At 37.5% G+C, this 72,089-nt stretch overlaps 1 protein-coding gene across 5 annotated transcripts; it reads left to right on the forward strand.

The window, feature by feature from the left end:
* Window positions 1–14,700: 14,700 nt before the first annotated feature.
* LOC132054660 (kinesin-like protein KIN-6) lies at window positions 14,701–49,751 on the forward strand. Of its 5 annotated transcripts, none has more exons than XM_059446637.1 (23): window positions 14,712–16,182; window positions 16,258–16,439; window positions 16,676–16,799; window positions 16,914–17,008; window positions 17,571–17,706; window positions 17,962–18,027; window positions 18,125–18,187; window positions 18,992–19,042; window positions 19,196–19,278; window positions 19,366–19,480; window positions 21,701–21,743; window positions 21,865–22,070; window positions 22,211–22,417; window positions 22,648–22,857; window positions 23,539–23,710; window positions 23,854–24,044; window positions 25,703–25,777; window positions 26,204–26,363; window positions 36,711–36,901; window positions 38,335–38,409; window positions 48,856–48,989; window positions 49,080–49,158; window positions 49,392–49,751. In XM_059446637.1, exons 1-23 carry the CDS (start codon window positions 15,754–15,756, stop codon window positions 49,485–49,487), a joined length of 3,183 nt encoding a protein of 1,060 aa, XP_059302620.1. In that variant the 5' UTR covers window positions 14,712–15,753; the 3' UTR covers window positions 49,488–49,751. The 5 variants fall into 5 exon arrangements, with proteins under 5 accessions (XP_059302644.1, XP_059302638.1, XP_059302632.1 ...); XM_059446645.1 differs by having other exon boundaries at window positions 14,715–16,182; window positions 36,720–36,901; XM_059446649.1 differs by lacking the exons at window positions 26,204–26,363; window positions 36,711–36,901 and having other exon boundaries at window positions 14,710–16,182.
* The last annotated feature ends 22,338 nt before the right edge of the window (window positions 49,752–72,089 follow it).

Consider the following 72,089-nt stretch of genomic DNA (forward strand, 5'->3'; position numbering starts at 1 on the left):
GGCTGTTCGGAGTATTCTTGAATCTTGTCTTGGCTAGTCTTGATATAGTACTTGAACGTGTGGCTATGGATGTTGACTTGGTTGTTTTATAGTTGGCTTGAATATAGGGGAAATGCCACCCAATTTTCTAGAAATAAGCTACTAACGTTGGAATACGTTTTGAACAATACGTTTTGAACCTTTCCGTAGCTTAACCATAGTTCTTAACGTCTTAATATAGGTTGAGACACTTCGGGCAGTGTACTCGTATTGTATCACGGATAAGCGTTAAAGGTATGTAAAGCTATCCTTTCTTTCATTTGGCATGATCTATATGAAATAAACCGATGACGAATGTATAAGCTCCTATTCTTAGAGACACTAGGATGGCTAATGTCCTTGACTTCCATAAGCTATTTCATATTATCTTGATACGTGTCTATGATTCCTGAGGGTCTATTTGATATAATCTATAGTGACATTCAAAGAATACTTGACATGACTGTCGTCTTTGATACTCGAGTGTTAGTTCATTCTACATATTCTATTGAGTCTCGGATGACAATTTAGTTTGCATATGGTTTCTCACTACTCTGCTCGTGCATACTGTTATTATATCTTTCACCGAGTCCCGGGCCGAGTATGTTTTCGTGCACAGTTTCACTGCATTGTTCACCGAGTCCCTCACTAGAGGGCCTGGTACGGTATATATGATGATATGATGATGTAATAATGGCACCGGGTCCCAGGATGGGCCGGGCATGGTATACATGTATACGACTTATTCACTGAGTCCATAATGGGCCGGATATGATATATGATATAGCTATGCATGATTTTCATTCCATAAGGCACAGGTACAGTGATTTCTTGATTGTCATACTTGGCTCCTGTGATCCCTATTTCAGTTATGATCTTCCTTATTGTATTTCATGCTTTACATACTCAGTACATATCTCGTACTGACCCCCTTTCTTCGGGGGGCTGCGTTTCATGCCCGCAGGTACAGATACTCGATTTGGTGATCCTCCAGCTTAGGACTTCTACTCAGCTGTCTTGGAGAGCTCCATTGTTCCGGAGCCTAGACTTTTTGGTACAGATCTTTTGATGTATATTTATGTTTGTCCAGGGGTACGGCGGGGCCCTGTCCCATCATATTTCACTATCAATACTCTTAGCGGTCTGTAGACATATGTGTGGGTTGTATATAGATGTTGTTCAGCTGTGTCAATATGATTTATTTTGGGATGTTCCCATACGTAGTGGCAGCCTTATCGGCTTGCGTATTATGTTATGCCTGATTAGTTGTGACTCCTCAGGAGACAGGTTATCTTGATATATATATATATATGACGTTCTGAGATAACGTCTTGTCTTTGCAAGCTTCCATATTGTGTTTAGTTTCAGTTTGACTATATCTAGTAGGTACGTATACGAGTGCCCAATTCGGGCACTAGTCACGGCCCGCGGATTGGGTCGTGACAAAAGTGGTATCGAGAAGCGAGTTCATCCTCGGAGTGTCTACGGACATCGTGTCTGGTAAGTCTTGTTTATCGGTGTGTTGTGCACCACATCTATAAACGAGGAAGCTACGGGGACATTTAGGATATTATCTTTCCTTCTTACTCTAGATCGTGCGATAGAGCTATATTATCGGATAATCCCTCCCCCGACATTATTATGTGTGTCGGCGATGCCTCCAAAGAAGCGACGGGGACAACGCCCGGAAGGGCAAATCGGTAGCCGGAGATACTAGCCGGACTCGGAGAGTTACTAGGGCCGTGCCCGATCTATGCCCGAGGTTGTGCTCCGGTCGGCGAGCTGCAACACCGCCACCCTCCAGAGGAACTCGGAGCGATGGCACTCCGGATCGGGGCGGCTCCACCGCCAACTCCCGAGGCTCCAGTATTGAGCCTCCAGCTCCTCAGCCAGGGACGGAGGATAGGTCCATGAGAGACGCAGTTCGGTTGCTGACCAGATTAGTGGCAGGGAAGGCTCGCAGGCATGGATCAGGAGTTGACCATGCGGACAGATTGTTACATCCGGCATTTTTGCGTATTCAAAAATTTGGAGATAACCTTGAATTGTATGGGATGAGGTTAAATGTTGATTTGAATTAATGAATGTGTGTATTGTTCATGAAAAATATTGGGGTGGAATTACCAAGGAAGGATAAGGACAAAATCGGAATTTTGAAAACTTGTTTCATGAAGTTGTTAAGTAGCCAAGTTATTGGGCCAAAAAAAAATGATAAAAATTGGGCCCAATTTAATGGGTGGCCGGCCAATTCATGGCCTAACCCATGAATCTTTAGCCATTTTTCCCATGTGCAAATTTATATAAAGGGATAAGCTCACAAGAACATTCAAGAAAAATCAAGCAAAAATCAAGAAAAACCAAAAAAAAGCTCACGGCCAAAGGAAAAGAAAGAGAAAAAAAAAAAAGAAGAAATTTCCTAGCCTTAAAACTTGGTCCAAAAATCTTGTTCTTCGCGAATTCTTAACAAGCTTGAGGTGCTCTACGACGTAGTATAATTGGTTGGGAGAAAGAACTCCGTTGGCGGAAAGTTGGAAATTCAAGAAAAGGTAAGATTCTTGTGTTTTAAATTATGGAATGAATTTATATGTTATGATGATTAGAATTAGACGAGAATTATGAAAGTGTGACGTGTGTGTGCATGGCGTGTGTGTATGTGAAATATGAATGTGGCCGTGAGCCACTTGAGGTGGAAGAGAAGTGGATTTGATTTTATTTTGCTTGTTAATTGTGTTGTTGGGATGTTGTGATGAAAAGAAAGGTTAATGAGCCAATTTGGTGTTGAAGTTGGCATGTATGTTGTTATGGAAAATTTTATGATTTTATATGGTTTTTATTTAATTGTGGAAGTAGTGGTATGAGGTGTGAATTATGATTATGGATGATGAAATTGGAAGATGGAATTATGTTATGAATATTTACGTTGAGAACCGGAAGTTTTGAGTGAAATATGGAATTGGTGGAAATACATGAATTCATGAATAATGTATGGAATATGTGTGAATAATATTGAAGTAGTTGATGAATATGGAAAATGTTGGTATTAGTTTGATTATGTGAAGTTTGGATGAAAATTATTGAACTATGTAGTAAGGGGACTTTTTGTGCCATAATATAGTTTATGATGGTTGTTGATGATTGTTGGGTTGTTGTTGTTGATATTTTGAGCCGAGTTGAATCTCGGGGGTGTCGTATTTATAGGGGAAGTGCTGCCGAAATTTCGGTAACCAAATAGAAACCAAGATTGAAATGTTAACTCTCATGAATAGTAATTGGTAATTGTGACCATTTGCAGATTCTGGACGAAACGGGAATTGAGCTCAAGCGAGCGTAAGGCACCGTGGGTATGTAAAGCTATTCCTTCCTTCTTTTGGCATGTCCTAGGTATACTAGGCTTGAATTTGAGCCTCGGGGTTATTCTGTTCATCGAAATCCAATTCTGAAATGGAGCACTATTCATTCAGTGCAATTGAACTAGTATCCTCCTATCTTGTTGGAAAAATGCTCAAATGTCCGTAACTTGCCGGAATGTAATCGAATCGCCTTGAAACTTCCATAAACCACTCCGAAGGGGGTGTGATATATTATTTTCTAAAGCTTTCTTAAAACCACTCCGAAGGGGGTGTGATATATTATTTTTTTTAGGCTTTTCTAAAACCACTCCGAAGGGGGTGCGTACAAAACCATTCCGAAGGGAGTGTGATATTTTATAAAACTTTTTAGAAACCACTCCGAAGGGGGTGCGATATTTTATTATTATTATTACTATTATTAATATGCCCGGGCGGGGCTAGGATTAGTATTATGTCGCGAGTGGCATGCCCGACGGGGCCGGGGTAGCCGTATGCCACGAGTGACATGCCCGAAGGGGCTGGATGCGGGGCCGGCATGTCCGACGGGGCCGGGATAGACGTATGTCGGACCGGCATGCCCGAAGGGGCCATTATTTTACGTCGGGGCCGGCATGTCCGACGGGGCCGGGATAGACGTATCTTTGGGACCGGCGCACCCGAAGGGGATTAATGTTGTTATTATTACCATTATTATTATTATTATTATTATTATTATTATTATTATTATTATTATTATTATTATCATCATCATTATCATTATGCCGGAAGCGGCAATGCCCGAAGGGGGCCACCATTATTATTGTTAGGCCGGAAGCGGCCGTCCGAAGGGACTATTTTACTTAAACATTTAGTTCATGTCGGGTAACCTAAACTTGCTTTACGTTGTACTTTTTCGGTGTAATCTAAACTTGTTTCTTTGTTGAACTCTCCTATTTCTTGCTTCAGTGATGCTTTACATATTCGGTACATATTCCGTACTGACCCCCTTTCTTCGGGGGCTGCGTTTCATGCCCGCAGGTTCAGGGGCGCATCAGGGGAATCCAGCTACTTAGAGGGAGTCGCCACTGGGAGTCAGACAGCTCCTTTTGTTCCGGAGGCTGTTTTTATTTTGGTATAATTCTGTGTATACATTTGCAGGTCATACTCTTTAGAAGTCTGCGAACGTGTGAGTCATAGTTCTTTATTTGGCCTTGTCGGCCGTTATTTGGTTGTATAGAAATGGCGGAGACCGTTTGGCTCGCCTTATTATACGTCGTGTACATGTATATATTATGTTTGAGATGTTTTGAGCTGCCTGTTAATTTTTGGTATTTCATTTTACAATTTCAAAAAAAAAATGTGAGTCGACGTTTAAGGGTCCGCTCGACTCTGACGAGAGTCGGGTGCCCGTCACGCCCTGATGAAGATTGGGGCGTGACATGATAGTTTGAGGGCTCGTGACTTCCTAAATTGTAATCCTCCAGAGTTCTACGGGTCAAAGCCCGAAGATGATCCGCAAGAGTTTGTTCGGCAGATGCAGCGTACGTTGAGGATAATTAGGGCTTCTGAGACTGAGTTGTTGAGTTGGCTTCGTATCGGTTGCGGGATGTAGCTGTTAATTAGTATGAGTCTTGGGAGTTATCTAGGGGCGAGGGCGCTCCTCCAGCGGTATGGGATGAGTTTGTGGAGGCCTTCCTTGGACATTTTCTGCCCCCAGAGATGAGGCGAGCCAGAGTTGATAGATTCTTGCATCTGAGGCAGAGTGGCAGGAGCGTTCGAGATTATAGTCTTGAGTTTAATATGTTGGCTAGATATGCGCCTACTATTGTAGCTGATATGGCTGATAGAGTGCATCGTTATGTGATGGGGCTGGATCGTCATTTGATTGATGGCTGTATGGCAGTGGCTCTTCACCCAGGTATGGATATTGCTCGAGTACAAGCATATGCACAGGGGGTAGAGGATCGGCACAGGGGACGTCAGCCAGATAGAGATTATGACAGAGGCCAGCATAAGAGAGCTAGATCGGCTGGTTATCCTGGTGAGTTTCGAGGCGAGCGACCTCGGCAACCGTATAGTAGATATTCTTCTCAGCCAGCACGGAGTGCACCCCCACAGTTCACAGGTAGGAGATTTGATAGCACAGGGTATTCAGGGGCCGGTCAGAGCTCCAGGGCTTCAGGTTCACAGATGAACAGGGGTTCGAGTCAGTCGAGGCCACCTTTGCCTCGGTGTTCTCGGTGTGGTAGGCTCCATTCTGGGGAATGCCGTCTTGCTATAGGTGCTTGCTTTTCTTGTGGCCGTCAAGTCCATATTATGAGACCGTATGGGGGTAGTTCAGGTAGTGCGGCTCAGCCTACTAGGTCAGTTGCTGGTTCATCTTCTTCTGTGGCTATGCGCCCTATGGGGCAGGGTATTTATACGCCAGTAGGCCGTGGTAGAGGTCGTGGCGGAGCCTCCAGTTCTAGCGGTCCTTCGAACCGCATATATGCTTTGGCTAGTAGACAGGATCAGGAGGCGTCACCGAATGTGGTTACAGGTATATTATCGATTTTCTCTCGGGATGTATATGCATTGATAGATCCAGGTTCCACCTTATCATATATATCTCCCTTTGTTGCTAATAGAATTGGAATAGAACCTGAGTTGATAGAACCATTTGAGGTAGCTACACCGGTAGGAGATTCTGTTATAGCAAAGCAAGTATATAGAGATTGTTCGGTGGCTATATATAGTCGTCATACCTTGGCAGATTTGATAGAGTTAGATATGACTGAGTTTGATGTTATTATGGGTATGAATTGGTTAGCTTCTTGTTATGCTAACATTGACTGTAGAGAAAAGATAGTTCGATTTCAGTTCCCAGGAGAACCAATTATAGAGTGGATAGGGAATACGGCATCGCCGAGGGGTAAGTTTATTTCATACCTCAAGGCAAGGAAGATGGTTAGAAAGGGTTATATTTATCATCTGGTTCGTGTGCATGACTTGAAAGCAGAGGTACCGACTCTTCAGTCAGTTCCGATAGTTAATGAATTTCCAGATGTATTCCCAGATGAACTTCCAGGTCTTCCTCCTGAGCGGGAGATAGAGTTTACTATAGATGTATTGCCAGATACTCAGCCCATATCTATTCCTCCTTACAGAATGGCACCTGCAGAACTGAAGGAGTTAAAGGAGCAACTGAGAGACTTGTTAGAAAAGGGCTTCATCAGGCCCAGCACATCACCTTGGGGAGCACCGGTACTGTTTGTGAGAAAGAAGGATGGGTCGCTGCGGATGTGTATTGATTATAGGCAGCTGAACAAGGTAACAATAAAGAATAGATATCCTCTCCCCAGGATTGATGATCTATTTGACCAGTTGCAGGGTGCTAAGTGTTTCTCGAAGATAGACCTGCGGTCAGGCTATCATCAGGTGCGAGTAAAAGAAGCAGATATTCCGAAGACTGCATTCAGGACCCGATACGGGCATTATGAGTTTAGAGTGATGTCTTTTGGGCTGACTAATGCTCCAGCAGTATTTATAGATCTGATGAACCGAGTATTCAAACCATTCCTAGATATGTTCGTGATTGTATTTATTGGCGATATTCTGGTCTATTCACGATCAGAAGAGGAGCATGTAGACCATCTGAGGACGGTACTTAGTGTGCTCCAGCACCAGAAGTTAAGGCTTGTATGCCTTTTCCCTTGTCTGCTGTCTGTGAGCCTGTTGGTCTCGTGCTGTCAAATTAGAAATCATATGATTAGTTAACATTGATTTTTAATCTACTTAATTGGTCTGCTAAGTTATTATCTGTTCTCTTAATATGTTCGAAAATTAAATTGTATATTGAGATGATATCTATAAAATTTAACCATCTTCTCCGACTACTATTTTTGTCATTTATCTTTTGATAGAATTTAACTATGGCTTCACAGTCTGTTCTAACTAATATTTCTGGTTTATTTAAGATATATGGTCTAAAACTATTTAATCCATATATTACAGCTAGAATTTCCGCATCTATACTACTCATGTTACCTTTTTCTTTGTACTTACCACTTTGATAAGCACATATTTTTTCTTCACTTTTATTACTATATTTATTTAGTTTTGCTTTTAATACTGCTCCCCATCCTTTGAAACTGCCATCTGTTTCTATGATTAAATAGTCTGTTTCTAGTGGCATATTTACTATTTAGGTTAGGAATATTTTTTATTTTTTCTTTAATTTTTTGTACTAGTTTAATGTCTTCAGTATTAAAATGTTTTTGACCATTAGATCCTGTTTTTGAATACAATGGTCCTGCTATTTTTCCTAAGTCTTTTATAAAGTTTCTAGCATAATTTACTATTCCTAAGAATTTTTATAATTCTTTAACATTATCTGACTCGTCTGGCATTTCCAAGGCTTTTTTTAGCTATATGAGGTTGTAATTGTATCTTACCATCTCCTAGTACTACTACTCCTAAAAAATTTATATAATTTTTACATAATTCCATCTTTTTCTTACTAATTATTATGCCATTTTCTACAAATAGTCTGAATACCGTTTGTAAATATCCTAGATGTTCTTTAATATCTTTACTAAATACTAATATGTCATCTACATATACTAATACAAACCTTTTGTATTCTCCAAATATACTATCCATTTTTCATTGAAAAATTGGTGGAACTGTCTTAAATCCAAATGGCATTACTAACCATTCGAAATGTCCTTCAGGACAGGTGAATGCAGTCCATTCTATACTTTCTTCATGCATCCTTACCTGCCAGTATCTTGGTTTACAATCAAATTTACTAAATATTTTCTTGCCTTGTATCGTATTTATTAATTATGTTTTGTCTGGTAATATATACGCATCAGTTCTAGTATTATCATTAAGCCTTTTATAATTTATTACCATTCTAGCTTTTCCTCTTATTGTTTCACTATGATTTCTTACCATAAAGGCTGTACAGATCTATGTTTAGGGGTGAATCTTCTTATTACTCCTAGGTTCAGTAATTCTTTTATTTGGATTTTAAAGTCTTCTAAGTCTTGGTTAGTAGCTTCTATTGGGGCTGTTTTAATTACATATTCAGGATTTATTATATCTAATCTACATACAATCTTGTTATTTTCCCAATGTTTCAAAGGTTTTTTTCCTATAATTTCTATCTCATCTAGTATTTTTATTATATTTTCTAAATCCTTTTGATTTTTTATTACTCCTATTCTTTCTATTCCTGTTTTAAAATTATATAATTCTGTTTCTATATCTACTAAAGTATAATCTTTTTCTATTAGATCTTTATCTTCTAGTATTTCTTCCTCTTCTAGAATTAAATTCTTTGTTTCTATCTTTCTTTTACAACATGTATTATTTTTTTGACAGTCTTCACAACAACTATCTTCTTTCTTTTGCAGGTTTATTTGGTCTGTTGTCTGGATTTTCTTATGTCGGATTCTAGTTTTAGTCCTAAGAGCAATGTACTGGTGTATGAGTAATATTCTTTAAAAAGATTACTCCATCTCTTGTAATCATACAACTTCCATTATTATGTAACATAAAGTCTAATCCTATGACAAAATCTACATTTATATTCAAGTCTCTTACCCATATTTTATCCATTTTATAGCTAGGTTTATAAAATTCTGAACGTCGATTTATAAAGCTAATGTGTGCTTCATTAACATAGTGTCTATATATGTTACGAGTTCCATCCATTTGCATTGCTGCAACTGTTTTTTCTAGAATTTTTATTAGATTTGGTGGAACTGCCCTTTTATTTATTATACACTTTGTGCATCCTGAATCCACTAAAGCTAAAGTCTCTATTTCATAATCATCTATTTTAATTCTTGCAAGTATCTTTATTGTTCCTAATTTTTTATCCTCATTACATACCAATGCCTCATGGTCTTCTACGCTCATTAGTTCTTCTTGAAAATCTTCTGGTATTGTTTTGAATGGTCTAATTATTGATTGTATATTAGATAGACTTATTTCTTCATCTTCACTATCCTCCTTTCTTTGTTTTCCTTTTTCTAATTTATATAGTCTAGTCTCTAATTCATTTATTCTTGTTTCTAACGTGATTATCCTTAGGTTGATAGTAGGATCTTCTATTTTCTTATGTTTTTCTTCTTTGTTTATTTTTGTTTCTAATTCTTTTTCTATACACATTATACAGCCTTTTATATAACAATTCTTACATTTAGCTCTTTTTTCTCTACTAGGGTACCATTTACAAAAGAAACATGCATTACTATCTAATCCTTTATTTCTTTCGAATTCATGATTGCAATCTTCAGAATTATTTGCCAAATTACCATCTTGAATTGATTCCAAATCTAATCTCTCTAATCCTATTTCATTAATTAGTTCTTCTGCTTCTGAGTCTGATGAGTCTGTTTTAATTTTTTTTTCAGTGTCTACACTTACTATGGCATATACACTTTCAGTATCAGACATGTACTCATCTACATTTATCAAAGTTTCTTGAAAATCTTCAATTAACTGTGAATTTCTTGTCTTATTATTTATTCTTTTTGGACATGTATTTGCTAGATGTTCTATACTTCCACAAGTAAAACATTCTAGTCTATTTTTATAATTTCTCTCGGTCCTATATTTTCTTACATGTCTATTTCTATCTAAATAAGATTTTCTGGCTGCCGACTTTCTAAGATAATATTTCTTTCTATTATATTGAGGATAATTTTTATTATATTGAGTTCTATACTTTCTATGCTTTTTCTTTTTATAATTATCTTTGTCATAACTCTGAGTAGTGTATACCACGATTTTACAAAAAATTATTTCATTTTGTTTTAATTATTTTTGTATTTGTATATGAGTACATTTTTCTTGTAGTATTAGGTAATCTTCATTTTAGACCCCAAGCTTTATTAGAAAATAATGCTTTAAGTAGAATGCAATTCGGAACAAAACATAATTTAACATTTTTCCACCATCAAATATGACCTTTAGACGACTACCAGAATGAATAATAGATCGACAACAGACATGCTTGGTAGACAATTTATGGATATCACACAATAAGAGAGATAATAAACATTTTGTAGCAACTCTAAATGCACTTTGCCAATATTTCACAGACAAAAATCAAGACAAAAAATTTAAATATTATGTGGTAATTCATGGCAAGACTAATGGTATTTTTCAAACTTGGATAGAAGTTATAGACTCTATTAAAGATATACAAAAACCTCTTTTCAAAGGATTTAATGATTTTACTGAGGCATTAGACTATGCTAGAGGAATATTGGGTCCAAATTACTATATTTCTCCAGCACTCAGACAAAACCCAGACAAAATTCCCCAGTATACCATTCAAAAAGACACAGACAAAGTAATTTTTTGTGATCACTGTTCTTCTATGACCGAAGCCTTTAAAAAACTAAACTAGAAAAATGAGACATTGATCCAAGAAAAAATGAAGTTATTGGAGCAAGTAAAGATGTTAGAACACAGACTACAAGCAGTCAAGTTCGAGTTAGCACAATCTCAGAGTTTTCCATCTCAGACTAAAATGGATGAGACGGGTGTGCATTCCCCAATGAATGCAGTTAGATCCACTGTATCGGATAAGGATACAGCTAGTCTAGTTCAAACGGTAACCGGTAAAGACTTATCAAATCTGTTGATGGCTGTCACTTTGCCAAAAAATGAAGATGAGGTATGTTCATCGCTCCAGACAAGGCGAAGACTACCAAAGACACTAACACAAGGAGCTACATCTACAAAGAAAAGTATACTTGCCAAGAAGAAAAAGAATCAGAAAATAGAGAATATAGTTAAACAGACATTAGAAAGATTTTTTCAGACAAAAAAAGAACAAGATAAACATATAGTCCAAAATCCTAGTCTAGAATTATCTCCAAGTCCAGGGATGTCGCCAGTCCATAGTTCAGATCTTGAAGGAGACATGGTAAATTTCCAGAACAGTGCATTTCAAAACTCGCAAGATCCAAAAGATGTAGATTCTGGAATGAGTTTTGATTCCGTGGCACTGCATAATTTATACACATGAGGAAATAATTATGATAGCCAAAGACAAAAGAAGAAAAGAAAAGTTTCGTTGAATTATGATAGACAAAGACAAAAGAAGAAAAGAAAAGATTTGTTGAAAAAGGAAGAAATGGCTAGAAGACAATATAGATAAAATAACTAAAGCAAGTTTTCATAAAGTAAGCTACAGCAAAGGACAAATCAGTAAAAGGATAATAATATAAAGTTTCTTCTAAAAGTTTCACGTGACGATGGGGCCCAAAGAGCACCCGACTGAACTCAGAAAGATTCTTTAATATTTTAAAGTTCGAAGTTGGACTCCGCTAGACGCCTAAAAATAAGACCATTTGTGGAGAAGCAAAGACATCATCAACAACACTCACGAGCATAAACCACAAACTCCATATTCCCCTTCTCTTTCATATTCCCCTTCTCTTTCAAATGCCTGAAATCTTTTCCCTCACCAAAATTCTTGTAATATAATCTTCTATTGTAAAATAGTATTAGTTTTCGATAATTCTCCTAGTGTGAAGTAGTTTTTGGGGTTCTCCGAAAGGGAAACCTCCCTCCGTCGTTAAATCATGTAAGTTTTATTACTATGTTTTTCTGTAATATTCTCCCTACTATGTAAATTATGTCAATGTTTATGTAAATCTATGTTTTTATGAATCTTTAACTCTTAGTATATGGTTATTCTCTTAACTTCTTAATAAACTCGATGGATTAACCTGTAAATTCCTAGGTGAAAAAGCGGCCTTTTTGATGTCCAAAAAATGATAAAGGACGATGCTAGCCATGACTGGGGTGTGGTTAAAGAAGAAGGTTATTAATAACAAAGGTTAAGAGAGAGAGATGAACAGTGTAACAAGATTCATGACTGGACAGAGTCCAGAATACTAAATAATAATAATAATAATAATAATGGGAGATAAACAGAAAACTTAGAAATATAACTACATGATAATAGGACATCTAGGAGTGAGGAAGTACCGAGTAGAATTGTTTAAACATTTGATAAAAACCACATTAAATTTTCTACTGAGTTCTTTGAACTTTCTTTTAAATTTTAGAAAAACAATAACCCCCTCTCTCAAACTTTCTTTTAAATTTTAGAAAAATAATAACCTTCCCATCTCTCTTTGGTATCAATATATATATGTACGACGACGTTATATACGAACCACTGGTCAGTTGGACATGATGATGATGCCCACAGTGGCTTGATGACATTATATACGCGTATGATGGCGTTATATACGCATATATACTGTACTTATGCATATCATGGCCCTCAGAGGCATTTCAGATGTTCAGGTTGATCCTCTTATCCCTATGTTATCTTCATATCTCTCTTATTAACTTTTTGCCTTGCATACTCAGTACTTTATTTCTACTGACGTCCTTTTGCTTGAGGACACTGTGTTTCATGCCTGCAGGTTCTAATAGATAGGATGACAGTCTGCATCAGTAAGTTGCCCACTCAACGTTGGTATTGGAGCACTCCACTTGTCCCGGAGTTGTTGTAATCTTGTTGCTATGATTTTGTGTTCATATGGGTATGGCGGGGCCCTGTCTCGTCCTTATGGTGTTTATGCACTCTTTTAGAGGCTTGTAGACAGTTGTCATGTATGTTGTGATATGATTCTCATCAGCTCGAATGCATATATAGAGCCTATGATTCGTGGTGGAGCTCAACTTAGAGTCTATGATCTTCATTGGAGCTTATTCACCATATTTGGAGCGTTTCAAAGGGCCTCAAGTGTGTATTTCCACACTACACACTTGATGATGATCAATGATGAGAGCCAAGTCTCTACAAGGTTTATAGAGGTGGAATCCTACAAGGTTTGGGAGATTGCTTGGTTGGGAGATTTAGAGCTCGAGGTCCTTACCGCAAGACTTGGAAGATAGCTTGGAGGGCTATTTGCGCAAAGGGCTATTTGTGCAAGTGGCTACTTTGCGCAAAGAGGGTTATGCTTACAAGAAGGCCATGCATGCAAGGTCGATTAGAGGGCCATCTATGCAAGGAGGGACGTGTTTGGGCATTGAAGGCTAATCCTTGAATTGAAAGACTACACTAAGAAGACTAGCCAAACAAGACCCTTACTTCATTAAGGGTAGCATTGTAATTGCCTATTAGTCTTCTTGGCTTAGCTTGTATATATAACTTGTCTTTCATTTGATTAGGGATATTTGGATAAATTATGTATTGACTACTCTAAATGAGTGATAGTTTGTTTGGCTTAATAGCCTTTAGGATTTAGGATAGTTAATGGTGGATTCCATTGTTGGTTTTGAACCTCATTTCCATTGATTTGATGAAGAAATTATTCATTTGTGGATTCAATTGAATTATTCTTGCCTTGAATTCAAATAGTATAGGTTCTATTAGAATTGAATTCAATTGGGAGGATTTGAATTTCATATATTCAAGTTTGCCCATAAATTCACCCTAATTGGGTCTTGCTTTATCCTCTATTTCTCATCCCCTTTTCTTCAATTCTCATCCCAATTTCTTGTTATCCTTTAATTTCGCGTTTTTTGTGATTGATTTGGTGTTTTCCCTAAATCGATTCGTATCATGTTGTATGGCCTTGTCAGCCTATGTTTTGTTGTGTGTATGATCATAATGGCCTTGTCGGCCCGTACTATTAAGTCTAGATGTACATGTATGTATATATGCCCTTTTTGGCTTGATCCTCTGCTTATCTTTCGTAGGTAACAGGTTGTTGTATGATGGCCCTTCCGGCCCACTTGTATCTATTGGTATATTTGTGGATATATGTCATGTTGGTGCTTGATAAATAAGGTACGGGTGCCCGTCGTGGCCCTATGATTTGGGTCATGATAAGGCCGTTATAATAAAATGCGGTTATAACGAATGACAACTATAAAGAGGTTTGACTGCAGTACAGTTTATTTAATTAAATGTGGTTAGGCCAATAGCACAGAGACCAAAATTGGAATACAACAATAAGGGGACTAAATTACTATTTTCTTCGGTCATTTGAACTCGAAGGTCACTCTCACTTTAAAGGAGCTGTTAACTAATATCATCCCTATTGTTTCACCCAAACTTCCACTACATCCTTATACTATCTGACTTAACTGGAAACATCCCTTAAGTTTGGAAAACTTGACCAAAAACGTCCCTTTGTTAACTTTTCCATCTCTTTTAACGGATCTTTCTTGGTCACCCGAAATGCTTCTTTATTTTTATCAATAATTTCCCATGAGCTTTTTTTCAATGAACAAAAATAACAGCATGACTTCACCAAGGCCCAAGTGCTCTCCATTGTCTATTTGTGGATATTTAAATACTAGCTAATGTCCTGAGTTACTTAAAGTTCATTAGATTTCTACTGTGGCATTGTCAGCATCATTTGCTACTCCTACTAAATAAACTTTTGCAGTCTCATAAAATGCTCAATTTCTTTTTAGAATCCTCAATCCAGTTCTATTCTCGTATGGTGATTACAACGAAATATTCCAAAATATTGCAGGCTATGGACAACAACTTTCTCAGAGGGATATTGAAAAATGGGTGCATCTTTGAAGTAAAGAGTCTGCAAAATATGGACAACTTAGTAGTAAAATCTGGTACTACCTTCACTTGAGGTTTCAGGAAGATGATTAACTGGAGCACCTCATTTTCTAACACCTTCAAGAGTCTAAGAATACTCCACTGCTTTATGCAATCGAGATTCCGGAGATTGATGGTTAATACCAAAGAAGAGAACTAAGCAAACACGTAAATCACCAATAATTGTAGAATAATGCTCAGACTATTGTGAATCGACACATGAAGAATTTGTCCATTAAAGCTGAATCTTTTTCTGACAATATTTGAGGGAATCTTGACTCCTTGGACAAGAGTTTTGCTTTGCCGTTGAAATTGAGCAGTGAACTAGAACCGACTCTCTAAAAATGAGCTCAAAGTATTCTTCTGCAACCTTCTATAACATCTTTTTCTATCATTGGAGAAATCCTTCTTCCGCCCAATGTTTGAACCAATCTTGCACATTTGGTAGAACAGTCATCTGGAAGACTGGAAATATGTTGAAGTGCAAGCGCTAAAGAGCTAGAAGTTTTTGGAGAAGTGTGTGATTTTGTGCTGTTCAGTTTCAACAATTGATTTTGTTATTTGAAGGGTGAAAAACAGAGGACACATGAAGTTAACGTGATAGAGAAAGATCAGTTAAAAGAGATGGAAAAGTTCACTGAGGGATGTTTTTGGTCAAATTTCCCAAACTTAAGGGACATTTTCAGTTAAGTGAGATAGTATAAGGATGTAGTGGAAGCTTGGTGAAATAATAGGGGATGATATTGGTCAAAAGCTCCACTTTAAAGCCCCAACTCACTCTAAAATTCAAATATCTCCGCCTTTTTTGAAGAAGAAATGGAGACGAAAGGGTGTTCACCGTCGGTGACCGTTCGACGGAACCCTCCCCGGAAAGCAAGGCCGACACCGTACTCCGCCGTCGCTCCTGCTTCTTCATCATCATCACCGCCGCGCAACATCTCTTTATTCCCTATTGAAGACATTCTCTCCATGGAAGTCCCTCAAAAACAACCACTCAAGGTATTCATGAGAATCCGAACATTAATTTCTCCACTGAAAAAAGAAATGAAGAAGACAAAAAATGCTTGGCCTAAAAACCCTAATGCGTTGCCGAAGAAGCTAAAAAAGAGCAATCAAGTCTGTGTGACAGTGAACGATGCACATTCTGTTACCGTATCCCCTCCCCAGGGCTTACAAGAAGCCAAACGTATTAAATCAGAAGTTTATCAAGGTTTTGAACAAGTCTTCTCCTCAGAAGCATCTCAGGTTAGTATTAAATTGATATACATGGATCCAGGAAGGATTATCTATTGATGATATTGCAAAAATTTGTGTTTGCAGAGGCAAGTGTACGAAAAAATGGTTCATCCTTTAGTTGAGGATTTTCTCAAGGGTAAGAGTGGAATGTTGGCTGCATTGGGACCAAGTGGTTCTGGCAAGACTCATACCATCTTTGGCTGTCCAAGGGACCCTGGTATGGTGCCTCTCGCTCTTCACACAATTTTACAAGGCCACTCACACAGGTGCTTTCATTTCTAATCTATATATATGACTCATGTTTTCATATCTACAAGGATTAGTTTCTTTATGTTCAATTTGTTGGTTTTAGCAGTTTCCTAGTCATGTGAGATTTCAAACTGTCTTAACTGTCATTGCATTCTTAATTATGGAATAAACAGTTGCGATTCTATGTATGTCCCCAATAACTGATGTTTTGCATTCAATAACTGTTCTTTCCCCCATGATTTATCACGTGCAGGATATTTTATCTGTCAATGTTTGAGATCTGTTCTGAGAAAGGAAAATCTGAAAAGATATTTGATTTGATTCAAGAGGGGACTGATTTATCTATCCAACAATCATCTATTAAAGCCATGCGAGAGGTTGTCCTTTGAATTGCTGTATAGTTTCTCTTTGTTGTGTTTTTTCTTAAGTCTATAAATCCTGCGGTGTAAAGAGATCAATTAATTAGTGTGCACTCTGGTGCTTCTGGACAGGCCGTACTTTATGATCCTCAGCAAGCTGAATCCCTAATAGCATGTGGACTTTTGAAACGCGCGACAGCTATGACAAATTCAAATAGTCAATCTAGGTGAGTTGGATATAAATACTTTGTGCCTGTTCTTTTGCTTTATGCTCTGGTTTGCAATATTTGAGAAACCATTGCTAGTGTTGCTCCCTAAATTATATCCAGAAACATTTGTTTTATTTTCTTCAAAGGTTGGATTTCTTGCTTAAGTGACTTTTCTTTGATACAAAACTGTAATAATGTTTGTTGTACTTCTCAAACTTGAAATGATTGATGGAACCATTACGATATTGATTTTTTCTATTGCGTATAAACAGACCAACCTTTCTTCACTAATCTTTGGAGGCGAATTACATATTCATATCCACAACAAAAGAGTTAGTGAGACTCCCTTTCTTTTGATACCCCTAGTTATGGGATTTATCATTCAAAGGGAAGTAGACTACTCAAGAATTTTCTATTTTATTAGTTGGAATTGAATTTGAATTAAGAATTAATAGAAGACGGAATCACTGAACTCTTGTTTTGAATCATTCTCTAGTTTACGGACATAAAGGATAGGTTAGGTTTACATAGTCATGTTGCAATTGTGTTTATCATGATGAAAGTTTGAACATCCTTGCAGTCGTTCACAGTGCATCATAAACATCCGCGGTGATTATAAGAAGGTAGATGGAAAAGTTGGTGATAACTCAAACAGTGCTGTCCTGACTATAGTTGACCTTGCTGGAGCGGAGAGGGAAAAAAAGACTGGAAATCAGGTAACAGATTATCTTTGGCCACTGGAATCATATCATTACCTAACAGGGATTTTATGGAATTTCAAAGATCCATTTCCATTAGTATCTTTGATTTTACTGTCAAGACTGTCTAGGTTAGACCTCGATCTTCAGACCACTGGAAGAAGATTGTGACTCTTCAATCTTTCTTAAACCTTATATGTTATGTTGCAAGTTTAGTAGTTAATGTATATCTCTGGCTTGCAACATCTCACTGATAATATTACTCATGTGTAGGGGATTAGACTGCTTGAAAGTAATTTTATCAACAACACATCAATGGTGTTTGGCCTGTGCTTAAGGGTATGTAGCATCAATCGGGTTTTATGACTTCCCTTTCATGAATATCGATGCATGGAACTCTTCTTTTTATTCCTCATCTACTGATAGTTCCGTGCAGTCATTACTGGAGCATCAGAAGAACCCCAGGAAACCTATGCAGAAGCACTTTCAGAACTCTTTGGTAATGACTTACTTTCTGTTTCTTATCCTTCTCTGTCACTTTCCAGGAAATTTTGTTGGTCTATAGTCTCTGCGTGTTACTTTTATATTTGCTCGAAATTAATCATTTTGCTTCTATCCAATGTTATCTAACAGAGTTCCTAATAAAACTCAGATGAAGGTGTAATAAATATTTCGCACAGTCGAGCTATTAGAGTAATATCTTGTGTCTAAGTCATGTTCAGACAAATTTTTATATGAATAAATAGCTTGAACAAAAAATGTGATTGTGCTGCTAGTTTTAGTTATTGAGATCACTGTACAGTTAATTAGAGATTAATATTCCAAGTAGATATGCGTGATCCTTCTATCAAATGTTATCTAATAGAGTTCCTAATGAAACGCAGATGAAGGTGTAATAAATGTTTCACACAGTCGAGCTATTAGAGTAATAAGTCATGTTCAGACAAATTTATGTCATTAAACTGCTTGAACAAAAATGTGATTGTACTCGTAGATTTGGTTGTCGAGATCACTGCACAGTTAATTAGAGATTAATATTCCAGGTAGATATGTTCTGTACTGGTTTTGTTTCTTCCTTCAAGTCTTTGAGCCCCAACTCCCAAGTCAATGCTGAGGCAACAACATATTAGTATAATCCCACATGTGGGGTCTGGCACAAGTCAATGTTAAGGCTGTTTATAAAATGGTTTTGTTCGTTGTAAGGTGATATTGATACGCAGCTCTGGATAGCTATTTTTCTCTCAGATAGAATATCCTTCATCTGACTTTCCTTAGTAATTTTATGGGTTCTTCTTTTGCATAGTTGACCAGATACTTACGAGATTATTTGGAAGGCAAGAAGCGGATGGCATTGGTATGCATTTACTTTTGCTGAAATCAGTTTATATGTTTTGAAACAGTCACGAACTGCTTAAAATATTGGAAGTCCATCATTTTTTTCTGCTCCACAAAAATTGTATGTTTCTTAACATTGTAACCTTTGTGGCTTTCTATGTCCATGCTGCAGCTTCTAACTGTAAGACCTGGGGAAGAAGACTACCTCGATACATCTTTTCTGCTAAGGCAGGCTTCACCATATACGAAAATCAGGTATGACGGCCGTTGTAAAAAGTGTTTTAGCATTGACCTTTTCTGTTATTTAGAAGTAATTCTTGAACAAGGAACTTGTTGATGCAGGTTTGACATCATTGAAGAACATGGAATTTTAAACCACAATAAGAGGCCTGTGCAAAGAATACCTAGCTTAGTGCAGCTTAAAAGAATGAAGTTGAGTCGAACTGAAGTTTGTGAGGTATGTCTTATTTGTCCCATTTTTCTATTTACATCCTGCACCTCAGGCGTTATGATTTAGTACATGTTTCACCAGAGGTTTTGCTTGAGGTGATTGTAATCCAATATTTTCTCCATTTAAGTTGGTGGTGAAAGCTTGTTGGCTCCTCCGCAACAAAACTTGCATGTTTGATAGTCTTAGCTTTGTCATGCAGATGCATCTCATTCTGTTAAATGAAGTTATATCCTTTCCTTTTTTGATATGAAGAAACGTAGTGCCTATATTTACAATAAAATGTGGTTCCTCCGCAACAAACTTTTATGTTTTAACAGATAGAGTTTTGTCATGCAGATGCATCTCATCCTGTTAAATGAAATTATATCCTTTTCCCTATTTGACATCAAGAAACGTAGTGTCTACATTTACAATATAATAGCATCTGATCCTCCATATGGATAGTTCCCTGTTTCTTACTGAATTACCAGTTTTAGTTAGTCTCTTAAGATTATTACTTCCAACGCAGTAAGATTTACCATTCTGGTCTTTTTGTGCTTTACAGTGACTCTTGTAAGACGACATCTTTTGACAATGTATTGGGTCTCAACTTTAAATAACCAAGCTAACAAAACATTCATACTGGTTGAGAAATAATACCTTACTCTACCTCCAGGCAGGGGGGGATGCACGTGCATCGAAGTGGTGTCACCCGACACCGCTTCGTCGATTTTTTTTTTAATAAATATATATGTAAAATATTGTATAGACAGATGTATAACATCAAATGACACCACTTGACAGAACTCGTTGTGCTGTCTGTTGGTCCGGAGCGCCTTCTGCGAGTGTGACCTTCCGGTTTGATTCTACCTGTATTCGCCTTTTGCACAATTGTTTTAAGTTTTGTAAAAAGGACCCGGGCTGTACCCTTTAAGCTTTTGTAAAAAGGACATGGTCTGTAGCCTGTAAAAATTGATCTTGGTTCTCCTTTGGACCTTAAAAAGGTTAAACCAGTACAGCAATAGCTATTTTGTGCTGGTCAATGCTAACATAAATAACTTATAGAGAATTTGGAAAACGTTACTCTTTTTTCACAAAAAAGGAAAATTACTCCTCTTTCTTGCTGGTGTTGCTCGCTATTAACTTGATGAGTTTAGTGCGTTCAAAATCTAATATTTATTGAAATTTTGTTATTTTTTATATATATACATATCTATGTTTAGTGTCAAAAATACCAGGTTCGGTTGAGCCCGTAGTACTAAGGCTACATCCGCTGCTTGTTATAATGATCTGGTAATTACTTCTTTAAATATCGACACCGCTTACAGAGGATTCTGCGTATGCCATTGCCTCCACAGTTTTGGTCTAGTGGGAGGGGTGCAACATTTGATGTGTAGGTTAGGCCGTCGCAGGTTCGAACCCTTCTAGAGACAAAAGTCCAGTACTTAAGTGGAGAAGGGTTAGTTGGATTGGTCTATTATACACCGAGTTTTGAACTTTGTGCTACTGGCCTCCAGTATTTCTTGGTTCTAAAAAAAAGAAACAATATTTTGTTCGAGCGCTCTTTCATTAGGATGACGTGCATATGTTTCCTTCGTCAATGCTCTTTAAAACTTTTGTCTATTTATTTGTTCATTCACCTATTATAGTTAAACAGAAAATGTTTTTAAAACTAGAAAAAATGCAATCACAACATGGGAGGTGTAGTGAACTAAAAATCAATATTATCTATGAATGTGCTGAAAACTGAAGAATTTTAACAGAAGACTAAAATTACATGGAGATCTGTAAATCATATTGATCTTGTTGTACAAATGAGAAAAGAAAATAAATATTTTGTATCTACATGGATACTGCCAACTAAAATGAGGAGACAAAATCAATATTGTTAAATGTTAATTACTTAATTACAGACTAGGAAACAAAAATAAATAAGATATTATCTTTATAGAAGAAGACAAACTTGTCCACATCATCAACTACACGGTGACTCAAATAAAGTTTTATATATCAATTTATGATGTATTGGGCTATGTTTGTGTTCTGTATCCTTAGTAATTATAGTTGGGAATCCTACAGAAGATGTTCCAAAAAATATCATGAACTGTTCATAACAATTCAAGCTACTGCTTTGGGGTAACTAACTCTTCTGCTCATTGTAGGTGTAGGTTTTCCTGTCCCAATAACTTTGGCCTTAAAAAGATTCATAGCTATTATTTATTGATGTCAACTGTTATTTTCATGCAGATCAATCAAGGAAGTGGTGAATGTCCTCAACTTCTGAATGAAGGTTTCAAAAGTTCTATTCTTCCGTCTCTTTCTTTCTTCTTCCATTTTTTTTTTGGTAGAATGGACCGGAAAATATCTCCAGCAAAGGATTGTGTTTAAAATTGATTGCTTCTGGTGGATAGAAGCTGCTGCGGAAAGAATGAAGGATGTCAGCTTGACAGATGTTCGTGTTCAATCTGAGGAGATCATCACTAGAGAAGCAAATGAGAAGAAAAATCTCAGAATTGATCACGTTGAATTGGAAAGGAAAGAGAGAAATAATCAGATTCTGCAAAATTTTGGTAAAGCTTTGTGGAAAGTCTTGAAAGAATACAAGAGAAAACTTGAGGTATAGTGTGCTGACAATGTACTCTTTGTATAACTTGCTACTGTTGGATTTTAATATACTTAAGGTTCCATTATTGTGCTTTACCAATTAGGAACTATGTTTGGTTATAGTTATACTGAGTAGTTGTGTTCATATAACAGGTGGCGGAAAATGAAGTTTGCACCCTCAGAGATTGCTTAACTAGTGAGGAAACTAGATCTGCTGAACTAGAGAATCAACTGAGGGATTGGCAAAGTAACTGCTGCTGTAGGAAAGGAATTTCAAGTGATGTCTCCATAGAAGTGGATGAATTCAGAGGAAAAGGTTCGTTAGATTGTGAGGAGCATCAGTCCACTGATTGCAATGAGGTACATGCATAAGAATCATTTTTTCATATTTGTCTAATACTTTCCTTTTTCTTGTCCACCATATATCTTTTAGTTTGGTTCTTCTCTTCCATTTCATGATGAGATGATATTTTGAAGTAGATAGGGAGTGTTTTCTTAACTATATACTCTTTGTTCAACGATTTTCTACCTAATATCTTTATGTGTTCATTCTTGCACTTTACCTAACTATAGTAATTTTCACGTAACAGGTTGCTGAAAATGAAACTTGCACTCGTAGAGATTGCATAACCAACGAGAAAACAAGATGCTCTGAAATAGAGAATGAACAGATGGATTGGCAAAGTAACTGCTGCTGTAGGAAAGGGATTTCAACTGAGGTTTCCTCCAGAGAAGTGGATGATTTCAGAAGAAAAAGTTCTGTAGATTTCGAGGATCATCAATCCACTGATTGCAATGAGGTAAATAAGTAAAATTCATCTTGGAGAATAAGTTTTGGATTCTTTAATATTTATCTTTCTTGTTTTCCACCATACATCTAGTCCTGGTTCTTCTCTTCCATCTCATGATGAGATTAAAGGTAGATTGAGAATGGCCTTCTGGGTCGAGCTCGTCGCACCGGGCTTGCCTAGTGCGGGTTATCTCTCCTGTGTGGTTTGCGAGCTATTGCACAGGAGCTGAGTTTACCCTATGCGCACACGAAGGGTAGCCGCTGCAGGTTCCCATGTCATCCAAAAAAAAAAGAAGAAAAAAAGTAGATTGAGAATGGTCTTCTTTCATCCATTGTCCCCTTTTTTTTTTGGGTGGGGGGTGGGGGGTTGTGGAGGATGCAATGGTGGTTGTCATCTTGTAGGTAAGTACTGCAGTTGAAGATGGGATCCGTTAGCTGTTTGAAATTTGGAAACTTCTTTCTAGACCATGATTTCTTCTTCTGCACAATCATGGTCTTTTCCTTCTGAGAACACTTTTGACTGCCTAAAGATTTTTGTTCTTCTAAACAATTGGTTAATTAATTGTTATTCTGGAATGAAATTGAAAACTTCAAGAAATATTTCGATCGGGTGTTTAATGAAAATTCTGGGTATGTAAACCTGGAATGATATTCTTTACATGTTGTTAACTTCGAGGATAATCTGTTATAGACTGCTCAGAAGCTCAAAAGCTCTATTGAAGATTCTACTGATGCTGAAGATCTGAAGAATACAAATGAAATGAAAGCAGAGAGTACACATTCGAATGATAAAGCAACTGCTGTACTAAGTGGGTCAGGCTCTTGCACTGATCAGGACTACGAGCGAGAAGAGGAAAGTTCTGGTAATAGTAAAATTCTTAATCCTGGGCATCTTCAATAGTACTTTTAAAAAGTCTTTTAAGTCTTAACAGTCTTCTGTTTGTCACGTCCTCTTTGATGTTTGACTCACGTGCACTAATTTCCAAACTCCTTTTTATGTTTGGAGATTTTGTATTCAGCATTTCCAAAGCGACTTTCATAAACAGAGACGATAACGACCTGTTGGAAGAGGAGCACACACGTTTTGATGCAGTACTTCCAGAATGTACAGTCAGCTCATCTGGGTCATCTCTCATTTTCGAAAATAACAGCTCTTTTCCAGTGGGGGAGGACCAAACACAAAACAAAGAGGACAAGGTCAGTTCAGTTATATTATTAGTCACATTTTATCCTAAATTTTTTCTCCACAAGTAATTCACATATTGTATCCTTTATGCTAATTATCACTCCTGCTTATTTAATCTAAAATGCATTAATTCTAACAGTGCAATTCTCAAGATATTTTTATGCTTTTCAAGTAACAGTACTTCAAAAGTAATGCTCTTGGTTTAATTTCTTTACTGTGTAACAGCGACTAATTTGCTTCACCTTTTTTTTTTCCTTATAAAAAATGTCCTTTTTTATAACCATAGCCTAAGCATGTACCTGTTGGTTGCAATATTCATCAGGATAATAGGTGTCAAATGGGCGGGTTGGGCTAAATTTGGGTGGGTTAAAATGGGCTATGTTAATAAATGTGACCCGCCCAAAAGTTGCTTGGATTGAAATGGGTTGGACTGAAATGGCCTATGAAACGGGTCATATATTAAACCGCCTATTTCTTACTGAGTTTCAATTTTTTTTTTTTTTTGACACTTTTATAATTTAAGTACCTAATAAAACTTTTTTCTTTATTATGGCTATATATAACATATCAAACAAAACAGAAGTCTTCTTTTTGAAATATTTTGACATGGTTTCTCATGAGTCAATTTGGGATACATTCTCATGAGTCAATTTGGGATACATATTAAGTTGCTTGGACTCTTCAAAAACGTAATGGGGTGCAAATCGGATCCTCCAACATTAGTGTATTTATGGAGGATCTCACGTGGGTGCGGCAACATTTTTGAAGAGTCCGATCAACATAGGCTACATATCAGCCTAGATTTTAAATGGGTTGAATTGGCGGGTCAAAATACGCTGAGCTAATAAATGGGCGGCTCAAGTATTGATCCTCCCAAACTTGAATGGGTTGGTCGGGTCATATTTTCATGGCCTAATTTTGCCTGATGGTGAAGTTTTCTTTCCTCAGTTTGAAATTTTAAAAGTCTTTTCACTATGAACTCGAAATATGGAAAGAAAGTTTACTATTCTTTAGTTGTTAGAACTCTCATGAGCCTCTAATCTTTGAAGTCATTATTGGTTCTAGCGTCCTTTTTCCACTTACAATTCATTTACTTGTTGGCAATTACAAATACCTTTAGGGTCCTGTCACTTGTAGTCAGTTGAAATCCGTTTTCTTTCATCTATGTGATAATTAAATTAGAAACTAGGTGGCTTGCCTTTTTTTTTTGGGGGGGGTTGGGTGGGGCGGGGGGTACTAGTATGGAAGATTGAGTTGTTTGCCATTTGAATTACTTCTTTTGGGTTGTTTGCCATTTGAATTACTTCTTTCTACTGCGCTAATAAAGTTGCATAATTAGTCTTCAAATTTTTGTGGAAAAGGTAAGGTCGAAAAGCTACCTGACACTGAAAGCATGTTTCCCATATACTGTCAAAATGCGTCACTCTCTTTTATATATAAATAAATTTTTTCCTTTTACAACTTTCAGATCTCTTTCCACTTGAAAACTGGTATTTTCTTCTTTTTTTTGTTGAGAACCATATTTTGATGTAGGTTCTCTTCTTTTGGTATATGGCTTGTATATGGAGTTTCTCCCGTTGTTAATAAAATTATTTACCTTATCAAAAAAAATTCTCTTTCTTTTTGTCGGAAGGAGGCTGCTTATTTTGTGGTTATAATAACGTTTCAGGTCAAGTCGGAAGTTTATTCGTGTCACTTGGAAGGGTATGTGCATACAAGAAATGAGGAGCAGCTTGACTCCACTGTAAGGCTTATGTTTTCCTTTCTTCTGGTCTTTCCCTTTTGTGAACACTTTTGACTGCCAAGAGATTTTTGTTCCACTAAATAATTAGGTTATTTGTTGCCATTCATGGAATGAAGTTGAAAACTTCTAAAAACATTTCCACCGGGTGATTAATGAAAATTCTGGGTGTTTAAAACCTGAATGGGAGCCTTGGAGCAATGGCAAAGTTGTCTCCGTGTAGGTCACAGGTTCGAGCCATGGAAGTAGCCACTAATGCTTGCATTAGGTTTGGCTGTCTACCTCACATTCCTTGGTGTGCGGCTTTTCCTCGGACCTTGCTAATGCGGGATGCTTTGTGCATTGGGCTGTCCTTCTGGGTATTTAAACTCCGGAATGACATTCTTTACATGTTTTATTTGAGTATAATTTGTTATAGACCCTCAACAGCACGAAAGTTCTATTGGAGATGCTACTAGTCTTGAAGATCTGAAGAATACAAATCAAATGAAAGCAGAGAGTACACATTGGAATGGCAAAGAAACTGCTGTATTAAGTGGGTTATGCTCTTTCACTGATCAGGAGTATGGGCGAAAAGAGGAAAGTTCTGGTAATAGTAAAATTCTGAATCTCTTATTCATATTCAGTAGAAGTTGTAAAAATCTTTCTGATGCTACTTCTCCTCCCTATGATCTGTACCATATCTCTTAACTAATTGGAAGGAAAAGGAGGGCTTCGATCCATTGTGATTTGCTTTCTTGGTATGGAGATAACAACCTAGATTGGAAACTCTAAGAATTCACAATCAAAAGATAACAATGCGGAAATTAAGATAGGGGAAAATTGAGGATGGGGAATGAGATAAAGCTAGACCCAAATTAGAAGAGAATTATTAGGCAAACTTGGGAGTAAGTCCCAAATCCTCCTAACCTATTCTATCTATTTGAACCTAAACTATTTGAAATCAAGGCAAGAGAAATTCAATTGAAAATCCACAAGTGAATAACTCTTCAGGGCAATGTTGATTAACAACTTTAGAATCACACTCTACAATCTACTCTCAATCTAGGGCTAGTAAGCCAAACAAACTATATTGAACAATGTCAATTCTCAATTCATCATAAACTAGGCATGCTAACCCTCAAAACACTATATATAGTGTTGGGGAATTATTCGAAACTAGGACCAAAAGTGATCTTGCAAAGATAGCCTTCATGGAAGAAATCTGCCCCTTGATGCCCCCTTTACGGACTATAAATAATTATATGGTCCGTACTTTTTGTCGTAAAACTGTCAATTTCCGTAGCAATTTTACAGTGACATTTACGGCCCGTAAATATTTTACGGTTCGTATAATGTTCCGTAAATCGGTAAATCGAAACTGAAATTCCTCGGCTTGAAATACAGCCATCTTTGACGGTCCGTCAGAGGATTTATAGTCCATCATTCTGTTTGAAAGGCCGTACTTCTGTACTGTTCCTTACTTCCTTCTTCTTCACTCATCCAAAGCAATCATCCAAAGTGTGAGAAATTATGGGGGAACAATTATATTATTGAATTGTGTATCTACATTATTACATTGAGCCCTATTTATAGATACTACATCCTAATCCTTTTTCATGTAGGATACTATATACAAATCCTATTCCTATTCCTATTCCTATTCTAACACTCCCTTTCAAGTCATGCAAAGATACATATCATATATACCGAGTCACATTGCGATGTATCTAATACGATGACGACCGAGTGACTTAGTGAAAATATCCGCATGTGTCGATCACTCGACTTCACAAATTTAGTAACAATATCTCCGGAGAGTATCTTTTCCCTGACAAAGTGACAATCAATCTCAATGTGCTTAGTCCTCTCATGAAATACCGGATTTGATGCGATATGAAGGGCCGCTTTGTTATCTCACACTAGTTCCATTTAATTGATTTCTCCAAATTTTAGTTCTCTGAGCAGCTGCTTAATCCAAACTAGCTCACAAGTTGCTACAGCCATTGCTCGATATTATGATTCAACACTAGATCAAGCAACGACACTCGTTTCTTACTCTTCCAGACACCAAATTACCTCACTATTAACACACATATCCGGATGTAGAACGTCTATCGAAGGTGATCCTGCATAATCGCATCCGTATATCCAACGATCTGCTCATGGCCTCGATCTTCGAAAAGCTCCTTTAATTATAGGCCGACTTAATATATCGCGAGAATGCGGACAACCGCATCCCAATGACTATCACGGAGAATCCATAAATCGACTTACAACGCTCATAGAAAACGAAATCTCGGTCTAGTCACTGAGAGATTATTCAACTTACCAACCAGCCGCCTATATTTGCCAGGATCACTGAGTGGCTCCCCGAGTTTAACATTCGGATCTATAGGAGTGTCAATGCGTCTGCACCCATCATTCCTGTTTCTTCAAGAATGTCTAAGGCATACTTGCATTGCGAAATAACAATACCTGACATGGATTGGGCAGCCTCAATATCAAGAAAATACTTCAGTCTGCCAAGATCTTTAGTCTGGAAATGCTGAAAGAGATGTTGCTTTAAATTAGGGATACCATCTTGATCATTGCCAGTTATAATGATATCGTCAACATAAACCACCAAATAAATACTCAAATCTGGAGCAGAATGTCGATAAAACATATAATGATCTGATTCACTGCGAGTCATGCCAAACTCCTGAATTATTGTTCTGAATTTACCAAACCAGGCTTGAGGAGACTGTTTCAAACCATAAAGTGACCAGACGCAATTGACACACCAGATTAGACTCCCTCTGAGCAACAAAACTAGGTGTTGCTCCATGTAAACTTCCTCCTCAAGATCACCATGGAGAAAAGCATTCTTAATGTCCAACTGATAAAGAGGCCAATGGCGGACAACAACCATTGATAGAAAAAGACGGACAAATGCTATTTTAGCCACGGGGGAGAAATATCTGTGTATACCCCTTCGCATCAAGGCGAGCCTTAAGCCGATCAACTTGGCCGTCCGGACCAACTTTGACTACATAAACCCAACGACAACCAACAGTAGATTTACCTGAAGGAAGAGGAACAAGCTCCCAGATACCACCCGTGTGTAAAGCAGACATCTCGTCAATCATAGCCTGTCGCCATCCGGGATGAGAAAGGGCTTTACCTGTAGACTTAGGAATGGGGATAGAGGACAATGATGAGACAAAGGCATAATGGGATGATGATAGGCGATGATAACTTAAAAGGGTATCATGTGGGTTAGTATTACGAGTGGATAGCTTTACGAAGTGCAATCGGCTGATCAGGAGGAGGCAAGTCCGTAGTAGGTGCAGGGTCCGGCGCATGACATGAATCATCTGGACCTAATGTTGGGTCTGACGCTGGACGTGGTCGACGATGATAAGTCAAAAAAGTGGCACTATGTCTGGAGATGTAGAAGTAACTGTAGATTCCTCAAAGGTCAGTGTAGGTAAAACCTGAGGTAGAGGTAAGACCTCAGAGATATCAAGATGTAGAAGGAGACCTAAAGTAAGGTTGAGACTCAAAAAATGTGACATCGGCAAACATAACATATCGACGAAGATTATGTGGCCGGAAAATGCATATCTGCCGAAAAGAAAAAAACTGACAAAGCCGGATTAGGGTTCCGGCGGTCGGAAGTTTTAGGGGTTTGGTTGTCGGTGTTCTCTACTTGTGGTGCTTCTGGATTTTGCACAAAACCCACTGGAGAGAAAGTGATGCAAAATTATCGCCAGAATTGAGGCACGGCATTGTGATGGTATTTTTTTTCTCCGAATGTTTCTAACCAATGCTTTGATACCATGTGAGAAATTATGGGAGAAAAATTATATTATTCAATTGTGTATCTACATTATTACATTGAGCCCTATTTATAGATAATCCTTTTCCATGTAGGATACTATATACAAATCCTATACCTATTCCTATTTCTATTCTAACACAAAGGTTGTATATCTTGGCTTGTTGCACTTCAAGGGTCTCCAAAGCTTCTCTTTTCACAAACAGGCCTTGCAATACTTGGAGTTCCTTAGCTTGGCTCGGAGTAAAGGGTCGTTGTTGTGTTGTGCCACTTGATATCATATCGTCCTGGCCTTCTTGGAAAAGATTCATCCTCGAATCTAAAGAATTACCTACAAGGCTACAACACAAGAAGATAGGTCACTTACATTGAAAACATTGTGAACATTATACTCACTCGGTAAGTCGATCTTGTAGGCATTGTCGTTCATTTTCTCAAGGACTTTGAAGGGTCCATCTCTTCTTGGACACACTTCCCTTTTCTCATTTGAGGAAATCTTTCCTTTCGGAAGTGGACGCACACCCAATCATCGGGTTGGAAAATTCACTTTCCTCCTCCCATGGTTTTGTCTTTTAGCCACCTCGGTGTTGATTTCTCCAAGTTTTCCTTCACCTTAGCATGAATCTTCATCATCTCGGCCGCCTTTTACTTTCCATCTAGGCTAACAACAACATCACTAGACAAGGGGGTTAAGGTTAAGGGAACCAAGAGGTTAAAACCATAACAAACTTCAAATGGGGTCATGCCAATAGAGGAATGGAGAGACCGATTATAAGCAAATTCAATCAAGAGTAAATGGTCCTCCCAAGAAGTAGGCCTTCCTCTAATCACACATCGAAGCATGCTCCCAAGAGTCCTTCCTATTCACTACCTCGGTTTGCCCATTCGTTTGAGGGTGACAAGAAGTAGAGAATAAAAGCTTGGTACCAAGTGTACCCCATAGACTCTTCCAAAAATGACTAAGAAATTTGGAGTCCCTATCACTAACAATAGTGCGAGGTACTCCATGCAATTTAAGCACATGCATGACAAACAACGAAGCTACATACGACGCATCATCACATTTATGGCATGGTATAAAATGAGACATTTTTGAAAGTCGATCTACCACAACAAAAATGCTATCGTGCCTTCTTTTGGTTCTTGGAAGACCCAAAACAAAGTCCATAGAAATGTCTATCCAAGGACCATTAGGGGTGGCAAGGGGTGTGTACAAACCTTGAGGACGAGTCTTCGATTTTGATTGCTTGCATTCCAAGCATTGTCCGCAAAGCTTCTCCACATCATGTTTTATCTTGGGCCAATAGAATTGCTTCATGAGAATGGCAAGCGTCTTGGATTCACCAAAGTGTCCCATCATTCCACCGCTATGAGCTTCTTTGACAAATAGCTCCCTCCATGAGCTTATAGGAACACATGCTCGACCATCCTTGAACAAGAACCCATCAACTAATTGGAACAGGTCAACCTACCCGCTTCCCTTGAGTCAACTCCTCACAAATGTCTTTGAAATCGGGATCTTGAGCATAAAACCCTTTGAGACTCTCAAATCCCATCATCCTAGAGGTGATGGAGTTGAGCAAAACAAACCTCCTAGAAAGAGCATCCGCGACCACATTCTCGGACCTTGCTTGTAATTGATCACATAAGGGAATGTTTTTATGAACTCCACCCACTTTGCATGCCTCTTGTTTAGTTTTGATTGACGTTTCAAGTGCTTCAAGGATTCATGATCCGATCTAATCACGAACTCTTTGTGCCATAGGTAGTGTTGCCAATACTCTCACAAGTGCATACAACTCCTTGTCGTAGGTCTCTATAGTTCAACGATGCCCCTTTTAGCTTTTCACTAAAGGACGCCAATGGTTTACCCTCTTGCATCAATACTCCACCTTAGACCAACTCCCGAAGCGTCACATTCAATTTCAAAGGTCTTCTCAAAGTTAGGCAACTGTAGCAAAGGAGAATAACTCAATATAGATTTTAACTCTTGAAACGCTTTCTCTTGTGCATCACCCTAAACAAAAGGAACATCCTTTTTAATTAGCTTGGTTAAGGGGGACGCAATGGTGCTAAAACCTTTCACAAATTGCCGGTAGAAACTTGCCAACCCATGGAAACTCCTCACATCGGTTGCATTTTTTGGGGTAGGCCAAATTCTAATCGAATCCACCTTTTCTTCATCAACCTCCACACCATGCACACTCACGACGAAACCTAAAAATTCCACCTTATCAACGCAAAAGGAACATTTCTTAAGATTAACAAACAGCCGCTCACGCAACAAGACATCAAATACTTGCCTCAAGTGGCCCATATGTTCCTCAATAGATTTGCTACATATAAGAATGTCATCAAAGTAGACAACCACAAATTTATTGATAAAGGGTTTTAAGACATGGTTCATCAACCGCATGAAGGTGCTAGGTGCATTGGTTAGACCGAAGGGCATAACAAACCACTCATATAGACCAAACTTGGTCTTCAAAGCCGTTTTCCACTCATCACTGGGATTCATTCGAATTTGGTGATAACCACTCCTAAGGTCAACTTTAGAGAACACACTTTGCCCACAAAGCTCATCGAACATGTCATCAAGTCTAGGAATGGAATGTCGATACTTTACCGTTATTTTGTGGACGGCTCTACAATCAATGCACATCCTCCAAGTACCATCTTTCTTTGGGACGAGAATCACCGGAACGACACATGGATTAAGACTCTCCTTGACTAGTCCCTTCTCAAGGAGCTTCTCAACTTGCCTTTGCAACTCTTTAGTTTCCTGTAGCGATTGCTCCCCATAGCCGGCTTGTTCGGGAATTCCGAGAACCGGGCACAAAATCAATTTGGTGCTCGATTCCCCTTAATGGAGGTAACCCTTTAGGCATTTCTTACGGGAATAGTTCACGCAAAAGAGAAGTCATGATACTAGGCAAAGTGCCTCTCATCAACCCCTTTCAAACAATTGCTTGGCTTGGCAACTATGCACATTTTGGACTTCTCAAGTGCCAACACCTTCTCTTCTTGGGCAAGCAAAGCCTCCTTTTCATGCCTCTCCGTTTCCTCCCTTTGAACTCTCTCGCAGAGTTCCTTCATGATTCGATAGTCCTCACTAACTTGGTAGAGGGTTAATGGAGCAATGATATATTTTCGACCTTCCAACACAAATGAGTATTTGTTGGACCTCCCACTATGTTTAACATCCCAAGCAACAGGTGACAAGCGTTCATTGGCACGACGTCACACACTAATTCATCATTATATTTGCCAATGGTAAACTTAATATTGGTTTTGCTTGGTTACCCTCACTTTGCCACACTCATTAAACCATTGGAGCTTGTAAGGGCTAGGGTATTTCTTTGTAGGAAACTTCATGTGTTCCACCAAGGTTCGACTCACCGCATTGGTGCAACTTCCACCGTTAATAATCAAGGAGCATACCTTATCTCCTATTTTGCACCTACCATGAAACAAATTCTCTTTTTTATAAAGCTCTTCCCTCACAATTGCACCCATGGCTAGTTGTACTACACAAGCAAAGTCTATGCTTTCATCTATCTCCCTCGGAATCTGTCTCGGAATCTCCCTCATGCTCACTCTTTTCTCCCTCTTCATCACTAGCAACTCTACCCTCTTTTTCCTCATCGGTACGGTACCCATCATATAAAGCCACAATTGATCTCCTATTGGGGCACTCACTTGCAATATGTCCTCTACCTTGGCATTTGAAGCATTGGATGGTAGAAGGACGAGGAAAAATAGTTTTAGTAATGTTACCTCCTTTTGCGTTGTCGTCTACCTTGGCCTTGTAGTCGACTTTGTGTTGAGGTGGTTGAGTTGTGGTCTTGGGCTTTTCCCATGTAGATGAAGATTTCCACTTGTCCTTACTTTTACTCCATGTAGAAAATGAAGTCTTTCCATTGTACGACTTGTCTTCTTTCAAATCCGCTTCGACCTTGGAAGCATCATGAAAAGCTTCGTCTAGACTTCTATAAGTTTGTCACCTCATTGGCTTGGAGATTTCATGGTTCAAGTTGGCTACAAATCTTATCACGATGTAGTTCAAGTGCTTTTGAATCTTGGACTTCATCCTCAAATTTTCGAACTCATCAAGGTACTCTTTTATGCTCTGACTACCTTGCCTTAGCATATACACCTTCTTTAGAACTCCTTGGTAGTAGTCGGATGTCACATACCTTGCTTTCATGAGCTCAAGCAACTCTTGCCAAGTAGGAATATCATAGATATGTTGTTGAGCTCTTTCCCGTTTCTTGGACTCCCACTAAGTGGATGCGTACCCCTCAAATTGGGTAAGTGCATACTTTGCCTTTAAAGCATCAGAAATCTTGTTGGTGAGAAAGATTCTCACTTTGGAGCTTTCATTCAAGGAACTCTTTCGGACCATTACTTCCTTTGAATGTCGGAAGACTCGCTTTGATGGTACTCAAATTCCTCTCATGGTCACCTCAGACCTCATATGCTTGCCATCTACCCCGATCTTCTCGACGTTGCCATCTACCCCTCCTCTTCATAACCTTGGGCTCTCCCATAGCCTCATTGCCGGCATTCTTAAAGCCATTAGCATTAAAGCCATGCCTCCCTTCTTGCCGTGGTTCGTCTCACCATCTCTCTTGTTCTTCATTATAAAAGGGGTTTTGGAATTGATTTTGGTAACGGGTCTTGTGGGTGTTATTGGGGTACATGTGGTACGTTTTGTGGGGTTTTTTGAGGTGCTATCTCCTCTTGGGTTTGGCGGTACATTTGGGGGTGTGTTTGGGGATTGGTTAGCCTCACATAGGCTTGGGTGTTAGCATCTTGGGGAGTGGGTTGTTGGTGGGACGGTGTCTTTTGGTTAGGTGAAGGTAGGAGGGCTAGAAGATAGGCCCGTAAATGTCGCGGAGTGAGGATAGGAGATGTTTCCACATTCTTACCTGCTTCATTACCAACATTAGATTGGGGAGAGAGCCTACTCTACTAGCATGCTCAACTTACCCCACTCTAGACTTCAAACTACCCACTTGCTCTCTCATTCTACCTACTTCCGCCTGCAGCCCTGTTAGAGCCATGGAATTCACCATGGTCATTGGATCATCCCCTCCGTGGAATTGTTCGCCGGAATTAGAAATCTTACCTGCAAAACTCAACAGACAATGTTAGTAGCAAAGTTCCTCTCGTCACTCGTGTTTACGCTCAATCCTTACCTCACGCTAGTGTTCTTTCCAAAGTTGTTAACAAACCTTCGCCCAATCAAATCAAGAGGTTATTAAGCCTTCGTGGAGGAATATATTATCTTTGTTAAATGAAAGACGGACGACTCAAAAGCTAACGGAACGAGCCGAAGAACTTTCAACGAAATTAAGCAAACAAAGCTTGAAGAAATTAGCACGAAAGGAAATCGGACTCACGAACTAGCCAACAAATAAGCAAAATCGATTACTCATTGTTAATTAGTTGGGAGTAGCAAAGACTTGAAGTACAAGAAAGAAGAAATCGAAATTCAAACCATGGATTTGATGCCCAGATTTTACGGTCCGTAGAAAGTTACCGTAAATCCGGAACAATGTCTCTTAATTTTGGCTTCAATCTACACTGGCAATTTACGGCCCGTCCTTTTGTGCCGTAAAACCCTTTCGTTTAATTCGTGTTTGGATCCGTCCTTGGTACTTGGGTTTCCAAAATCTGACCTGGGGACCTACTCAAACCTAGTTTTTGCTTCTTTTGGACCCAAAAACACATATTCTCAACTTTTCACTTGAAATTTTGGATTAAACCTTCTCTGTTTGCTTTCTTCTTCAACAAACCATGAAGAACATTGTTCAACAATTGATGAACACCCAAATTTAGAACTAGGGTCAAACCAACTCCAATTCCCACAAATTTGAGATCTAGGTTCCCCTTTTCTAGGAGAACAAACCCCAATAGAAATTGAACCCAACTAATCACTAATTCTCAATAGCGCAAATGGTTTTCTTCAAAAACTTGAAATCCTTCAGTGGTGGTTCAACCCAACCTCAACCAAATTGCTTGAAACTTTGTACCTAGATAAATTTGATGCTTCCGAACTCAAATCTTCACTCAATTTGCTCAAAACACAACACACAAATTTTTTTTTTTGGTTGGAATTTTTGAAATTTTCAGATTTTTCAAATAAGATGAAACCTAGGATTAGGAATTGTGAGAACAAACCTTAGCCTAGGCTCTGATACCAAATGATAACAATGAGGAAATTAAGATAGGGGAAAATTGAGGATGGGGAAAGAGATAAAGCTAGACCCAAATTAGAAGAGAATTATTAGGCAAACTTGGGAATAAGTCCCAAATCCTCCTAACCTATATTCTATTTATTTGAACCTAAACTATTTGAAATTCAAGGCAAGAGAAATTCAATTGAAAATCCACAAGTGAATAACTCTTCAGGGCAATGTTGATTAACAACTTTAGAATCACACTCTACAATCTACTCTCAATCTAGGGCTAGTAAGCCAAACAAACTATATTGAACAATGTCAATTCTCAATTCATCAAAAACTAGGTATGCTAACCCTCAAAACACTATATATAATGTTGCGGAATTATTACAAACTAGGCCCAAAAGTGATCTTGCAAAGATAGCCTTCATGGAAAAAATCTGCCCCGTGATGCCTTTTTATGGACCGTAAATAATTATACACGTACTTCTTGTCGTAAAACTGTCATTTTCCATAGCAGTTTTACGGTGACATATACGGCCCGTAAATATTTTACGGTCCATATAATGTTCTGTAAATCGGTAACAGAAACTGAAATTCCTCGGCTTGAAATACGGCTATCTTTTACGGTCTGTCAGAGGATTTACAGTCCGTCAATCTGTTTGACAGGCTGTACTTCTGTACCGTTCCTTCCTTCTTCTTCACTCATCTAAGCAATCATCCAAAGGTTGTATATCTTGGCTTGTTGCACTTCAAGGGTCTCCAAAGCTTCTCTTTTCACGAACAGGCCTTGCAATACTTGGAGTTCCTTAGCTTGGCTCCGAGTGAAGGGTCGTTGTTGAGTTGTGCCACTTGATATCATATCACTTAACTCTTCTTTTTGTCACATCGTCTTTGACATTTAACTCAAGTGCACTAATTACTAATCTTCGTTTTATGTGTGGAGATCCTGTAGTCAGCAATTCTCAAGCGACCTTCATAGACAGCGATGAGAATGGCCTGTTGGAAGAGGACCGCACACTTTTTGATTCAGTACCTCCAGAATGTACAGTCAGCTCTTCTAAGTCATTTCTCTCCTTTGAAAATAACAGCTCCTTTCCAGTGGGTGAGGACCAAACACAAAACGAAAAGGACAAGGTCAGTTCAGTTCAGTTATGCTATTAGTCACACGACTCACACCTTTATAAATTTCTATTTCACAAGTCATTCACACGTTTAATGTCTATTTCACAAGGATACTTGTGCTAATTATCACTCCTGCTTATGTTTAATCTAAAGTGCATTAATTGTAACAACGTAATGTTCTCAAGCTATTATTTATGTTCTTCAAGAATAACAACACATTAAAACTACTTTTGATAATTTTGATGTCTTTGCTCGTAATTTGCTTCCCCTCACCATTATGTGCATGGAAGATATTTTTGATAATTTTCTTCAGCTACATTTATCAGCGAAAAGGTGTTTTGGTTTTGCTGATATTCTTGTCCTCATCAAGTACATTACTTAAAAGATTTGTTATTTAAATGGAATTATGCAACTTACTGATATTTGACGCCATATGTTTCTATTTTGCAATCATGTTATTTGTTTCTACTCAATTTTTTAACTATATTAGACACTGGAATAGATTACGAACATCCTATCAATGTTCATGTGAAACCAATGTTGTTGCTATTAGCACTTTACGCGAGGCCTTGTTGGTTGTAGTATTTGTTTGTGAAATTTCATAAAATGTAGCTTATCTTTTCCAGTTTTGCAAGCAGTAATCTTTCCACAAATTACATATGTGAAGTCTTTTCACTATGAACTCGGAATATGGAAAGAATGTTTACTATTCTTTAGTTTTTAGCACTCATGAGCCTCTAATCTTTGTAGTGAGTATTGATTCTAGCATCCCTTTTCCTTTTAGAGTTTATTTACAGGTTGATAAAATATAAATATGTATACGAAAAATAATAATATATCAACAAATATTATATTTTGATTTTATTATTTAAAAAATATATTAACTCTAGTAAAAGTTAAAATGGAACCTATCAAGTTAAAATTTTGTGGATTCATCAAGCGATCTCTCAAGTTACAATAATAATTGAGTTCACAGTCAAATATTTAGTAAATTTTCATACAAATTGAGAATCCGTATCACCAGAAGTAGATTGAGTGTGGTTTTATTTCATTCATTTGATAATTGGTAGTTAATAAGAAACTAGGTCACTTGTGTTTTTTTGGTGGTGGGGTTGGAATTGGAGTGGGTCACTGGGGGTTGTCGGCTTGTAGGGAGTACTATAATGGAAGATTGAATCGTTTAGCTGTTTGAAATTTGAATTATTTCTTTCTAATGCGTTAATAAAGCTGCGTAATTAGTGTTCAAATCTTTGTGGAAAAGGTAAGGCAGAAAAGCTGCTTGACACTGAAAGCATGTTTTCCATGTACACTGTCAAAATGCATTACTCTCGTTTACATTTCTTTTTTCCTTTTACAACTTTCAGATCTCTTTCCATTTGAAAACTGGTTTCCCTTTCTTTTTGTCGGAAGGGGCTGCTTATTTTGTGGTTATATCAATGTTTCAGGTGAAGTCGGAAGTTTATTCTGGTCATTTAGAAGGGCCTGCGCATGCAAGAAATGAAGAGCTTCTTGACTCCACTGTAAGGCACATGTTTTCCTTTAGTTATTTAAATTGAATTTGCATCTTATTGGTATTTGGCACCCTTTCTTTCTATTTTGCAATCATGTTCTTTCTTACTAGCATTACTCAAGTTTTAAACAAAATCACTGGAATAGATTACAGACATCCTACCAAAGTTCATGTGAAACCAATGATTTTGCTATTAGTAGTTTAAGCATGGCCTCCTTGTGAACTTCCATTAAAATGTAGCTCATCTTTCCCATGTTCTGTAACCTATTTTCTCTCAAATTTGACATCTTAAAAGTCTTCTCAATATGAATTCGGGATATGGAAAGAAAGTGACTATTCTTTAGTTGTTAGAACTCTCATGAGCCTCTATTATTTGTAGCAATAATTGATTTTGGCATCCTTTTTCTAATTACAAACACGTCGAGAGTCCTGTCTCACCAAAAATTGCAATCGGTTAGTACAGAGAGATGTGAGTACACTGATAATTACTTAAAGATTTTTTTTTTCAAGGCAAGTTGCATTATGCCTTTCCTTAAAGCTAAATTTGGTCCTAAATTGCTTTTGGTGTCATGTATAATTTTGTAAAATGCATCTAAATAAAAAGAAAGCCCAAGCCTAAGTACATTAGGTACAAAGTGAGTTGGAATTTTGAGCATCCAATGAGAAGAAAAGTGTCTACCTAGACCCTACAAAAGAAAGTCTTACTGTATCATTGGGTGCAGTAAAAAATCTTTCAGAACTGTAGAGGAAGACGATTGTTGCGTTAGCTAACAAAAGGACAATTGTTACAGTAGTCTATCTGTACACTTATTTATTAAATAAACGGAAAGGGTCAAATATACCCCTGTACTATCAAAAAAGGTTTAAATATATCCCTCGTTATACTTTCAGTCCAAATATACGCTGCCGTTAAGACTTTCGGTCCAAATATACTGATAAGGAATCGATTTGGGGGAAACACCAAATCAATCACAAAAACGCAGAATTAAACGATAACAAGAAATTGGGATGAGAATTGAAGAAGAAAAAGGAATGAGAAATAGAGGATAAAAGCTAGACCCTAATGATAATAAATCTATGGACAAACCTAAGTACATGAAACCTAGACCCTTCCAATTGGATTCAATCAATAGAACCTAAGCTATTTGAAATCAAGGCAATAGATATTCAAATGAAATTCACAAATGAACAACTCTTCATGAAATCAATGGAAATGAGGTTCAAAACCGACAATGGAATCCACCATTAACTACCCTATATCCTAAAGGCTATTAAGCCAAACAAACTATCACTCATTAAAAGTATTCAATACATGATTCATCCAAATCTTCATAAACTAAGTCATGAAATGAACTAAGTCTAGTATTTATACTCCTATGACTAAAGAAGACTAAGTTATTACAAAAATGCCATTAATGAGGCAAGGGCTTTGTTTGGTTGGTAGTCTTCTTTGGTAATTTTGAAAATAGCCCTCATGTGGAAATCTTCATCTTCCAAACACCAATTGTCTTGCAATTGTAGCCCAATTGAATCCTTAGCCCTTGAATTTGGAATCTTGGCCTTGATTTGCATCGTCTAGCCACAATTTGCACTTTTAGCCACTTAGTGTAGAAGTCTCTACAAACTCTTCCCAAGCTATCGTCCAAACGTCCCACGTCCTTCCAAGCATCTTTGTACCCGCACTAGTTGGACACAAATCAATTTTACTAGAAGAGTCAATTCGGTCATCTCTAGGATCAACTAGCGGGTGAGCTATCATATCACGTGACAATGTACTAACATGCAAATCACAAGTGTCAACACTAGGTGGACACAAATTGATCTCACAAGAAGAATCAAGATGGTCATCAACAGGATCAACTCCATAAACAAGATTAGTAGTAAAGTTTCTCACGTCACTCGTATTGCACTCAAGCTTACCTTTCAATCCTAAAGCTTCTTCCAAAGTTGGCCAAGAACCGCTTATCGCAAATCAATTCACAAGGTTGCTAATCTTTGTGGAAGAATAGATTCTTGTTAATTGAAAGACGGATGACTCGATTAAACGAAAGGACTTGAGCCAAGAAGTTTCAACGAGATCAAAACGAGAAAAGCTTGAAAAGAATTGGTACGAAATGAATTTGGACTCAAGAACTAGTTAACAACAAGTAAGATCGATTACTAGTTTGTTAATTAGTTAGAAGAATCAAGGAAAAGAAGTCAGGAAAGATACAAACCGTTTTTGACACTTAGAATTTTTTTCGAAAATGTTCAAAATATCAGGCTTTGCTTGCGCTTCACGGATGGATCGCACAAAAATTTAACTCTTTGAAGTTGTGCAACACGCGCCCCGAAAATTTTGCGATTTTTTTTTCTTTCGCTTTTCTTCCGCGCTGCGGATGAAAAGCACGCCTGTCCACGCACTTTCCTTCCGCGATGCGGAGCCGATGTGCAGGTTCATGTGATGATTTTCTCGAACTTTGGGCTGGATTTTCTGATTTTTGCAGTTTTGGGCCCACTCAACCTTGGATCTTTCCTTTTTGGACTTGAACAAACAACTTTTGACAACTTTGGGAAAATATTTTGGATCAAACTCACCCTTTGGTCATCTTCTTTATGAAGATTTGAATATCTTCAAGAACACCAAGAACATTTAAATTTTCAACCCCTTCAATTTCAACTCCAAGTGACCCTAAATTTTGGATCTAGCCTCCCCTCAACCTAGAGACCAGAGCCCACTCCAAATTGAGACCAATTGAACACCACAAATTGAAGACCCACTTGCTTGTTCTTCAAGTTCTTCAAAAGCTTCAAACTCAACAACGGTGAATGACTCCAAACTCAACCAAATCACTTCAAACTTCGGATCTAGCGGTTTTTGATAGCAACAAACTCAAATTCAACAACAAAACAACACAAAAGAGATTTTCGAATTTTTTGTAATTTTCGTTTTTTTTTTGTTCAACCAAGGATTGAAGAATTGAATAGAACAACTCCTCAACCTTGCTCTGATACCAAATGATAAGGAATGGATTTGGGGGAAACACCAAATCAATCACAAAAACGCGGAATTAAAGGATAACAAGAAATTGGGATAAGAATTGAAGAAGAAAAAGGGATGAGAAATAGAGGATAAAAGCTAGACCCTAATGATAATGAATCTATGGACAAACCTAAGTAGATGAAATCCAGACCCTTCCAATTGGATTCAATCAATAGAACCTAAGCTATTTGAAATCAAGGCAAGAGATATTCAAATGAAATTCACAAATGAGCAACTCTTCATGAAATTAATGGAAACGAGGTTCAAAATCGACAATGGAATCCACCAGTAGTTATACTCCTATGACTAAAGAAGACTAAGTTATTACAAAAATGCCATTAATGAGGCAAGGGCCTTGTTTGGTATGTAGTCTTCTTTGGGAATTTTGAAAATAGCCCTCATGTGGAATATTCATCTTCCAAACACCAATTGTCTTGCAATTGTAACCCAATTGAATCCTTAGCCCTTGAATTTGGAATCTTGGCCTTGATTTGCGTCGTCTAGTCACAATTTGCACTTTTAACCCTTTGCGCTTTTAGCCACTTGGTGTAGAAGTCTCCACAATCTCTTCCCAAGCTATCATCCAAACGTTCCGCGTCCTTCCAAGCATCTTTGTGCCCTTTGTGCCATCTAGGATCATATCATATATCCCTCCCATTATAGTTTGACACAAATTTGCCCTTAATCTTAATGGAGGGACACGTGTCAAGCTCAAAATAAAATGACCCACCCCAATTTAAATACCCGATTCCTTTAGAAACCCACCTGTTTAACCCAACTTGGCCCATTTTCATCCTCCTCCTCCTTCTCTTTGTGGGCTGGAAAGGTTTATAAACGAGGGGTATATTATAAACCTTTTTTGATAGTGCAGGGGTATATTTGACTCTTTTATGTTAAATAAATTGCTTGTAGTAAACGAAGAAATCATGTCTGTTTACAGTAGATATGTCCTTAAATCCAGAAACCATGTTTGTTTATAGTTTCGGTTATTATTAACTACATTGGTTTCGTCTGAATCTAAAAATATATTTTTGAATATTAACATAAAAATGTTGGCTTAATTTTATGATAAGCCTTTTAACTATATCTGAAAATAAGATGGTGCACTTTATAGTAAACCAGCTTACCATAGAGCATATAGATAATTAGTAATTACTAATTGCAACTTGGTTTCCTTATAATAGCCCATACATACATCAATTATATGATTTCTTGAGGAAGCAAGAGCCACTGTTATAATGTGGCCTAAAATACTGCAGGAAAAGGGCCAAAATTACCCTTGAACTTTGAAAAATAGTTCATCCATACCCTTCGTTATACTTTAGGGCCAATTATACCCTTACCGTTATACTATGGGGTCAATTATACCCTCATGTCTAACGGCTGCCCGCAGATCATCCCGGCCACTTCAAAATTATTTTACCCTCAAATAATTTTTTACCCACTAAAATAACCCAACCCGACCCGTTTTTTTTTCCCCCGCAAAACTAATACGGATAATTTTTCCAGCAAAAAAAAAAATTAATAAAAATTTCCGTATTAGTTTGGCTGGAAAAAAAATAATTCGGGTCGGGTTGGGTTATTTTAGTGGGTAAAATTATTTGAGGGTAAAATAATTTTGAAGGGCTGGGATGATGCCATGTGGCAGCCATTAGACATAAGAGTATAATTGACCCCATAGTATAACAGTAAGGGTATAATTGACCCTAAAGTATAACGAAGGGTATGAATGAACTATTTTCCAAAGTTCAGGGGTAATTTTGGCCCTTTTCCGAATACTGTAAGTGTGGGTAGTCCATCTTCTTCATCTCTTCAAGATTTTCCTTTTTGAACATGCCGAATGATGCAAATAGGGCTTGCTACTTGATAAATTTGAGAATCTTCATCATGCAAACAAGGTGTTTAGAGAAGAAATGAGATTGAGAGAGAAGAAGAACTGATTCTATCATTGAGCAGAAGTTGATATGAATGAGTACAAGCAGGAAGTCCTAAAGCTCCAACTAATCAGCCACTTAACACTAACAATCAAAAACATCTAACTAACTTCCTTTAACTTAATGAGTTTGTCAAGTACATCCACTAACTTCAACACCCTTCCTCAAGCTGATGGTTGAAATATATCTTTCAATCCAGCTTGGACATTAAGTAATCATGCTACAACTATCCAAGACTTGTCAGCAGATCAGCTAGCTGCTCCTTAGTAGAAACATGTTGTGTCTTGATCATTCCTAGCACAATCTTCTCTCTAACAAAGTGACAGTCAATATCAATATGTTCTCTCATGAAATATGAGATTAGCTGCAATCTGAATTGCATCTTTACTATCACAAGATAGATCTATAGGAAGCTGAACATATATCCCCAATTCTTTGTATAATCCTGTGAGCCAAGTTCATTCTGCAACTGCTGAAGTCATACTCCTGAATTTTGCCTCAGCAAAACTCCTGGCAAAGTCGCCTGTTTCTTGACTTCCAAATACCCGATTTCCAAACCGAGCTCTCTAGCAGAATGCTATCTGTTCTTATAAGTATATTACCTTCCATTACTAAAAAAACACCCAAATAAAAATGTTAAGATATTCTTAATGATATTTTGGCTTCTAGCCAGCAGAGTATTTTCCATAACTGACAGGTGAAAGCATAGCCGGACCCGTTGAAAGCCGGCAGTTATGAAAGAAATCTTGGCTAGGTCTTCTTTCCCTTGGAGAGGATTATTCTCCTTTCCGAGTTCTCAAATATTTTCCTTTTGGCTCTGTTTATTCTAAATCTTTTACTCTGGAGACAGCCACCCGGTCTGAATCACTGGCCAGTGAAGCCTTGATATATCTCACTACTCCCAGTGCAGCATCCATGTGAGGTTGTTAGGCTTATGTATGAACTGGCTGATTGTTTGCACTACAAAGGAGATATCAGTCTTGGTCATGGTGAGATACAACAATCTCCCTACCAGTTTTTGATACTTCCCTACATCCTCAAGTAGCCTGTCTGTAGTTTCAGATGACGTATGATTCACATCAAAGGCTTATTCAGCTGATGTCAGTTTCACATTTGCCTCCAGAGGAGCACTAACAGGTTTAGAACCTTTAAGTTATCAACCAGATATGGAGGACTATTCCATTGTGCATTTTCTGGACAATATGGCAGGAGAGGAACAAGGCCTGTGCATTTTCTGGTCTTGTTCCCATTACACTGAGTATGTTGGTGGTGTTGTAGTAGTTCCAAAACCAAAATAATAACGCAATTACGCTAAATGAAAAAGTAAAGAAAAATAAAGAAGAAACCAAAAAAAATACGAGCAATTACATGGAATCAAAAGAAGTAAAGGTATGGAAATGAGAAGAAAGGAAATGAAAGAAAAATAATATAAAAAGAAAAATATTTTCAAAATAAAAATATTTCAAAAAGTAAAAATAATAGAAATAAAAATAAATTAAAAAGAAAAGAAATTAAAATAAAAACAAAAAGTAAAGAAATTTAAAAGTAACCCTGTAATACACCCAACTCTGAACTCCCACCTTGAGAATTGGAGAGTAATTTCACCCAATTACCTACTAACCAAGTAATTACTTAGCCAAACAAACAAGTCAAACTGTATGATTACACCCAATTGCACGCAAATCCAACTCCCATGTGTAATTACTTTAATGCAATGCCAAATGATGGTGAAACTTTAGCATAGTTGATGTAACTAGACTAAGGATAGCAGTAGTTGGCATTACCCTTGGTTTGAGTAAAGTAGTCCCTCATCCAGATAAGAGGTTTGGGACCTTTGACAGATCTCCTAGTAGCTTCAAAAACTTAAGGGGAACTAGATGGAGTAGGACTCCTAGTAGCTTCACTGTGTATTGTGACAGATCTCCTATCTTATCTCTACCAGATAAGGATTTCACATGACATCATCAACAGGTGGGACTACATCAGGAGCTTCAACTGAAGCATCATGAATTAATCATCTGTGGTGTGACTGTGATCATGAAGTGGAATCTCCTGAAGTTTGAAGGATTAGCATCTGAAAAGTCCAATACAGGAAACAAGGATGAGAAATTTAGGACCCGTTTGGCCATAAGAATTATTCACTTTTTTCCGGAATTTTTTTTCACTTTTTTCAAAAGTTAGTGTTTGGCCACGAAAAACAAGAATAACTTTTTTTTCACAACCAAAACCTTGTTGAAAAAGTACATTTCAACAAAAAAAAATACTATTTGCAAAAACTATGGCCAAACACAACTCCAACTCCAACTCCAACTCCAACTCCAAAATTCCAAAAAAAAGTGAACAAATTTTTGGTTTCTATGGCCAAACGCCTACTTAGTGTTCATATGTTTAATAGGAAACACCTCCTCTTTAAACAACACATTTTTGGTGACTAAAAATTCCTTGGTATGAATGACATACATTTTGTACCCCTTCTGAGTCATAGAGGTACCCAAGGAATACAATAGGTAAGGCTTTGTAATTCGTCCATGAAGTACTTCAAAGTGAGCCTTGCCCTTGAAAACAACAGTAGGCAGCCTGTTGATAATGTATACAGTTGTAGCTACACAATCACCCCAAAACTTCAAAGACACTCCTGCTTGATATCTAAGGGCTCTGGCAATATTTAAGTCATGCTTGTGTCTCCTTTCTGCCACTGCATTTTGCTGTGGAATATATACACAGAATATATACACAAAAGCTCTGATGATCATCAAAACCTAAAGACTGCAACAACTCAGTCATTAAGGAATTGAAGAACTCACATCCATTATCTGTTCTCAAGAACTTCACTTCTTGATCATAAGAAAGAATTGTCTAAGTACTAAAAAGTAACAATCACTTCGGCTTTTGAGGGTAAAAGAAAGATCCAGGTATACACCTGGAATGATCATCCATAATGCTAGGAAGTACCTCTTTCCATCACGAGAGTAGGCCCCATTAAAAAATTGCAACAACCTTTGATACTCAAAGTGTTCAACATTCTTCGATTCGTCACATCCACATGGACAAGGCATAAGAGTATCAAACTCTGCCCACGACTCTCTCATCTTAGAAAAATAGCCAGAGACAGAAAAAAGAAAAAAAGAAGGTACAGAGGAAATTCCCTGTGTTAAAGTGGCTATTTCCTTATGCAGATAAAAAGTACGAGATCAATCAACCTTGTCAAATCTCTCTTTCAGACCTGTCCATACTTTGTGAGCACTCGAGGCTAGGGGTGTGCAGTATTTGGTTAAAACCGAAAAAAACCGACTGGACTGAAACTTTTGGTTTTTTAGTTTCGGTTTTCCAGTTGGTTTCGGTTTAATGTTTTCAAAACTTCGGGCTTCCGTTTAGGTTTTCTGAAAAAATAAGCAACTAAACCCAACCGAACTTGTACATACATATGCTATTTCTGATTCCGTTTGCCTCTCATCGTTGGAACTGTGTTACTTTTGCAAAATGGGCAGTAAGTTTATTAGCATGCCTAACTGTATGTTTTTATATTTTTCAAATCATCATTTAATTTGCAATGATGTCTCACAAAAAAATATGAATTTTATTTTATATTTGAAAATATTCCTTTTCCAATGCCTATGTGACTTCAGATATGTTGTTTTACTGCATTTTACTGTTCTATAATAAATTAATAGACTCAATAGTAAATTTTATAGTATTACTTTTCAGACAAATGCCCACTTTTCGGTTTTGACTTCTTCAGCTGGGTGTTTTTTGAATCTGAATATGCTATTTCTAATCTCATTTATATATTTTTTCATCTGTTGTTTGAATCGCTTGTCCTAGTTCCTTTTTTCTGTGACTTATTTCTCACTCGTGTCCAAAAGTCTAAAGGTCTCTCTCAAGTTAAAAGGAGTTATTGCAGTAGGAGTTAGAAGCATTTATTGGTGGAAATCAATGGTGATTTAATGGGAAGCTTTTCAATTCCGGAAATCAAATGTAATTATCACATATTCAAAAACCCAACATAAAAAGTTCAAACTGAAAAACTTAACCAAAATAAAACTGAGTCAATTTTCAAATAGCCGAACAAACCAAATTAATTTCAGTTAGGTTTTCCCTTTTACCGAACCGAACGGAATGCCCACCCCTATTCGAGGCATAGACAATTTCTCTATGTAACTCGGTACTCACTGAATTTGTAATCCATGAAAGCACTATTGCATTCATATCTCCTGCAAATCATGCAGAGAAGCATCAAATTTCTCCTGAGGATATCTACCATGAACAAATCCTAATTTCTTTTTGCCAAGTAAACTAATTAGCATAAAGCTACTCCATGGGGCAATATTTTCAAGTCCAGTAGGCTTAACTGAAATCAAAGAGCTACCTGGACCATTGCATGGTTGAAGAAACAAGGAATGATGCTGATTAATGATCGTAGTGCTGCTATGCCTGCTCTTGCACTCGAGTCATCACTGTTATCACCGATCGGCTCAAATCGATTTCAATCAGGAGAAATCAGACGAAATCATAGTTGCTCAAAGACGATTCAATTTGATCCACAGGATCTAAAAATTTGAATCGAAGCAACTCTACAAAATTGGAATCAATTATGCATCAGTTTTTGGATTTTCTAGATTTGTTAGGAGGCATGTTAGTCTTCTTTTTTGTCCCGGGATGTTTCCTGTAACGTTCTGTACCATCTTGGTACCTCACTAATAAACTTTTACCTTATAAAAAAATAAATAATATCAATTATGCAGAATGAAGATTTAGAGACGCCTGCTAACAAGCTTGGATCGTACATGCAAGCTCTGATATCATACCATGATAAAATTGAGAATCTTCATCATGCAAACAAGGAGTTTAGAGAAAAATGAGATTGGGAGAGATTGAGAGAGAAGAACTGATTATATCATTGAGCAGAAGATGATATGAATGAGTACAGCTAGGCTATTTATACAAGTCCTAAAGCTCCAACCAATCAGCTATTTAGCACTAACAAACTCATCTAATTAACTTCCTCTAACTTAAATTAGTTAGTCAAGTTCAACTGTATGTAACTACTACAACAAACCTAACTGCCTAAGCAGCTAATTCACTAGCTTCAACCCTACTAAAAGCTTATAATTAGATTCGATGCATAATGCTTACTGAACAAAACAAAGATTTTACCCTGGGTTCTTCCCTTTCTACGGTCGTAGCATAAGATGCCAATTATGCATGCCATTGGTTTGAATCTACAATTGTATTCTGAATGTTTGTATTAAAAATGTATATATTCTGAATGCTAATTGCTGTTTGATTTAATTCTATTTATTGCTAGAAGAAAACAATCGTCTGTTTAATGGTCTAGGAATACAACTGTAGATCCTTATATAGTAGAACAAAATAACACAATTCAGTAGTTGATGACTGTTTGATCCCATGATCAACATCATGTGTTTCATCTGACTGTTTTGAAGTTTATATCTTCAAAATTCTTCTGAAATAATGTAGGTTCTTATTTTGTGTAATTCAGAAACTATTGGGTCCATCAACAATGTTAATGCCTGAGGAAGTTGTACATGCTGTAGGACATTGTGACAACATTGTGCCTGAAGCAACTAAACATGGTTGCGGCACTAAATTTCAGAATGCAGATAAACCAAAAAGGTCTGTAATGTATTCTGTATTCTTATGCCAGCTCCTAGTAATATTATATGCCTGCTTGCTTATTTCTCTCGATTCTATAATATTATCCAGGAGACTTCTGCCAGCTTCGTCCATCTTATTAAAAGATATAGGCAGCATAAACTTCAAGGACGAGAATCAGAAATCAAAGGTGAATTTCTGGTGTCTACTTTTATCAGTTCTGTTGCAGCCAATGGTGTCATTGCTTTCCTTTTATTGACCATTTTCCGTGTCCATTTTTAAACACTTCAACTTATTGTGTCAATGTTTGGTAGGATGCATAAATTCTATGACAGAATTCCTTTCCCTGGGTTTGGGATACTATATCTCTACTTCGAGCTCCTTTTTTATGCAAGCGTCTAACATTTGACATAATTAATGCAGGGAGTCAAAGCAGAAAAGAAAGGAGCTTCTGGTGAAAACAGAACTCAGGGCAGCATTTCACTTCTTCGTTTGCTCAAGGATAATCTTGCTATCTAGTGCAAAATGATAACTGCATTCAAGGTTTCCTCTGCAATTAAGTTCTCAAAATGCCACTCTTATATTTTGGAAAGCTCATGAGCTTTATTGAGAATTGTAACGAACCAAGTTTGAAAAGAACAAGGCCAGGCAAGGAGGTGTATGTAGCTTTTGTTCTTCTGAGTGCCAAGTGATTTTAGATCCTTTTTTGGTCCACGAATCAATATATATTCAAATGTTTAGTCTGGATACAAAGGTTCAAGGAGAGTATGTTCTCCGGTGAAAGTATCTTTTGGATTATTTCTAGTACAGAAAAGGGACAAAAATGCCCTTAGCTTATTGCATTTTGGCTAAAAAAACATCCTTCTTCCCACTTATTGGACTAAAATTTCCCTCCACATTATTTTGACTTAAAAATGCCCCTAACCTATTGAATTTGGTTCGAAAATACCCTTCTTCCACCCATTGGACAAAAAATCCCCTCAATGCTAAAAAAAAATATATACCCTACTTGGCTTCTTTAGCGTATTCACATTCAGGGTACAATGTTTTCCCTTTTCTGCGCTTCTCTTCTGAAAATCCTACGCTAAATGAATTTGTTAGAAACATATTCGTAATGAATGCTTGATCAAAGTTGTAAAGGATTATTAATTGTGGTAATATATGTAAGAACTTTGAGGATGAAAGAGTAGGTATTAGGCAACAATGGATGTCGATCACTAGTTGCGTTTGTATTTGCCATCTTCAATTTGCTTGCTTGTATATAAGTGACGGTGCTTATTTTAGAAGTTTCTACTGTCTGGATTATTGAAATCGGAAAAGATTCGAAAGGGCCTCTGACCTATTGAGTTTGGCTTAAAATTACCCTTCTTCCACTTATTGAAGCAAAAATCCCTGAAATGTTATTTTTTGGTTTTAAAATCCCCTTAAAACTTGGAAAGTCACCTCCTTGGAGGGGGTGTCAATGGTACGATTTGGGCGGTTATTTTATAAAATTTATACCGTACCAATTTTTCGGTTATTTTATTTTATATAATTAAAATTAGACTTTTCGAAATCATCTCATCATCTCGGTTTTTCTACGGTATCGGTACGGTTTGGTTAATTTTTTTGTATTTTATAAAAAGAACATTTTATTCACAAGTAAAAAGTTGTACACGATACTATGCATACTTGTACAAGATTTTGGCAAAAACTCTCTAAACATTTATATTGTTAAAAGGTGAAGAATCAAGAAAAGATGAATCACGGCAACAATAAAAATCTATCTCGCTATTTTAATTTATAGTAGTGTAAAGAATTATTAAATAATACAAAAAGAAATTAGATCACATGAGTTGGGAGTAATCAATCAATATGAGACACAAAAATAATAAGATTCAGTATCCAATAAAAGAATTTAAATCATATGAAAGGAAATATATCTAATACCTTGTAGCTTGCTACACAAAATCGTTGGAATTGCCTTGTATAGTGGTTACCACTTGAGGTGTTAGAATTAATTTGAGTACGCATGATACAAGCCGAGCTTCATCAAGAATATCCATTTCAAGCCGAGCTAGGGATCACGTCTTTGGAGACTTACTAGGTGCTTGGATTGAAGGCATGAAGCCCAAGAATATGCTAAAATGGAAGTATAGGCCTCATTTGGATGAAGTAGGGAGAATAAGGCCTTTCTCATCTTTTGAGAAGACTACTAGCCAAACAAGGCCCTTACTTCATTAAGGGTATTATTGTAATAGCCATAGTAGTCTTCCTTTTCTATTTAGTATAAATATTATCTTAGTTTATTTCATTAGGTAGACTTTTATGATATGAAATATTGAAATTGTGAAATTGTAAGACTCCATTGGGAGCATGAGAGATGAGAGCTTGTTGAAGCTTTTGGTTGAATTCTTTGTTGAGAAGGTTGGTTGCTTGGGACTTTGTTTCCCTTGAGGGTCACCTTAAGAATTTGGTGTTTCTTTTGATGATAATTTAGAGGTCTTAGTTTTAATATAACTTTGGTTGCTAAATTGAATCTTAAGTTGTGTCAAATTATCTATCTTTTCTTTTCCTTTTGTTTATCTTCTTAATTTCTCATTTCCGCGTATCCGTTATTGTATCAATTGGTATCAGAGCCTAAATTAGGTTTGTTTCAACAAATCTAACTTGGATTTGATTCTACAAAAAAAAAAAAAAAAAAAAAAATCGAAATTAAAAAAATAAATAAATCTGAAATTCGAAAATTCAAATTCATGTTTGATCCGTCCTTGTTTGTTGTTTTTGACACTAGATTTGAGTTCCCTAGTGTTTTTTGAGTCTAGATCTTGAGTTTCAAGTTATTTGGAGTCATATTGAGTCATTTACCATTGTTGGAGCTTGAAGGTTTTAGAACTTGAATGTGGGTTTTGAAGAAGAAGTAGAAATTAGAGCTTGAAAGTCATTGGGTTGTATTCTCCTAGTGAAGAAGGTTAAGAATCCAAAATTTGAAGTGATTTGGAGTATTTTTTGAAGGATCTACCATTTTTGCTATTTGAAGCTTTGAAGAACTCAAGAACTTGAAAAGTGGGTCTTGTGATTTGGTTGAAATTGAAGTTTGAAACCTATTGGGTTTTGTTCTCTACATCAAAGAGAACTTAAATCCGAAATTTGAGCTAATTTGGAGTTGGTTTGAGGATAGTTGAATTTTAGAATTGTTCTTGTGTTCTTGAAGACCTTCAAATCTTCATAAGGAAGAAGACTCTCCAAAGGGCTATTTGATCCAAAAGTTGCCAAATAAAGTTGTGAAAAAGTGTTTGTGGGCCCAACCAAGTAAGTAAAAAAAAAAAAAAAATCAGAAATACTTAGTCTAAATTTGTGATTTTTCAAAAAAAAAAAAAAAAAAAAAAAAAAAAAACGGTGCCACGTCATCTGCCACGTCAGCGATGACGTCAAGCGTCTGACGCGCCTGACGCGCGTGGGTCCAAATTCGGAGAAGTGGGAGTTTTCAACACTTAGAAATTTTTCTAAGTGTTGGCAGATTTGGTCCAACTTTGAGGGGGAATATCTTTGTGTGTATAAGGAGTTACGGACCCATAATATATGTAAATTCAAGTTCGGAGTCTACTTTCCGAATCAACAAGCCGTTAATCAATCAGAGGTCTGTAGAAAAAGTTATGGGCGTTATAAAAACATGATGCAAGCAGTTCCTGAATTTTCTAAGTGTTGGCCAAAAACTTCCCAAATTTGTCTAAGTGTTTGGCAAGGTTTGTTCACTTCTTCTTCTCACTTCTTTGATTCTCCTAGCTAATTAACAACTAGTAATTGATCCTTACTTGGTTGTTAATTAGTTCTTAGTCCTTTCTTTCAAGCCAATTCTTTTCGTTCTTTTCTCGTTTTACAACTTCATCGTTAATTTCTTGATTCAAGTGTGTTTGTTTTAAATTGAGTCGTCCTTTCTTTCTTCGAGTCGATAAGAATCCACTCTTGACCTCGAGTAGTGAACGGGACCTTGTGACCCAAATCCGTATTAACAAGCATACAACCATTAGCCGAAGCAATTTGTGAGGCATTCAAAAGGTGCGCATACTTGAGCGTTTGGTGAGTTATTTTTAACTAACGTAACGTGTTTGCTTGCTTTGTTGAGTTTCTTAAATAGGTACTAATGGCTAATCAAGGTGGAGAAATGCAAGTTCCCACCGGGGAACCTCTGATTGTTGATTTGATGAGGTTGTTGCATGATATGAACAACAAGGTAGGGAGATTTAATAGTCAATTGGATCACCTAGAGAGTAGGATAGAAATCGTGGAATGTAAGGAGAAACGACGAAGAGAGCGTGATTGGTTCGAAACTCATGGAACTACTTATGAAAGAGAGGGGGCACAAGTATGTAGTGGACAAATGTGGGAGTCTTCTCTTTCCACAAGCTATTCCACAAGAGACAATGAATGCAAGGTTGCAAAAATCTTCTCCCATGGAAACCTTGTCAACTAAAAAGAAGATTCTTCGTTTGAACTTCTAAGGTACGATAGCTAAACTCAACACTTCCAACTCTTTGAATGCACAAGTTTGTGATGTGAGTGTGAGTAGTAGCTTGTCGTTGTGTGACTTTAATGATTCTTTACCATGTAATGATAATGTCATTATTGAAAGTGTCCCTACACTAGTTGATCCTTTAGATGACCGAATTGATTCTTCTTGCAAGATTGATTTGTGTCCACCTAGTGTTGACACTTGTGCTTTGAATGAAAATACATTATCATGTGATCAACTTGAGTGTAATGTTAGTCCACTAGTCGAAGAATTTTGTGATGTGATTAATGAATCTCCGATTAGTGATGATGTGGTTCTAGTTGATCATTTGAATGAGTGTGACACCCCACCCTTGTTTGATGAATGTGGAAATGAGTCTCTTGGCTTTATCTTTGTGTCGAGTGATGAGACTCCCGTTTGTGATGGTGATGTGTGTCATGTGGATAGTCATGTAAATGAAGGTACTTTGAAAAATGACATTTGTCTTTTTGAGAATGAAATTACATGCTTCAGCTTGCCATTGTTCATTGATTATTCTCTCTTTAAAGATAATGTCTTATTTGATGATAACATGACTAATGAGAGTGAAGTGCCTAGTGGAATGTATTGTAATGTTGAAAATGTAGCCATTTTTGGGGACTACATGGTATTTGAAAATCCACTATGGAATGATGACGCTCTTCCCTATGATAGAAAACTCCTTTAGAAAATGATAATACACTTGTGGGGAAGGAGTATTTTGAAAAGAGAGGTGATACTTGCTTGCAAAGTGTTAACTCTTCCTTGCGTGTTCCGAGTCTTAGTAGTATGCTTGATCATGTACTTGAATTTAATAGTGAAGCTACATGTGAGGACACCATAGATGAAGTTGTTTTGTGTGAAACCTTTCTTTACTATCTATTCGCATATGATGACATTCATACTTGTGTTAGGGGTGCATCTTATGTTGGGAGGGGTCTAATGGGGTAGATAATCGTTCTCTTGGCCACGATGTGTGGATATTCTTCCCGTTAGACCTCGGTGATATATCAAATTTGTGTGTCATGCCTAGTAGAATCAATGTGGTATTGCCTTTTCGGTAGTTCGAAACCATTGGTTCCTCTATGATATATTCATTTCATGTTCTTTGCGATAACCAAGTTCTTAGTGCTCTATATGAGAGCTTGTTCTTGTTAATCATGGTTGATACTTGGTTATATCATAAGTGTGTGCATATTTGGCATATTCGTAGAGTAGGCTACTCTAACACTAACCCTCATCCTTTGAGGACCTTGTTGTTGCTTGTCTTCCCTATGGTTTTGCAAGGTTTAGATTCGAGGACGAATCCTTTTCAAGAAGGAGAATGATACAAGTCGAGCTTCATCAAGAATATCCATTTCAAGCCGAGCTAGGGATCACGTCTTTGGAGACTTACTAGGTGCTTGGATTGAAGGCATGAACCCAGAATATGCTAAAATGGAAGTATAGGCCTCATTTGGATGAAGTAGGAGAATAAGGCCTTTCTCATCTTTTGAGAAGACTACTAGCCAAACAAGGCCCTTACTTCATTAAGGGTATTATTGTAATAGCCATAGTAGTCTTCCTTTTCTATTTAGTATAAATACTATCTTAGTTTATTTCATTAGGTAGACTTTTATGATATGAAATATTGAAATTGTGAAATTGTAAGACTCCGTTGGGAGCATGAGAGATGAGAGCTTGTTGAAGCTTTTGGTTGAATTCTTTGTTGAGAAGGTTGGTTGCTTGGGACTTTGTTTCCTTGAGGTCACCTTAAGAATTTGGTGTTTATTTTGATGATAATTTAGAGGTCTTAGTTTTAATATAACTTTGGTTGCTAAATTGAATCTTAAGTTGTGTCAAATTATCTATCTTTTCTTTTCCTTTTGTTTATCTTCTTAATTTCTCGTTTTCGCGTATCCGTTATTGTATCAACGCATCTTATTTCTTTCAAGCTGATAAGATTCAACCTAAGCAAACTCTAAGAATAACAAAAGAACAAGAAAATCAAAATAAAGGAAAACAAAGATAGATGAAGAATTGAGATTAAGGAGAATAGAGGATAGATACTTGACCCAATTAGTAATGAATCCTATAGGCAAATCTAAGTATATCAAACTTAAATCCTCCTATTGTGAATTCAACCAAAAGAACCAAAGTAATTTGAATCAAGAAGAAGACTCAACTGGAAACCATAAATGAGCAATCTAGATGAATTCAATGGATAAGCAAATTCACTTTGCAACAATGAAATCACACTTAGTGTAGTAACCTAACAATCTATCTATTAACTAAAATCTCTCAATATTTGAGTTCACACAATATCAAAAACTAAGTCTTCCAAATGGATGAAAAGGCCTATTTATACTATTGCCTATTACACCAAAAGGCCCTAAAGTGGCTCTTTTGCAAAAATACCCACGTGGGTCTTCAATTGCATTCAAAGCCTCATAACTTGTAATTATGACCTCCAATTGCCATTCTAACCCCATAACTTGCAAGTATGACCTCCAATTGCAATCTTAGCCCTATAGTTGCACTTTTAGCCATTTTGCGCTTCTAGCTACTTTGCAACTCTTTCAATGCCAACTCCCAAATGTTGTAAATCCGCGAAGTCTTCTCTCCAATCTCCTCCAAGGCATCCTTTTTCATGAACAAGGCTTGCAACTCTTGAAGTTCTCTTGCTTGACTTGTTGTGAAAGGCCAACTTGTGCTTGTTGGGTTCGTATCATCCTCCCTTCGGAGAAGATTCGTCCTCGAATCTAGGCATACCTACAACACAAGAGGAAAAATCACTCACATTGAAAACATTATGAACATTATACTCACTTGGCAAGTCGATCTTGTAGGCATTGTCATTGATCTTTTCAAGCACTTTGAATGGTCCATCTCCCTTTGCAATTTCCCTTTTCGCATTTGCGGGAACCTTTCTTTTCGAAAGTGAACCCAAACCCAATCATCGGGTTGGAAGTCCACCTTTTTTTCCTATGATTTTGTCTCTTGGCTACCTTGGTGTTGACCTTGTCAATGCTCTCCTTTACCTTGGCATGGATTTTCATCATTTTGGCCACCCTTTGCTTTGCATCTAAACTCACAACAACTTCACTCGCCAAAGGGGTTAAGGTTAAAGGAATCAAAGGATTAAAGCCATAACATACTTCAAATGGAGTCATGCCAATAGAGGAATGGAGAGACCGATTGTAAGCAAATTCAATCAAAGGTAAACGGTCCTCCCAAGAAGTGGGCTTTCCTCTAATCATACATCTAAGCATACTCCCTAGAGTCCTATTCACTACTTCGGTTTGACCATCCGTTTGAGGATGGCAAGATGTCACGACCCAACCTAGGGCCATGACGAGTGACCGAGCTTAACCTGCTCGATAACCCAACTTATATTACCTGTACTCAAATATGGCATTCAATAAGGTCTACTTAACTAAGTTTGAAAGCTGTAAATAGAATACCAAAGTCCATCTGTAACTCAAAACAACTCAAAACATACTTATATATATATAACATATCCAAGGCAAGCCAACGAGGCCGCCGATACTTCGTACAACAAAACAATGGCCGAAAGGCCAAACAAGACCTATGACACCCACACGTCCATGCGACTACTAGAAGAGTATGACCGTGAATAAATGAGGGGACAGGGCCCGTCGTACCCATAATGTATACGAACAAAATTATACCAAAACGAACGCCTCACGAAAGTGGAGGTCTCGACTCTCACGTCGACTCCTCCTAGGTGGCCGGATCGTCTAACCGCATCCCCGAACCCGGGCATGAAACGCGACCCCCGAAGAAAGGGGGTCGATACGGAATATGTACCGAATATGTAAGGCAATATTGAATCATAAAACAAGGAAAAACGTAACGGAATAGCAAGTTTAGAAAGCAACTCGGGAGTAACCCGGAACACACTTTGAACCATGTCATATGGTCCCTTACACAAATTCTAGCATACACAATATAAATATAGAATATCCTACTCGTAGCCGCTTCCGGCTAATAACACAATAGTCCCTTCGGACGGCCGTGTTAGAACCCGTATTTTTGTACATTGGAACAATCCGGACTAATTATGATAAGTTAAGGACAAAACTGTTTCGAGATACAAAGTCGGGATTTTTGACCTTCGATTTTATTTTGAGATATAAGTCGTGCATGAATTTATTGGTATGGATCAATTAGGAAAATTTGGGACCAAAAGTGATAAAATTGGAAGTTGGAAATCATGAATTATTGGCCCTTGGCCGTGTGGCATAAAGTGGTGCCCACACAATTTTGTGTCATCTTTTAATTGATCCAACACATTAATGTGGGCCAAGATTTTTGTACAACTCAAAAGAGGGATTAAAAGATGACCACTAGTCATCTTTAGTTCATTTCAACACTTGCACAAAAAAAAAGTTGAAGACCTCTCCATTGAAGGAGCTCTCGGCCAGCCCAAGGAAAAATCACCTCCCATTTCTTGTCCTTCTAAAATTATTTTTTTGATGTAAACCCACTATATTGAGGTCCCTAAGTAGCGTGAAAGCGACGTTGGAGTGATCAACCCATTATTTTTCATCTTTTGGAAACCCTAGCTATTGGGAAATTGAAGAGAAAAGGTAAGAATTCATTATGTTTTATGTATTGTGAAGGTTGTATGCTTGTTGTAGTATGTTATAATGGAGGAAAATCATGAAATATGGAATGTTGGAAGTGAGTTGTGGGTGTGGTGTTCTAGCCGTGTAGTGTGTGTGTGTGTGTTGTGTGGTATTAAGTGATGAATTAATGTTTAGTTAGTATATTATGATCATGGTAAGGTGAAGAACGATTGAGAATCATCCATATATGTATATGTGTAGTGTTGGTCGAAATGGGTCATATTATATGACAATGAACGAATCGATATCGCTTAATGTTTTAGTCATCGTCGCTATGAATTCTATGTTGGAAATGAATGTTTAGTGACTCAAAATGATATTGTGATTGTTGCGGACTGATTTGGAGATTATTGTACATTTAATGTAAATCATATATTGATGAGAATAGCATCGTTAGAATGTAAATTGTGGATACAATCATGATTTGAAAATGAGGAATAAGTTGAAGTGAGGTTCTCGGTTTGGGGCTGTTTTCGGCTGAATTGGAGAAAATTTTGGATTGTTGGAAATGTTGTATGAATTGCTTAGAATGTCTTTAAATATTGTTGGTATGGGTTCGGGTTAGTATGTGAATGTATAAGCGTCGACGTTGGCTTGAATGCAAGTCGTCGAAGTGAATTTGTGTAAGTTGTTGAATAATGGAAAAGAAAGCTATTGTTGTTGTATTGTTTTCCGGATTGGTTGTTGATGTTGCTAGGTTGGTTATTGTTGTTGTTGTTGATTGTTTTGGCCGAGTTGAATTCTCGGGGTAGCCTATTTACAGGGAAAATGCTGCCCAAATTTCTGTAAAATTAAGAAAGAAATTGGAATTTAATGCCCAAAAAGTCATTAGCTAATGTTTGGCATTTTATGGCTTGTTATAGATCGTGGGCAGCCTGAATCATAGGTTGGATCTAGCTTGAGAAAGATCATATTGGAGAGCGTTTGAGGTATGTAAAGTAACCTTCCTTCTTCGGCATGCCTTAGTTAAAATAGGCTATGATATAAGCCTCGAGGAAACTCTATTCTTGCAATCCGAGCATGTTTATGAATCGCATTTTTGTTCTTTGGCATCCTTGCCTTATCATGACAAAACATTGATCCTTATGTTCTTGGAATTCATAATTTGTAAAGATTACATGAAAGCTGATTTTTGTTTTAAAGTTCATTCTTTAGCGATTCCAAAACTTCAAACGCTCATAACTTTCACAGAAAAGCTCGGATTGCTTTGAGATTTTCGTAGGAGATTGTATGATATAGAATGAGTATGTTTTTCCATAAGCGGGCCCAGCTCGGGTCTATACTCGTCCGTGGGTCCCGCGACGCCCTTTATGTAACTTCGATAACTTTTAAAAGGAAATGTTGTAATTATTATTCCGATTTCAAATATGACTATTTTACTTATCTTTTGGATTATGACAATGACTTTATGCATATGATTTTTATACGTAACTATGATTTCAAAAAAAAAATTCTATTTGATCTGTTTCCGAGTGACGTTCGGAGGAAAACTTGATGTGACTATTATCCCGATTTCAAGTACGGCCGATTTTGTCTTTTGAGTTTATAATAATGATTCGACAACATATGATGACCGTAGATTTCACGGGGCGGGCCCGGATTGGGTGACGCTCGTCCGTGGGTCCCGCGACTTTTCTATGTTTGATTCCAACGACCTATTTTTAAAAGAACTTCATGTGGCTATGATTTCAACCCCCGAGCATGATTACTTAAGCGTTGTCGAGTTTGTAATGAAGATTTCTATGCATATGATTTTTGGTACGTAACCATGGGTTCCGAAGTCTGATGTGATATGTGATAATAGGATGATATGGTGACGCTATACACCGAGTCTCTCACTAGAGGGCCGGGACACGCTATGTATATGGATATGATGATGACATGATTCTATACACCGAGACCCTCACTAGAGGGCCGGGACACGCTATACATCGAGTCCCTCACTAGAGGGCCGGGCGGGACACGCTATCTGTATGTACATATGGGATGATGATATGATCTTACTTATCGAGTCTCTCGCTAGAGGGCCGGGACACGCTATATGTATACGCATGTGCAGAATGATTGTCTGATTGGTATATGATATGAACATGTATGAATTATGTTCTGAAGGTAAGTTTTGTGGTTTACGTTCTTTTGTATCCATGGCTCACTACTCCTTATTTAAAGTACGATTACGCCTATTGTATTTCTCGCTTTTACATGCTCGGTACATATTCCGTGACCCCCCTTTCTTCGGGGGGCGCGTTTCATGCCCGCAGTACGGACGCACAGCTTGGTGATCCACCGGTTTAAGACACCCTCTTCTGCTATTTGAAGTGCTCCCCTTATTCCGGAGCCTACTTTTGGTATATATTCGTCCATTGCATTTGTATATATTTGTTCAGGGGTACGGCGGGGCCCTGTCCCGTCATATGATTCTGTCTGTCTGTTTAGAGGTCTGTGGACATGTTTGTGGGTTGCGCCTACTTCGGCACAGTTGTGTTTGTATATGTTGTGTTTGGGCGATTCCATTCGCCGCGGTAGCCTTGTCGGCCCGCATATGTATATATGTTGTTTGTTGGCCCTGTGTGGCCTTTGTTGGTATTTTTAAGCGTGCGGGGGTTATTTTGGATAGTCCGTAAAACAAAGGAAACTCGCTAAAATTTTTCTCGAAAATTATATAAATTTGAAACACGGCCTTGTCGGTTTCGTTATATACTGGATGTGTTTGATATAATCGGAGGCAGTGTTTGATAATTGTGTCTGTATAAGCCATCTGTGTGTGGCCCCGTTTGATAGGTGTGTTTGGGTGCCCAGATCGGGCACTAGTCACGGCCTACGGGGTTGGGTCGTGACAGCCGCTTCCGGCGTAGTCATGATGGCCCCTTCGGGCAGCGCTTCCGCTTAGTTAGGGTGGCCCGCTTCGGGCTTAAGAATATCATAATCCGGTCGATCGTGGAACAATAACAATACATATGATATACAGTATGAATATGTAATGAAGTTACAAAACATTGCACCCCTTTCAGAGTGGTTTCTATTACAACTCCCTTTGGAGAGATTTTGAGAACAAGTTTTAGAGTTTCCTTCATTTGCCATTTGCTTTGTAGTGAACATGTAAGTATAATGTATCGCAGAAGCTTCCTTCGAATTATCAACAAGAGTATAGCATGAACGAAACAAGACATTGGATATCGACTCCAAATCCAACTAAGAATAGAGTACTTATGTTTTACATTCTTTAGGAGTCGTATAAAAGGGATCATGCCAAAGTATGAAAGAAGGGTTATCCTTACATACCTTATTTACGCCTCAAGCTAATCTTCGAGTCCTTCCCGAGCTTAGTCAACTAAAATACCATTAACAATATAGGGATTAAGACTAGGCCAACAAGATTATTCTAACTAATCATTTATTCTGTCGCCTAACGGGATTTGGACAACATCTCCTCTATAATCCTACCAACCCAACAGTTCTAAATTAAGCTAATAACCAACAACAACAACAAATCTAACAATTTACAACAATAATATGACTAAACTCATCTTACAATTCTATCCAAAACATCCCCTAAACCACAACGCCTTAATATTCGGTATACGATAATTATAACTATATTTGTAACACTTTAATCCGTTAAATCTCCACGTAATCATCTCAATAACAAAGATGAGAAAATAATACATACCTTAGCAGCAGCTCAACCATGAAAATATCATCCCCTAAGCTCAATATTTAGCTTGAAACAGCGACGACAACTCGTATTACACTTTATCCTTCACGAGCCTCGGGATTCGGGGCCTCGAACTTGATCGAATCCTTGTTTATCTCTCTAACTCTCCTCACTCTCTCTCTAAAATATTCTAGATCTTTTGGCATGAAATGAGGAAGATAATGGGTGAAAATGTTCCTTAAATAGCCAAGGAAGTGGGCCTGACCCGACTTGGAGTCGGGTTGGGCCGAGCGCACTGCTAGTTTGACCTTTCCTCCTTAAAATGTCCATAAATTTTTATCCCTATGTCGTATGAAGGCCCATGACCTATGGTTGGAAAGGTATTTCAATTATTTACAACTTTCAATTTTTGTGTTTTCCCAAATTCTCAATGTATAATGGTGTGTTGGCCTTGTAAAGCTAGATCACCCGAAAACGTATCCTTAAATCATCCTTTTGGAGTGCTATGCTCATATTTGGCTTAAGTGTACCTCTTAATACTTGCTAAACTTCCTATGTACTATTCATATAACTTGTCATATGCCCTTTATAAAATCCCGACATGTGGGCCCCACCTTAACTTACGGTTACGAGGGCTATTTGTCAAGTAACGTATTAACCAACTTACACCATATGACCTCCACTGTCATCTATATGTTATTCTTATACATATATAATAGAATCTTCATCCCTAATCCTTGTATATCTTTACTCTCCCCTGAGCCCATACTAAGTCGTCTGCCCCGATCTCGGTAACATAATTTTTTTTTTCCGGGGTGTAACACAAGAAGTAGAGAACATGAGCTTGGTACCAAGTGTACCCCAAAGACTTTTCCAAAAGTGACTAAGAAACTTGGAATCCCTATCACTAACAATAGTGCGGGGAACTCCATGCAACTTAAGAACATAATTCACAAACAAGGATGCTACATGAGATGCATCATCACATTTATGGCATGGTGTAAAATGAGACATTTTTGAGAACCTATCTACCACAACAAAAATGCTATCATGACCCCTTTTGGTTCTTGGAAGACCCAACACAAAATTCATAGAAATATCTATCCAAGGACCAATAGGAGTAGGAAGGGAAGTATACATACTTTGGGGCCGAGTCTTGGACTTGGCTTGCTTGCATTCCAAACATTGACCACATAGCTTTTCAACATCATGTCGCATCTTGGGCCAATAGAAGTGCTCACCCAAAATATCAAGTGTCTTGGCCACTCCAAAATGGCCCATCATTCCACCACTATGTGCTTCTTTGACGAACAATTCTCTCCATGAGCTCATTGGGACACAAACTCTACCATCCTTCAATAGGAACCCATCAACAAGTTGGAACCTATCAACCCTCCTCCCTTGGGTCAACTCCTTACAAATTGCCTTAAAGTCGGGATCTTGAGAATAGAATCCCTTAAGGCTTTCAAATCCCATCATTCTAGAAGTCATAGTGTTTAGCAAGACATACCTTCTAGATAATGCATCCGCCACCACATTGTCCTTCCCCTTTTTGTAATGGATCACATAAGGGAAAGCTGTTATATCCCGTATTTTTGTACGATGGATTATTCGTGAGCTAGTCGACATAAGTTCAAGGACAAGATTATTTTTGGGATATGAGACAAGGACTTTTAATCCCCGATTTTAATATTGCGCGGTTTGCTAGCTAATTACAATTAGTGTAGAAATATTAGTGAAGATTAGGGGTTAATTAACCATGATTAGATTATTAAGTGGGGATTAAGGATTAATTAGCCTAATTAGTGTATTAAGTGGGCCCCACCAAGCATAATGATAAAAATCTGATCATGAATGATGGCATGCCTAGTGGGGCACGTGTCATCATGGCTGGTAACATATATAAGTTAGTTGATGACAAAGCATAGCTCATAATTCATATTCACAAAACTGATTTGGAGAGAAAACCACAACAGCCATGGCTGCCAAGCTCACGGCCAGCCCTAAATTGTGAGGAGGAAGAGAATTATAACTCCATAAAATTGTTCCAAATGTCCCAAAGGAGGCAACAACATTAGAATTTGAGTTGGAAAAGAAGAAGTGGTGCAATTGGTGCAAGTGATTGTAGAATCTGTCTTAATTAATTTGAGGTAAGATTTCTTCTTCTTGTAATGAAATTGGAGTTAATGATGTTGTAATGGAGAGATTAATTTGTATTAAGTGGAATTGGAAGTAAGAAAATTGCATGATTAATGTTGGCGTTGCAAGTGGGCAGAATTGGAGTTGTTCCAATTAGATTGGGTTTGATTGTTGTTATTGTTATTAATGTTATGGATTATGTGTTAAAAGTGAAAGGAAAGCTTAAATCATGCTAGAAATTTGTATTGATTTCATGGGCTGTTTTAGAACTTGTTGTGATATTAGGATAGTTTCCTTGCATATAGTAGTTGATGCCGTTGTTGTGTTGTTGCTGATATGAATCACCAAACTTGGAAGAAAGAAACATATATAATATCGTATACGAAGCGTATGTGGTTTGTTTGGTATATTCTTAGATATTCGTGAGATTATCGAGGCATATTGTTGTTAAGTTATTGATGGGATTTGCTTGTGTATGGATAATAGTCACTGATTGTTGTGTTGCTCGATTCGAAAGAAAAGATAAGTTTAAAACGTACCTCTAGTAGTCCGAAAGATTGATTTTGGGTGGTTGTAATTGTTGGACTATTATAAAGTCGTTTGATGAAGTGTTGTGACTATAGATTATTAAGAGTAACTTGAATATGTCGTAGTCGTTATGTTGACTATTATTGAATGTTGTAATGTGTGGATTGATTTGGAGTGTTATGTGGGCTGTCTCGGGTTATTCTTGAATCTTGTTTTGGCTAGTTCTTGATATAGTAGCTTGGACGTGGGGTTGTTGATGTTGACTTGGTCGTTTCATAGTTGGCTTGAATGAGAGGGAAATGAACAATATAGGAGGAATGCTGCCCAATTTTCTAGAAATAAGCTACTAACGTTGAAATACGTTTTAAACCTTTCCGTAGCTTAACCATAGTTCTTAACATTTTAAATATAGGTTGAGATACTTCGGGCAGCGTATTCGTATTGTATCACGGATAAGCGTTAAAGGTATGTAAAGCTATCCCTTCTTTCTTTTTGGAATGATCTATGTGAGACTACGGACGATGAATGTATAAACTCCAAAGAAGTTCCTATTCTTAGACATATTAGGATGGCTAATGTTCTTGATTTCCAGAAGCTATTTCATATTGTCTTGATACGTGTCTATGATTCCTGAAATTCTATTTGATATAATCCATAGTGACATTCGAGGGCTACTTGACATGACTGTGGTCTTTAATTCTCAAGTGTTAGTTCATTCTACTTATTCTATTGAGTCTCAGATGATGATTTAGTTTGCATATGATTGCCCACTACTCTGCTCGTGCATGCTATTGATATATCTTTCACCGAGTCCCGGGCCGGGTATGTTTTCGTGCACAGTTTCACTGCATTGTTCACCGAGTCCCTCACTAGAGGGCCGATTACGGTATATATATATATATATATATATATATATATATATATATATATATGATGATGATATGATGATGTGATGATGGCACCGAGTCCCATGATGGGCCGAGCATAGTATACATGTATACGACTTTATTCGCCGAGTCCATAATGAGCCGGATATGGTATATGATATAGCTATGCATGATTTTCATTTCATAAGGCACAAGTACAGTGATATCTTGATTGTCATACTTGTCTCCTGTAATCTCTATTTCAGTCATGATCCTCTTTATTGTATTTCATGCTTTATATACTCAGTACATATCTCGTACTGACCCCCTTTCTTCGGGAGGCTACGTTTCATGCCCGCAGGTACGGATACTCGATTTGGTGATCCTCCAGCTTAGGATTTCTGCTCAGCTGTCTTGGGGAGCTCCATTGTTCCGGAGCCTAGGCTATTTTAGTACAGATCTTTTGATGTAGACTTATGTTTATCCAGGGGTACGGCGGGGCCCTATCCCGTCATATTTAACTATTGATACTCTTAGAGGTCTGTAGACATATGTGTGGGTTGTATATAGGTGTTGTTCAGCTATGTCAATATGGCTTGTTTTGGGATGTTCCCGTACGTAGTGGCAGCCTTGTCGGCTTGCGTATTGTGTTATGCTTGATTAGTTGTGACTCCTCAGGAGACAAGTTATCGTGATATATGAAGTTATGAATCTTTAGTTGTTTTACAAGTTTCCATTCCGTTCTCTATTTCAGTTTGACTATATCTAACAGGTTCATATACGGGTGTCCAGCTCAGGCACTAGTCATGACCCATGGGATTGGGTCGTGACAAAAGTGGTATCAGAGCATGTTATATCCTGTATTTTTGGTACACTGGAATATTTTTAAGCTAATCGAGATAAGTTTAATGGCAAGATTATTTTGGGATATTAGATAGAGACCTTTAATCCTCGATTTTAATTAATGCACGAATTGCTTATAAATTTTAATTGGTATAGAAATATTAGTGGAGATTAGGGATTAATTAACCATGATTAGATTATTAAGTGGGGATTAGAGACTAATTATCATTAATTAGGCTATTAATGGGCCGAGTGGACCTCACTATGGCATGGCCAAATCTGATTGGCCCATGCCATAAGTGGGGTACGTGTCCAGCCCTTGGACAACATATAAGACTGCAAATTGATGACTAAGGCTAGACATTCATTCACAATTCATCTTCCACAAAATAGAGTTAGAGAGAGAGAGAGTCCAAGCCATGGCAGCTCACGGCCATGGCTGAGCTAACTTGAGCTCACAATACTTGATCCAAGAATTAATTTTCCAAGGTGTTCCAACCATTTGAAAGATCAATAGCAACGTGAATTAACCATTGGGGGCAGCAAGAACGCTGTATTTAAATTCACCAATTTCAGCCATGTTAAGGAGCTAAGCTTGTTAAGGTAAGATTTAATCTTCGTCTACATGTTTTAGAGGTGGTTTGGACTTGGATAATTTGGTAGATATGAATTGAATCTAAAGAATTGTTTATGTTGATGTTGAGGTATTGTTTGAGCCATGTAGGGGGCTGTTCTAATTAGAAATGGTGAATTAATTTTAATTAGCATTGTGGTTGTTGTTGTCATGGATTATATGATGAGAGTGAAGGAATTAAATGGTTAAAGTTGAAGTTGTATTTGTTTTGTGGGCTGTTTTAAGGACTTATTGTGATATTAAGGTAGTTTTCTTGCATATGAATAATTGATGTTGTTGTCGTGTATGTGTTGATATGATTCACAAATTTGGATGAAAGGAGTGTATGAGATAACGTATAAGAAGTGTATATGGTTTGCTTGGTGTGTTCGTAGATGTTCGTAAGATTATCGGGCATCTTCTTATGTTGTGATTAGGGGCTGTTTTGGGCATGTTGTTATTCTTGTTGAATTGGAAGATTAAGTATAGTTAAGATTATACATTGTGTTGTTATAATGGTTGGGCTGTTATAAGGTCGTTTCGATGAAATGTTATGACTATAGATTATTAAGAATAACTTGAATACGTCGTAATCGTTAGGTTAACTATTAGTGAATGTTGTGGTGTGTGGGCTGATCGGAATGTTATGCGGGCTGTTCGGAGTATCCTTGAATCTTGTCTTGGTTAGTCTCGATATAGTACTTGAACGTGTGGTTGTTGATGTTGACTTGGTTGTTATGTAGTTGGTTTGAATATAAGGGAAACGTCGTCTAATTTTCTAGAAATGAGCTACTAACGTTGGAATACGTTTTGAACCTTCCCGTAGCTTAACCATAGTTCTTGACGTCTTAATATAGGTCGAGACACTTCGGGCAGCGTATACGTATTGTGTCACGGATAAGCGTTAAAGGTATGTAAAGCTATCCTTTCTTTCTTTTGGCATGATTTGTATAAAACGAACAACGACGAATGTATAAGTTCCTATTCTTATAGACACTAGGATGGCTAGTGTCCTTGACTTTCATAAGCTATTTCATGTTATCTTGATACGCGTCTATGATCCCAGAGGTTCTATTTGATATAGTCTATCGTGATATTCAAAGAACACTTGACATGACTGTCGTCTATAATACTCGAGTGTTAGTTCATTCTACATATTCCATTGGGTCTCAGATGATGATTTAGTTTGCATATGGTTGCTCACTACTCTGCTCGTGCATGTTGTCATTATATCTTTCACCGAGTCCCGGGCCGGGTATGTATTCGTGCACAGTTTCACTGCATTGTGTTATATCCCGTATTTTTGTACGATGAACTATTCTTAAGCTAATCGACATAAGTCCGAGGACAAGATTATTTTTGGATATACGACAAGGACTTTTAATCCCCGATTTTAATAAGTGCATGACTTGCTTGCGAATTTTTATTAGTGTAGAAATATTAGTGGAGATTAGGGATTAATTAACCATGATTAGATTATTAAGTGGGGATTAGTGATTAATTATGATTAATTAGCCTAATTAGACCACTAAGTGGGCCCCACTAAGACATGGCTGAATATGATTGGCGACACATGTCAACCATATGGGCAGCATATAAGACTTAGGTTTGATGACTAATTGATAGTCATTCATTTTATTTCATCTCCAACACAAAAATAAGAGTTAGAGAGAGAGAGTCCGATACATGGCCACTCACGGCCATAGCTGTGCAAATTGAACTCATAATTCTTGATAGCCAAAATTAATTTCCATGGTGTTCCAACCAATTGAAGGTCATGGTAACGTGAATTGATCATTTGGGGCAGCAAGAATACTTGTTATCTTAATCTACAAATTTCAGCAAATGAAGGAGCCAAGCTGTTAAGGTAAGATTTAATACTTTTTTACATGTTTTAGAAGGGGTTTGGACTTGTTGCAATTTGGTAGATATGAATTGAATCTAAAGAATTGTGTATGTTGATGTTGAGATGTGGTTTGAGCCGTGTAAGGGGGCTGTTTTAGTTAGAATTGGTGAATTAATTTTAAGTAGCATTTTGGTTGTTGTTGTCATGGATTATATGATGAGAGTGAAGGAATTAAATGGTTAAAGTTGAAGTTGAACTTGTTTTGTGGGCTGTTGTAAGGACTTATTGTGATCTTAATGTAGTTTTCTTGCATATGAATGAATGACGTTGTTGTCGTGTGTTTGCTGGTATAATTCACTAATTCAGATGAAAGGAGTGTATGAAATAACGTATAAGAAGCGTATGTGGTTTGCTTGGTGTATTCGTAGATGTTCGTAAGATTATCGGGCATCTTTTTATGTTATAATTAGGGGCTGTTTTGGGCATGTAGTTATTCTTGTTGAATTGGAAGATTAAGTATAGTGAAGATTATACATTGTGTTGTTATATTGATTGGGCTGTTATAAGGTCGTTTCGATGAAAATGTTATGACTATGGATCATTAAGAATAACTTGAATATGTCGTAGTCGTATGTAGATTATTATCGAATGTTGTAATATGTGGGCTGATTGGAATGTCATGCGGGCTGTTCGAAGTATTCTCAAATCTTGTCTTAGGTAGCTTTGACATAGTACTTGAACGTGTGGTTATTGATGTTGACTTGGTTGTTATGTAGTTGGTTTGAATATAAGAGAAGCGTCGTCTAATTTTCTAGAAAGGAGCTACTAAAGTTGGAATACGTTTTGAATCTCCCCGTAGCTTAACTGATACAATAATCGAAACGAAATAACAAGAAAATGCAAGAAATAAAAGAGATAGATAATTTGACACAACTTAGACTCAATTTAGCAACCAAAGTTATATTAAAACTAAGACCTCTAAATTATCATCAAAAGAAACACCAAATTCTTAAGGTGACCTCAGGAAACAAAGTCCCAAGCAACCAACCTTCTCAACAAAGAATTCAACCAAAAGCTTCAACAAGCTCTCATCTCTCATGCTCCCAATGGAGTCTTACAATTTCACAATTTCAATATTTCATATCATAAAAGTCTACCAAATGAAATAAACTAAGATAGTATTTATACTAAATAGAAAAGGAAGACTACTATGGCTATTACAATAATACCCTTAATGAAGTAAGGGCCTTGTTTGGCTAGTAGTCTTCTCAAAAGATGAGAAAGGCCTTCTTCTCCTACTTCATCCAAATGAGGCCTATACTTCCATTTTAGCATATTCTTGAGCTTCATGCCTTCAATCCAAGCACCTAGTAAGTCTCCAAAGACGTGATCCCTAGCTCGGCTTGAAATGGATATTCTTGATGAAGCTCGACTTGTATCATTCTCCCCTTCTTGAAAAGGATTCGTCCTCGAATCTAAACCTTGCAAAACCATAGGGAAGACAAGCAACAACAAGGTCCTCAACGGATGAGGGTTAGTGTTAGAGTAGCCTACTCTACGAACATGCCAAATATGCACACACTTGTGATATAACCAAGTATCAACCATGATTAAGAAGAACAAGCTCTCATATAGAGCACTAAGAACTTGGTTATCGCAAATAACATGAAATGAATATATCATAGAGGAACCAATGGTTTCAAAATACCGAAAAGGCAATACCACATTGATTCTACTAGACATGAGACACAAATTTGAAATATCAACGGGGTCAAACGGGAAGAATATCCACACATCGTGGCCAAGAGAACGACTATCTACCCCATTAGACCCCTCCCAACATAAGATGCACCCCTAACACAAGCATGAATGTCATCATATGCGAATAGATAGTAAAGAAAGGTTTCACACAAAACAACTTCATCTATGGTGTCCTCACATGTAGCTTCACTATTAAATTCAAGTACATGATCAAGCATACTACTAAGACTCGGAAGACACAAGGAAGAGTTAACACTTTGCAAGCAAGTATCACCTCTCTTTTCAAAACACTCCTTCCCCACAAGTGTATTATCATTTCCTAAGGGGAGTTTTCTATCATAGGGAAGAGCGTCATCATTCCATAGTGGATTTTCAAATACCATGTAGTCCCCAAAAGTGGATACATTTTCAACATTACAATACATTCCACTATGCACTTCACTCTCATTAGTCATGTTATCATCAAATAAGACATTATCTTTAAAGAGAGAATAATCAATGAACAATGGTAAGCCAAAGCATATAATTTCATTCTCGAAAAGACAAATGTCATTTTTCAAAGTACCTTCATTTACATGACTATCCACATGACACACATCACCATCACAAACGGGAGTCTCATCACTCGACACAAAGATAAAGCCAAGAGACTCATTTCCACATTCATCAAACAAGGGTGGGGGTGTCACACTCATTCAAATGATCAACTAGAACCACATCATCACTACTCGAGATTCATTAATCACATCACAAAATTCTTCGACTAGTGGGCTAACATTACACTCAAGTTGATCACATGATAATGTATTTTCATTCAAAGCACAAGTGTCAACACTAGGTGGACACAAATCAATCTTGCAAGAAGAATCAATTCGGTCATCTAAAGGATCAACTAGTGTAGGGATACTTTCAACAATGACATTATCATCACATGGTAAAGAATCATTAAAGTCACACAACGACAAGCTACTACTCACACTACATCACAAACTTGTGCATTCAAAGAGTTGGAAGTGTTGAGTTTAGCTATCGTACCTTGAAGTTCACACGAAGAATCTTCTTTAGTTGATAAGGTTTCCATGGGAGAAGATTTTTGCAACCTTGCATTCATTGTCTCTCATGGAATAGGTTGTGGAAAGAGAAGACTCCCACAATTGTCCACTTCATACTTGTGCCCCTCTCTTTCATAGGTAGTTCTATGAGTTTCGAACCAATCACGCTCTCTTCGTCATTTCTCCTTACATTCCGCAATTTCTATCCTACTCTCTAGTGATCCAATTGACTATTCAGGTGATCCATTTGACTATTCAATCTCCCTACCTTGTTGTTCATATCATGCAACAACCTCATCAAATCAACAATTGTAGGTTCCCCGATGGGAACTTGCATTTCTCCACCTTGATTAGTCATTAGTACCTATTTAAGAAACTCAACAAAGCAAGCAAACACGTTACGTTAGTTAAAAATAACTCAGCAAACGCTCAAGTATGCACACCTTTTGAATGCCTCACAAATTGCTTCGGCTATTGGTTGTATGCTTGTTAATCCGGTTGGGTCACAAGGTCCCGTTCACTACTCGAGGTCAAGAGTGGATTCTTATCGACTCGAAGAAAGAAAGGACGACTCAATTTAAAACAAACGCACTTGAATCAAGAAATTAATGATGAAGTTGTAAAAACGAGAAAAGAACGAAAAGAATTGGCTTGAAAGAAAGGACTCAAGAACTAAT

Source organism: Lycium ferocissimum, chromosome 1 (assembly GCF_029784015.1).
Source record: "Lycium ferocissimum isolate CSIRO_LF1 chromosome 1, AGI_CSIRO_Lferr_CH_V1, whole genome shotgun sequence".
Classification (NCBI taxonomy): Eukaryota; Viridiplantae; Streptophyta; class Magnoliopsida; order Solanales; family Solanaceae; genus Lycium; species Lycium ferocissimum.

What these genes read in the sequence shown, in the direction of transcription:
- LOC132054660 (XM_059446637.1), top strand. Translation starts at nt 15,754, where the DNA reads ATGGAGACGAAAGGGTGTTCACCGTCGGTGACCGTTCGACGGAACCCT. An exon ending in AATCCACTGATTGCAATGAG is followed by an intron (nt 22,858 to 23,538) that starts GTAAATAAGTAA and finishes AATCTGTTATAG; the next exon opens with ACTGCTCAGAAGCTCAAAAG. An exon ending in CACAAAACAAAGAGGACAAG is followed by an intron (nt 24,045 to 25,702) that starts GTCAGTTCAGTT and finishes ATAACGTTTCAG; the next exon opens with GTCAAGTCGGAAGTTTATTC.